We start from the raw sequence: 64,840 nt of genomic DNA, 5'->3' as shown, positions 1-64,840 counted from the left end.
AGAGAGAGAGAGAGAGACAGGCAGAGAGAGAGAGAGAGAGAGAGAGAGGAGAGGAGAGAGAGAGAGAGAGAGAGAGAGAGAGAGAGAGAGAGAGAGACAGGCAGAGAGAGAGAGACAGGCAGAGAGAAAGAGAGAGAGAGAGAGAGAGAGAGACAGGCAGAGAGAGAGAGAGAGACAGGCAGAGAGAGAGAGAGAGAGAGAGAGAGAGAGAGAGAGAGAGAGAGAGAGAGAGAGAGACAATAAAAATTATTGACAAATCAAAATCAATCAATCCAAACTGTGCAGGAGCCATTTGATGAATTACAAAAAACAAAAAAGTTGAATGACATTCAGAGATTGTCAAGCCAAGCCTTCGATACTGGGTAAGTCTACAAGGTTGGGTGGGATGGATGTTCTGTCTATTTATTGTGGTGTTGAAAACGCAAAACATGATATTGACGTGCCCTAAGTCAGTATGCTTTGTTTATTGGTTGTGTGGTGCATTGGCACACACAACCGTTGGTGGAAAATTCATTGCATATATTTTATATCATTATAATTATGGCATCAAAAATGTTGAAAATGTGATTGTTGTTAGTCACTCAAACTCAGATATCATATTCAAAACTGCAAACATCTCTCTCCACCCTATGGTAAAATGAGTAGAATTGCAAGAAATTAGCTGTAGGAGCAAACCATTTGTAGGAGCGAACCATTTTCGTGAACGGGGTGTTGTACCTAATAAACTGGCCACTTTATGAAATGAATACAGCATTGTAATATTGATGCCTTTCTCTCTCTTGCAGGGTAATTAGACGAATGAACTGCAGTCACTAGATGCCCAAGCCTCAAAACCAGAAACACTTCTCATTTTAGAATAAATGTTACCATTTTTATTGATTTTCCTGTATCTGCATGAGTCCATCAAAACACAGTCGATTGCACAAAACAATGTCAAGTCATTCCCAAGTGAGGGGTATCTCAAGGAGATTAACCTCCAACATTCATAAACGTGTTCAGTACATGAGGATATGGTGATTATCCTGGTGGCTGGGAGGTTCCCAAGTTCTTTACACCTGTCTGGGTGTCAGGTCATTCAACCTGGGGGAGAAATGGACCTGACATCTCAGTGCTGGTTCAACGTCCTCTATAACGTCCATGAAGAAAACGAATAATAAAACAGATGTTATTTAGTGAAACACGTCAATTCTAGTCTTCATTTTGACAGTTCGTTGCAAAAGTGATCATATTTGGGTCTTTTAGTAGTAAATCTATACTGAACAAAAATATAAAACGCAACATGCGACAATTTCAAAAGATTTTACTAATTTAAGTTCATCAAAGGAAATCAGTCAATTGAAATAAATTCATTAAGCCCTAATCTATGGATTTCACATGACTGGGAATACAGATATGCATCTGTTGGTCACAGATACCTTTAAAAAAAAAAGGTAGGGGCGTGGATCAGAAAACCAGTCAGTATCTGGTCTGACCACCATTTGCCTCATGCAACGCAGTTGATCAGGCTGTTGATTGTGGCCTGTGGAATGTTGTCCCACTCCTCTTCAATGGCTGTGCAAAGTTGATGGATATTGGCAGGAACTGGAACACGCTGTTGTACACGTCGATCCAGAGCATCCCAAACATGATCAATTGGTGACATTACAGACGCAGTGTTCCAGTCCCCTGTAGTCTTCCATTGACTATGTACAGACCCAATGTTCCAGTCCCCTGTAGTCTTCCATTGACTATGTACAGACCCAGTGTTCCAGTTTCTGTTGTTGTTCTCATCAAAGTTCTTCCTGGGGGGATATGAGGGGATGCTGGTGTTTGTCTCCCTGTGTATAATGGTGTCTGGTTCTTCTCCAGTCCTAGTATTAAGATCCCTGTGTGGTGTTGTTTTTATCTCTCTCTCGCTCTGAGAAAATTCTACTCCCTGGGGACTTAACCACCATTATCATAGCGCCAGAGAAGGAAACACTAGAAGAGAAATTCGCTCAGAGCTCCACGCCAGAACGCTCAGCGAATACTACAACAACAGTACAATCCCAGGAGGCTTCCGTATCCAAAAGGAGCCGTCCATAGGGAGAGGAGACGCTGGTGCTGAATCACTGCTCATCAAACCTAATGCTACTCATCATTCACCATTTCTCTAGAGAGCTTGCTACTATAAAACAAGCTACCAATGATTGCAAAATGGACATTGAGCAGACATAAAATCGAGAAGAAGTGGACAGACTCCAGCAAAATATCAAATCCAAGATCGATAACCTCCAAGCCGATCTACTGAAGTTCAAGCTGGGAAAGTTCAAGCGCAACACAGTCGACTAAAAGGAGCAGAACATCTACACCTGGTTGTCTGAGAAACCTAAGCACAGCACTCCGAGACGACATCCCACCCAACAGACCAACGCATCAGAATCCGGTGAAGTGAATAAAGTCCTCAATAAAAAGAACTACAAAAGAAATGGTTGTCAGAACAGGAATTGTAATATATTTCAGCCTCAATCCTTTATGGTCTGTTTAAGGTTCACACATCACCACAGACCCTTCATTAAGACCTGTCGTTTCAGGTATTGGCTCCCTAACTGAAATAATGTCTTGTTATGTTGACTTTCACATTTATCAAACATCTTATTTAAAAGACACCACTGACGTTCTGATGAAACTACAAAATATACCAGTTATTAGTGAAGGAGACTGGTTAGTCCCTCTTAATGTCTCATCGCTTTATACATTTACATTTTAGTCATTTAGCAGACGCTCTTATCCAGAGCCACTTTACAGTTTAGTGAGTGCATACATATTATATCTTTTTCATACTGGCCCCCCCGTGGGAAACGAACCCACAACCCTGGCGTTGCAAGCGCCATGCTCTACCAACTGAGCGACACGGGGCCTTTATACCAACAGTCTGAATGATGGGAGGTATGGAGGCCTTCAAATTCTTCCTCTCCAACCGCTTAAGCAATGTGCCTACAAATTATATCATTTAGTTTGCACAACTAGTGTTTACAAAAAAAAAAAAATCTTATTTGAGAAATATTACTATCTACAGACTTTTGGAACAACAATGGGAACTCCATTAGATCCCAAATACGCAAATCTATTTATGGGGAAATTCAAATTAGATCTTATTTATAATAATCCTTACAAAGATCATGCTATATAGACGATTGTTTTATGATCTGGACGTGTTCCGAAATTAAATGAAATGAATTGCTTAATTACATTAACTCTAGAGTACAATCAATTTCCTTCACTACGGAAAATAACATTAATTCTATACATTTCTTAGATGTACTTGTTACAAAGAAGGGACAATCTCTAAGTACTAGCGTTTACAGAACAGCTACAGATAAACATACTGTATTGACAGCTGACAGTTATCACCCTCTCCCCCTAAAGAGGTTTACCAGTCAGCCAACCTTCTTAGACTTTCATCTGTGGCACAAAGGAAGAATATGACAGACAATCCAATTCTCTCCTTGAGCGTTTCCGCTGTAGAGGACACCCAGATACCTGGCTTGATGAAGCTCCAAAACAAGTTAAACGCTTGAACAGAAGCCAGTTACTTAATAAATCCCAACAACAACAGAATATACTGTTTTCTGTAAACTATATACTTACTTTCAATGATAGCCGTAATGGCATCACGTCTATTGTCAAGAAACACTGGCACATACTATCATCAGAGTCCTCTTTAAATTCTGGCTTCCAGAATCCACCTTTATTCACGATGAAGAAATGTATCCAACATATTGGTTAAATCAGATGTGTTCAGACAGAGAGAAGAGCCTACCCCTATAGATAATGTACCTCTTGTAGAACCATAAGGAAATGTTCTAACTCAGCATGCCCTCAGACTACTAGGACCTATGAGCAGTGGCGGCTCCTGAAAAAATTCTCAGGAGGGGCAATTTTTCTGATGATTTAGGTGACCTACACACATTTAAAAAAAGATATGTCCAGCAACAACATGAAGACAGGGGCAGCATATAAGTCAATACCAGAAGCATTTATTGACTGATCTCAAAAGTGTTGGCTTACCAGGGTTGGTGGAGCCCTCAGTTTCATCTTTGCCTCGCAAAGCTAACTCAAACACTCCGCAAAACTTCACACACTGGATTAGCCGGCTGAGGATGTGGCGGTTCTTGCTAATGTCGTAGTAAATATATTTGTTATAGTGAATATGGAATATGATATGTTGAGTAAAATGTTGTGCTAAGATCTATTTAGGTCAGGAGCTGGTTATAAGTTATGTTCCTATCCAATAACAATGGACAAAAGGGTCCTATCTTGTCAGCCTTGTCAGCAGGTGGCCAAGGACAACACCCACGCCATAGGCCTCTCAGTTCTTCCAACTCACGAGTTCTTGCTCTGAGGACACACACACACACAAACACACACACACACACACATCATCACTGTTAAACACACACACACACACACATCATCACTGTTAAACACACACACACACACACACACACAAAAATCCCCTCTCTTAGGCTGAACATTTGAAGACAGAGAACCCGACTCAGAGCCAATGCAACAGTGACAGTAGCCTGGAGGGGACCTCGCCCAACTCATCAGGACCAATCAGAAGATCAGAACTACTAGATTGAACCTACTTCATTTATTGCATAAAATGTCTGCACACAATGTTTCGGGGCTCTCTTCAGATAATAATAATAATAATAATAATAATATGCCATTTAGCAGACGCTTTTATCCAAAGCGACTTACAGTCATGCGTGCATACATTTTTGTGTATGGGTGGTCCCGGGGATCGAACCCACTACCTTGGCGTTACAAGCACCATGCTCTACCAGCTGAGCTACAGAAAGTCGATACTCATGGATGCGCATTGCAATTGTAAAATGTCAACACAATTGGAGACACCACGTCATTTTTGGAGACATGTTATTGACAGTAAACTATTGTAGATGCGACTGCTAACTAAATAAAACATTTTAGCTGGCTAGCTAATCATCTTAGCTAAATGTGGGGCAAACAATTCAGTTATTTACCGTTAATTTGAGGGATTGGGGTGAAAGAAATCGAGTTACATAGTGATACTTTACGATATACTGTATTGACAATATCGCAATATTTTAGCGCTAGTTGGCTGTACCTGCACCAAAACGCCATTATTGTTCCTTCATAGCTTGTTCTCAATCTTTTCACATTGGGAGCCAATTTGTTTTCAGCACTTTTATTTCCATGACTGATCAAAACTCGTTCTCATGGCTTTCTGATCCCTCTGCAACAGACATATGGTGCGCAATAAAATCACAGTATCGAATCGCAATACGTATAGAATCATGAGACTCGCAATGCTGATGCATATATCTTATCGTGAGGTTCCTGGCAATTCCCAGCCCAAGTTCATTTGCCACAACAAATCTCTTCGCTAGCAAACGCAATGTGTCTCCAGCAATGTTTACTTTTTTGACGTTCTATGGCATCTCCACTTTCCAAGCATATATGACCACATGTAATATTTTGGTAAGTGATGCAAATAGTGAACTATGTAGGGCCAGGATGTAAAATATATGTAGCTGCAGCAATTTCTCTTATCTGATATGGTAAGTAATGGGGCTTGATTTATAGCTCCCTAAGAGTTTGACGAACGGGTCCGTGAACGCGATTGCAGATATCTTTACCTCTGAATAAACTGCCTTATATTATACAATTATCCACCTTGTCCAAAAGTCTCTACTTTTTCTCCGTTCTCCAGTAAACTTGTTTTATCAACAATAGTAAGGTTCAATGACACAGAAAGCAGTTCAATGTCGGGGTACAGAGTCGCTCTCTTACCAGGATCGCGGTCCGCTCTGACCAGGGTGAAGGTGGCCGGCTCCACCTCTCTGCCAGCAGCGTTTTCATTATTTAGTCCGTTCGTAGCGGGTATGTACACGATCAACAAGATCAGTCCAAAACCGAAGATCAGTCCAAAGCAGAATGTTTGCAGAATGTTTGTAAACTAAGTCTACAAATTAAAAACATAAAATAACGCCACACTGCAGGTCGCAACATAGACGCTGATAGCCGCCATTGTCTTAGTTACGTTCAACGTTACGTCACGTATGACGAAAGCGCGTAAGTGCATGCACACAGACACCCATAGAGAATGTATTGAAAGCTTTGAAATGTGAAAAAAATAGATTTTACATGACAGGCTATGAGAGACTTCTGGGCGATTTTCAACCTGACTGAAATCGCCCAAAAAACGGGCGGGGCCATTTGAAGCACGACTTTAGCCTGATTTGACATTTAGTGGCTGGCAGATCAGACGTGAACACTGATAACTGCTGTTGCCGTGATATAATTTTTTATAAATTTATAAAATTGTAATTTTTATTTTTTTTATTTTTTATAATTGATTAGAAAAAAAATCCCTTCCTTTTCCCGTTTGGCAGTGCGTCGCCCATATCGCCCTATTGAACAGGCCGTCCCTGCCTATGAGATAAAGTCATGTGTAAAAAGATTTATATTGGAAAAACATCCCGCGCCTTGAAAGTACGTCTTGGGGAACGTAAATCCACTATCAGACGTCGAGACGTCACTTTGCCAGTTGCGAGACACTTTACAGAACAAAATCATTCCATTAATGAATTGCGTTGCGTCGGGATCAAAAGAGGAGGTGACTCCAAAGAGAAGTCATGTGGATATATACATTAAGTTCTGTATCTCCACAGTTTAAATGAATAATTCGATTTCACCTCCTTCCTATAAGCCACATTTAGACTGTTAAACAAGAACACTGTCCACATCAGTTTTGCATATCGTTTATGAGTTGGCCCAACATATATATGAATGGCTCTGCCTGATGTCCTTCGTGGTGGGCGATCTCATGAATTGATGTGATGTATTTCAGGTGAGCGGACACCTGGGGCGATTGATTTGTGAGTTGCCCTTCGTGCCCGATCCCATACCCTATAATTCTGTATCTCTTTGTGACTCATTTGTATACAGCTAGACCAGAGGGACCGCGTCCCTGATTAGAAACGTATGTGTACGCTATCCCTGATGCAGTAAACCATTAAAAACGTTGAATAATGAAGTGAGCTTTATGAGTGTGAACCCATTCCACCTCTTAGAGTGTCTCTCCATCTCTCCTTTATGAGTGTGAACCCATTCCACCTCTTAGTGTGTCTCTCCATCTCTCCATTTAATGGGCTGGCGGGCCAGAGGTTAGTAAGGTGGTTGACATGAACCAGGTCTCAGCAGTTAGAGAGGGCCTGCAGGGCCGGGTCAGGGTGAAGGGTTAGGGTGGAGGTTTAGGGTTAGGGTGGAGGGTTAGGGTCAGGGTGAAGGGTTAGGGTGGAGGGTTAGGGTGGAGGGTTAGGGTCAGGGTGGAGGGTTAGGGTCAGGGTGGAGGGTTAGGGTGGAGGTTTAGGGTCAGGTTGAAGGGTCAGGGTGAAGGGTCAGGGTGGAGGGTTAGGGTGAAGGGTCAGGGTGGAGGGTTAGGGTGGAGGGTTAGGGTCAGGGTGGAGGGTTAGGGTGGAGGGTTAGGGTCAGGGTGAAGGGTTAGGGTGGAGGGTTAGGGTCAGGGTGGAGGGTTAGGGTCAGGGTGGAGGGTTAGGGTGGAGGGTTAGGGTCAGGGTGAAGGGTTAGGGTGGAGGGTTAGGGTCAGGGTGGAGGGTTAGGGTGGAGGGTTAGGGTCAGGGTGAAGGGTTAGGGTGGAGGGTTAGGGTCAGGGTGGAGGGTTAGGGTCAGGGTGGAGGGTTAGGGTGGAGGTTTAGGGTCAGGTTGAAGGGTCAGGTTGAAGGGTTAGGGTGGAGGGTTAGGGTCAGGGTGGAGGGTTAGGGTCAGGGTGGAGGTTTAGGGTCAGGGTGGAGGGTTAGGGTGGAGGTTTAGGGTCAGGTTGAAGGGTCAGGTTGAAGGGTTAGGGTGGAGGTTTAGGGTCAGGGTGAAGGGTCAGGGTGAAGGGTCAGGGTTCTTACCAGTTAGATAGGGCCTGCAGGGCTGCGTTCATATAGCAGGTGTTTCCTATGTTCTTCAGTCCAGTCAGCCCTAGTAGAGACAGATACACATCAACATCTATCCTGAGATACCCACTAGCACATATAGATACACATCAACATCTATCCTGAGATACCCACTAGCACATATAGATACACATCAACATCTATCCTGAGATACCCACTAGCACATATAGATACACATCAACATCTATCCTGAGACCCACTAGCACATATAGAACAGATCTACCGCTTCTTAGACATGCTTTCAATGACAGATCTATTACATTTACATTTTCGTCATTTAGCAGACGCTCTTATTCAGAGCGATTTACAAATATGGTGCATTCACCTTATGATAGCCAGTGGGACAACCACTTTACAATAGTTTTTTTTGGGGGGGGGTGGGGTGTAAGAGGGGGGGGTTAACTTTTTTGATCCCGACGCAACGCAATTCATTAATGGAATGATATAACACACATTTGTGTGTGAATTTGGTAGCCAAAAAAGTTACATATTGCAGCTTTAAATAACAAGGTACAAATCCAGGCATGTCACATTTCGCAAACACAGGGCCATATCACGATGCCCTATCACGACGCCCTATCACGACGCCCTATCACGACGCCCTATCACGACGCCCTATCACGACGCCCTATGGAAAATGATCGTACCTCTGGCGCGGAGCTCGTCCTCCTCCTCGGTCTCCATGCCCAGGTCTTCACAGCCACCAGCAGGGGGCAGTCTCAGAGAGGTGGAGCGGCCCTGCACCCTGCTACACTCCTGGGGACAGAAGAAGACCCTATCAGAACCATATCGTCTAAACCAGCGTTTCCCAAACTCGGTCCTGGGGACCCCCAATGTCGTGAACATTTAGTTTTTTGCCCTAGCGCTACACAGCTGATTCAAATCATCAACTCATCATCAAGCTGGGAGTATTAGAATCAGCTGTGTAGTGCTAGGGCAAACATCTAAATGTTCACGACATTGGCGGTCCTCAGGACCGAGTTTGGGAAACGTTGATCTAAACACAGTGATTATCAGCAGCGTGAGGAGACAACAGTGGAACCACTGCTTTGACAGCATTTCATAGAGAAAGAAAACAACTTTACATAACTGAATTGTTATTGACTTTGAACATGGTCTCAAAGGATGTGACATAATCACTAACAATGATTGAATCTGTACAGTGGATTGTAAAATGTTCATGTTATAGCTTGATTTGGTCGGGGTTGTGGCCTTACATATAGACAACTGTATTTATAATAAGGGAACTTCATTAGTGGTTTGAGATTCAGCCATTAATTAGTCAACCAATCAATTCAGGTATCAATCCATCTATCAATCAATATATCAATCAATCTATCAATCAATCTAGGTATCAATATGTCAATGAATTCAGGTATCCATCTATCAATCACTCGATGCATGTATCAATCATCAATCAATAAATCAATCAACTGACCAATCCATCAACATATCAATCAACCAACCAACCAACCAATCTCGGTTCCAGAGCGTAACATTACCTGTGTGTTGTTGTTGTTGTGAGGTGATGTTAGGGTCTTCGTGCTGGGGACAGGGGAGTGAGGGCCCAGTTTACGCTCCAGAAACACCTCTTTCCCACAGGCATAACACCACACCCTCAGGGTGGTCAGGTTCACTGTCAGGTTGTGCCCCGTCTCCTGTTAAAGAGGGGGTTTATAAGCATGTTATAATGGTTCTAGATGTTTATAAAGCTGTAATTAAATATGTATAAAGGTGGTATAAGCAAATAAACAAATACAGTGTATTGTTGACAGACAGACAGACAGACAGACAGTCAGTCATTATTCATGTGTCTGCATCAGTGTTGGCAGAGAGGGCTAGGCCACAGCCATGACAACACCCACCCTTATGGAGCAGAGCTTTAACGAGTGGGCAGAGAATCTGTCAGGACTGAATGATAAGGAACAGCAGTAGATCTGGTTTTGGGGTTTTCCTCACTGGTTATTTGGACTTATCAGGATTGGGAAAAGGTGGTGCGTAAAAAGTATTCGCCAGGAGTGCCTCGCGTGTCACGGATCGGGGAGGGGCTTTTGGCTCTAAATTTCCTTTTGCGAGGGTAGAGACTAGACCGGAAATCCACATTTCTAACACGTCTGCTGAGCGTGAAAAACCCAGCAGCGTTGCAGTTCTTGATACAAACTGGTGCACCTGGCACCTACTACCATACCCCGTTCAAAGGCACTTAAATATTTTGTCTTACCCATTCACCCTCTGAATGGTACACATACACAATCCAGGTCTCAAGGCTTAAAAATCCTTCTTTAACCTGTCTCCTCCACTTCATCTACACTGATTAAAGTGGATTTAACTACTGACAACACGGGATCATAGCTTTCACCTGGTCAGTCTGTGTCATTGAAACAGCATAATGTTCATAATGTTTTGTACACACGTGATGCAATAGGAACTGGGACTCTCGTCTCCTCCAACATCTCTTTCACCTCTCTAGGAACTGGGACTCTCGTCTCCTCCAACATCTCTTTCACCTCTCTCTAGGAACTGGGACTCTCGTCTCCTCCAACATCCCTTTCACCTCTCTCTAGGAACTGGGACTCTCGTCTCCTCCAACATCCCTTTCACCTCTCTCTAGGAACTGGGACTCTTCTCGTCCAACATCTCTTTCACCTCTCTCTAGGAACTGGGACTCTCGTCTCCTCCAACATCCCTTTCACCTCTCTCTAGGAACTGGGACTCTCGTCTCCTCCAACATCCCTTTCACCTCTCTCTAGGAACTGGGACTCTCGTCTCCTCCAACATCTCTTTCACCTCTCTAGGAACTGGGACTCTCGTCTCCTCCAACATCCCTTTCACCTCTCTCTAGGAACTGGGACTCTTCTCCTCCAACATCCCTTTCATCTCTCTAGGAACTGGGACTCTCGTCTCCTCCAACATCCCTTTCATCTCTCTAGGAACTGGGACTCGTCTCCTCCAACATCTCTTTCACCTCTCTCTAGGAACTGGGACTCTCGTCTCCTCCAACCTCCCTTTCACCTCTCTAGGAACTGGGACTCTCGTCTCCTCCAACATCCCTTTCACCTCTCTCTAGGAACTGGGACTCTCGTCTCCTCCAACATCCCTTTCATCTCTCTCTAGGAACTGGGACTCTCGTCTCCTCCAACATCCCTTTCACCTCTCTAGGAACTGGGACTCTCGTCTCCTCCAACATCCCTTTCATCTCTCTCTAGGAACTGGGACTCTCGTCTCCTCCAACATCCCTTTCACCTCTCTAGGAACTGGGACTCTTCTCCTCCAACATCCCTTTCACCTCTCTAGGAACTGGGACTCTCGTCTCCTCCAACATCCCTTTCACCTCTCTAGGAACTGGGACTCTCGTCTCCTCCAACATCCCTTTCATCTCTCTCTAGGAACTGGGACTCTCGTCTCCTCCAACATCCCTTTCATCTCTCTCTAGGAACTGGGACTCTCGTCTCCTCCAACCTCCCTTTCACCTCTCTAGGAACTGGGACTCTCGTCTCCTCCAACATCCCTTTCATCTCTCTCTAGGAACTGGGACTCTCGTCTCCTCCAACATCCCTTTCATCTCTCTCTAGGAACTGGGACTCTCGTCTCCTCCAACATCCCTTTCACCTCTCTAGGAACTGGGACTCTCGTCTCCTCCAACATCCCTTTCACACCTCTCTCTAGGAACTGGGACTCGTCTCCTCCAACATCCCTTTCACCTCTCTAGGAACTGGGACTCTTCTCCTCCAACATCCCTTTCACCTCTCTCTAGGAACTGGGACTCTCGTCTCCTCCAACATCCCTTTCACCTCTCTAGGAACTGGGACTCTCGTCTCCTCCAACATCCCTTTCATCTCTCTCTAGGAACTGGGACTCTCGTCTCCTCCAACATCCCTTTCATCTCTCTCTAGGAACTGGGACTCTCGTCTCCTCCAACATCCCTTTCACCTCTCTAGGAACTGGGACTCTTCTCCTCCAACATCCCTTTCACCTCTCTAGGAACTGGGACTCTCGTCTCCTCCAACATCCCTTTCATCTCTCTCTAGGAACTGGGACTCTCGTCTCCTCCAACATCCCTTTCATCTCTCTCTAGGAACTGGGACTCTCGTCTCCTCCAACATCCCTTTCACCTCTCTCTAGGAACTGGGACTCTCGTCTCCTCCAACATCCCTTTCACCTCTCTAGGAACTGGGACTCTTCTCCTCCAACATCCCTTTCACCTCTCTAGGAACTGGGACTCTTCTCCTCCAACATCCCTTTCACCTCTCTAGGAACTGGGACTCTCGTCTCCTCCAACATCCCTTTCATCTCTCTCTAGGAACTGGGACTCTCGTCTCCTCCAACATCCCTTTCATCTCTCTCTAGGAACTGGGACTCTCGTCTCCTCCAACATCCCTTTCATCTCTCTCTAGGAACTGGGACTCTCGTCTCCTCCAACATCCCTTTCACACCTCTCTCTAGGAACTGGGACTCGTCTCCTCCAACATCCCTTTCACCTCTCTCTAGGAACTGGGACTCTTCTCCTCCAACATCCCTTTCACCTCTCTAGGAACTGGGACTCTCGTCTCCTCCAACATCCCTTTCACCTCTCTAGGAACTGGGACTCTTCTCCTCCAACATCCCTTTCACCTCTCTCTAGGAACTGGGACTCTCGTCTCCTCCAACATCCCTTTCACCTCTCTCTAGGAACTGGGACTCTCGTCTCCTCCAACATCCCTTTCACCTCTCTAGGAACTGGGACTCTCGTCTCCTCCAACATCCCTTTCATCTCTCTAGGAACTGGGACTCTCGTCTCCTCCAACATCCCTTTCACATCTCTCTAGGAACTGGGACTCTCGTCTCCTCCAACATCCCTTTCACATCTCTCTAGGAACTGGGACTCTCGTCTCCTCCAACATCCCTTTCATCTCTCTAGGAACTGGGACTCTTCTCCTCCAACATCCCTTTCACCTCTCTCTAGGAACTGGGACTCTTCTCCTCCAACATCCCTTTCATCTCTCTAGGAACTGGGACTCTTCTCCTCCAACATCCCTTTCATCTCTCTAGGAACTGGGACTCTTCTCCTCCAACATCCTTTTCATCTCTCTCTAGGAACTGGGACTCTTCTCCTCCAACATCCCTTTCATCTCTCTAGGAACTGGGACTCTCGTCTCCTCCAACATCCCTTTCACCTCTCTCTAGGAACTGGGACTCTTCTCCTCCAACATCCCTTTCATCTCTCTAGGAACTGGGACTCTCGTCTCCTCCAACATCCCTTTCACCTCTCTCTAGGAACTGGGACTATTCTCCTCCAACATCCCTTTCACCTCTCTAGGAACTGGGACTCTTCTCCTCCAACATCCCTTTCACCTCTCTCTAGGAACTGGGACTCTTCTCCTCCAACATCCCTTTCACCTCTCTCTAGGAACTGGGACTCTCGTCTCCTCCAACATCCCTTTCACCTCTCTAGGAACTGGGACTCTTCTCCTCCAACATCCCTTTCACCTCTCTAGGAACTGGGACTCTCGTCTCCTCCAACATCCCTTTCACCTCTCTCTAGGAACTGGGACTATTCTCCTCCAACATCCCTTTCACCTCTCTAGGAACTGGGACTCTTCTCCTCCAACATCCCTTTCACCTCTCTAGGAACTGGGACTCTCGTCTCCTCCAACATCCCTTTCATCTCTCTCTAGGAACTGGGACTCTTCTCCTCCAACATCCCTTTCACCTCTCTAGGAACTGGGACTCTTCTCCTCCAACATCCCTTTCACCTCTCTCTAGGAACTGGGACTCTCGTCTCCTCCAACATCCCTTTCACCTCTAGGAACTGGGACTCTTCTCCAACATCCCTTTCATCTCTCTCTAGGAACTGGGACTCTCGTCTCCTCCAACACCCCTTTCACCTCTCTAGGAACTGGGACTCGTCTCCTCCAACATCCCTTTCACCTCTCTCTAGGAACTGGGACTCGTCTCCTCCAACATCCCTTTCATCTCTCTAGGAACTGGGACTCTCTTCTCCTCCAACATCCCTTTCACCTCTCTCTAGGAACTGGGACTCGTCTCCTCCAACATCCCTTTCACCTCTCTCTAGGAACTGGGACTCTTCTCCTCCAACATCCCTTTCATCTCTCTAGGAACTGGGACTCTTCTCCTCCAACATCCCTTTCACCTCTCTCTAGGAACTGGGACTCTCTTCTCCTCCAACATCTCTTTCACCTCTCTCTAGGAACTGGGACTCTCGTCTCCAACATCCCTTTCACCTCTCTAGGAACTGGGACTCTTCTCCTCCAACATCCCTTTCACCTCTCTCTAGGAACTGGGACTCTCGTCTCCTCCAACATCCCTTTCACCTCTCTCTAGGAACTGGGACTCTTCTCCTCCAACATCCCTTTCACCTTTCTCTAGGAACTGGGACTCTCGTCTCCTCCAACATCCCTTTCACCTCTCTCTAGGAACTGGGACTCTCGTCTCCTCCAACATCCCTTTCACCTCTCTCTAGGAACTGGGACTCTTCTCCTCCAACATCCCTTTCATCTCTCTAGGAACTGGGACTCTCGTCTCCTCCAACATCCCTTTCACCTCTCTCTAGGAACTGGGACTCTTCTCCTCCAACATCCCTTTCACCTCTCTAGGAACTGGAACTCATCTCCTCCAACATCCCTTTCACCTCTCTCTAGGAACTGGGACTCTTCTCCTCCAACATCCCTTTCACCTCTCTCTAGGAACTGGGACTCGTCTCCTCCAACATCCCTTTCACCTCTCTCTAGGAACTGGGACTCTTCTCCTCCAACATCCCTTTCACCTCTCTCTAGGAACTGGGACTCGTCTCCTCCAACATCCCTTTCACCTCTCTCTAGGAACTGGGACTCTTCTCCTCCAACATCCCTTTCACCTCTCTCTAGGAACTGGGACTCTCGTCTCCTCCAACATCCCTTTCACCTCTCTCTAGGAACTGGGACTCTCGTCTCCTCCAACATCCCTTTCATCTCTCTAGGAACTGGGACTCGTCTCCTCCAACATCCCTTTCACCTCTCTCTAGGAACTGGGACTCTCTTCTCCTCCAACATCCCTTTCACCTCTCTCTAGGAACTGGGACTCTCTTCTCCTCCAACATCCCTTTCACCTCTCTAGGAACTGGGACTCTTCTCCTCCAACATCCCTTTCATCTCTCTCTAGGAACTGGGACTCTTCTCCTCCAACATCCCTTTCACCTCTCTCTAGGAACTGGGACTCTCGTCTCCTCCAACATCCCTTTTACCTCTCTAGGAACTGGGACTCTCGTCTCCTCCAACATCCCTTTCACCTCTCTAGGAACTGGGACTCTCTTCTCCTCCAACATCCCTTTCACCTCTCTCTAGGAACTGGGACTCTCTTCTCCTCCAACATCCCTTTCACCTCTCTAGGAACTGGGACTCTTCTCCTCCAACATCCCTTTCACCTCTCTCTAGGAACTGGGACTCTTCTCCTCCAACATCCCTTTCACCTCTCTAGGAACTGGGACTCGTCTCCTCCAACATCCCTTTCACCTCTCTAGGAACTGGGACTCTCGTCTCCTCCAACATCCCTTTCACCTCTCTAGGAACTGGGACTCTCGTCTCCTCCAACATCCCTTTCACCTCTCTAGGAACTGGGACTCTTCTCCTCCAACATCCCTTTCACCTCTCTCTAGGAACTGGGACTCTCGTCTTCTGAACCATCCTGAATATTGATCTAGTCCTGTAGGTATGTGTGTGGGAGGTGTAGAGGTCAGGGGTCAAGGGTCAAGGGTTACTCATCCCGTGTACTGCTCTACTCCTGTAGGTATATGTGGGAGGTGTAGAGGTCAAGGGTTACTCACCTGTGAGTGGACGGTGCTGTGGTCAGCGTGAGATTCTCCACAGCCCACATACGCACAGCGGTTCTACAAACACAGAAAACCATGGATTTATACAACAGTCAACATTAACAGTCAACATTAACATCCAACAGTCAATTTTCATGAGGCCAAATAGTAATCGCACAACTTCCTAAATAAAAGTCCCAATTACTTACAAAACTTTACAAATAAAAGTCTTAATTTGTAACAACTTTTCCCAAACACAGCCTGGGACTTTTCACTCACCTCCAGACACGCCCACAGATTTGGTCCTCCAATCTTGCAGTCTTGACACTGGCCCTAGAAACACACACACACACACCACGTGACATCATAACCAACTAGCTCCAGTGACCAGGCCAGACCAGTGAGACAACAGCTATAAAACAGTAACATGATAGAGCAAGGCCTTCTCCAATGACAACATTCTCATTTCTACTAAAACATCCAGGTCTTGGCCATTTAATCATCGTTTCTATTCTAGCTAATGCTATTGGATAACGATAAAGATAGTTTAGATAGCCTATTTAACTTCTATTAGATATTGATAGAAGTTAACTAGACTAGCTAAACTATAAGATAACTGACGGAGGGGACTCAGCAGGGCAGGACTACGGAGGGGACTCAGCAGGGCAGGACTACGGAGGGGACTCAGCAGGGCAGGACTACGGAGGGGACTCAGCAGGGCAGGACTACGGAGGGGACTCAGCAGGGCAGGACTACGGAGGGGACTCAGCAGGGCAGGACTACGGAGGGGACTCAGCAGGGCAGGACTACGGAGGGGACTCAGCAGGGCAGGACTACGGAGGGGACTCAGCAGGGCAGGACTACGGAGGGGACTCAGCAGGGCAGGACTACGGAGGGGACTCAGCAGTGTAGGACTACAGAGGGGACTCAGCAGTGCAGGACAGGTGGACTCACATGTGACTTGTGGATGAGTTCTTCCTTGGTGATCTCTCCTACACACTGCAGATGGGGACAGTCACTGCTAGAACACACAGGCATCACTCACCTGAACCTGTACCTCACCTGTTTGAGAGAGAGAGAGAGAGAGAGAGAGATATTGGAGAGAGAGAGAGGGGGAGAAAGAGAGAGAGGGGGAGAGAGAAAGAGAGAGGGAATACGTTAAATAAAAAAATCAAGACTTCTTCCACAGCACTGATAAAACATTTCAGCTGCTCACACCGCCCTGCTAAAAACACAGTCATGGGCATTCAAGCAACAGTGATGTAGTGAGATCAACAAGAAGAAGAGTGCAGATGTGGACAACAACAATGGAAAATCCACTATTATTCATCTCCTCTTAGACCAGCTGGTACCACAACAGGAAACTGTCTGTCTGTCGTGTCTGTCACTGTTGTAACCGGAGGCTCCAGACAGCACAACTGCTCTTTCAGATCTGTCGTACCGCACACTTATCAACCCAAAACAACTTCCTCTCCTCATCTCTCAGAGAGAGATATTATCTCTGTTCCTATGATCTCCAGCTACTACTGATGGGGCTAGAGGCCTGACAACCTTGATCTCTGACCAGTTGTGAGGACTAAAAGAGGCAGTCCAAAGTACACACACACTAAGCAAGAGAAAATGAGTTCTGATCAATCATGGAAATAAAAGTGCTGAAAACATGTTGGCTCAACATTTAAAAAAGAAGATTGAGACCAAAGTATAGAAGGAGCAATAATCCACTGTATCGATTTCCCCAAAACAAATCAAACAAACCGACTCATTCCTGGTCCAGCCAGGCAAGAAGAACTAGTGAAATCCAAGCTAATTCCATAATGCACAAGTAAAAAAAAAAATGCATGACGACATTATTTGTTCCACTCCTGTCATAATGCCAAACAGCAGAGAGAGACAGAGACAGAGAGAGACACGCATGCCAAATTGGATTTTTACCGTACGACAGACCACATATTCACCCTGCACACACTAATTGACAAACAAACTAAACAAAAGCAATGTATTTTCATGCTTCATTAATTTAAAAACATTTAAAAAACATTTGACTCAATTTGGCATCAGGGTCTGCAATACAAATTGATGGAAAGTGGTGTTGGGGGGAAAAACATACAGTGAGGGAAAAAAGTATTTGATCCCCTGCTGATTTTGTACATTTGTCCACTGACAAAGAAATGATCAGTCTATAATTTTAATGGTAGGTTTATTTGAACAGTGAGAGACAGAATAACAACAAAAACATCCAGAAAAACACATGTCAAAAATGTTATAAATTTATTTGCATTTTAATGAGGGAAATAAGTATTTGACCCCATCTCAATCAGAAAGATTTCTGGCTCCCAGGTGTCTTTTATACAGGTAACGAGCTGAGATTAGGAGCACACTCTTAAAGGGAGTGCTCCTAATCTCAGTTTGTTACCTGTATAAAAGACACCTGTCCACAGAAGCAATCAATCAATCAGATTCCAAACTCTCCACCATGGCCAAGACCAAAGAGCTCTCAAAGGATGTCAGGGAAAAGATTGTAGACCTACACAAGGCTGGAATGGGCTACAAGACCATCGCCAAGCAGCTTGGTGAGAAGGTGACAACAGTTGGTGCGATTATTCGCAAATGGAAGAAACACAAAATAACTGTCAATCTCCCTCGGCCTGGGGCTCCATGCAAGATCTCACTTCGTGGAGTTGCAATGATCATGAGAACGGTGAGGAATCAGCCCAGAACTACACGAGAGGATCTTGTCAATGATCTCAAGGCGGCTGGGACCATAGTCACCAAGAAAACAATTGGTAACACACTACGCCGTGAAGGACTGAAATCCTGCAGCGCCTGCAAGGTCCCCCTGCTCAAGAAAGCACATATACAGGCCCGTCTGAAGTTTGCCAATGAACATCTGAATGATTCAGAGGAGAACTGGGTGAAAGTGTTGTGGTCAGATGAGACCAAAATCAATCTCTTTGGCATCAACTCAACTCGCCGTGTTTGGAGGAGGAGGACTGCTGCCTATGACCTCAAGAACACCATCCCCACCGTCAACCATGGAGGTGGAAACATTATGCTTTGGGGGTGTTTTTCTGCTAAGGGGACAGGACAACTTCACCGCATCAAAGGGACGATGGATGGGGCCATGTACCGTCAAATCTTGGGTGAGAACCTCCTTCCCTCAGCCAGGGCATTGAAAATGGGTCGTGGATGGGTATTCCAGCATGACAATGATCCAAAACACACGGCCAAGGCAACAAAGGAGTGGCTCAAGAAGAAGCACATTAAGGTCCTGGAGTGGCCTAGCCAGTCTCCAGACCTTAATCCCATAGAAAATCTGTGGAGGGAGCTGAAGGTTCGAGTTGCCAAACGTCAGCCTCGAAACCTTAATGACTTGGAGAAGATCTGCAAAGAGGAGTGGGACAAAATCCCTCCTGAGATGTGTGCAAACCTGGTGGCCAACTACAAGAAATGTCTGACCTCTGTGATTGCCAACAAGGGTTTTGCCACCAAGTACTAAGTCATGTTTTGCAGAGGGGTCAAATACTTATTTCCCTCTTTAAAATACAAATCAATTTATAACATTTTTGACATGCGTTTTTCTGGATTTTTTGGTTGTTATTCTGTCTCTCACTGTTCAAATAAACCTACCATTAAAATTACAGACTGATCATGTCTTTGTCAGTGGGAAAACGTACAAAATCAGCAGGGGATCAAATACTTTTTTCCCTCACTGTAGGATATTATAAAATCCATGTTCACAGACAACAAGTGTGCTGTTAAAATTGGCAAAAAACACACATTTCTTTCCACAGGGCAGTAGCTTGAGCCCCTCCCTCTTCAACACACACACACACACACACACACTCACACACACCTACACCCACACACACACCTACACACCTACACACACACAGACACACAGACACACAAACACACACACACACACACACACACACACACACACAGACACACAGACACACACACACACACACTACCAGTCAAAGGTTTGGACACACCTACTCATTCCAGGGTTTTTCTTTATTTTTACTATTTTCTACATTGTAGAATAATAGTGAAGACATCAAAACTTTGCAAATGTATTAAAAATAAACTCAAATATCACATTTCCATAAGTATTTAGACCCTTTACTCAGTACTTTGTTGAAGCACCTTTGGCAGCGACTACAGCCTTGAGTCTTCTTGGGTATGAAGCTACAAGCTTGGCACACCTGTATTTGGGGAGTTTCTCCCATTCTTCTCTGCAGATCCTCTCAAGCTCTGTCAGGTTGGATGGGGAGCGTCACTGCACAGCTATTTTCAGGTCTCTCTAGAAATGTTTGATCGGGTTCAAGTCCGGGCTCTGGCTGGGCCACTCAAGGATATTCAGAGACTTGTCCCGAAGCCACTCCTGCGTTGTCTTGGCTGTGTGCTTAGGGTCGTTATCCTGTTGGAAGGTGAACCTTTGCCCCAGTCTGAGGTCCTGAGTGCTCTGGAGCAGGCTTTCATCAAGGATCTCTCTGTACTTTGCTCTGTTCATCTTTCCCTCGATCCTGACTAGTCTCCCAGTCCCTGCCGCTGAAAAACATCCCCAAAGCATGATGCTGCCACCACCATGCTTCATCGTAGGGATGGTGCCAGATTTTCCTCCAGATGTGACGCTTGGCATTCAGGCCAAAGAGTTCAATCTTGGTTTAATCAGACCAGATAATCTTGTTTCTCATGGTCTGAGAGTCCTTTAGGTGTCTTTTGGCAAACTCCAAGCAGGCTGTCATGTGCCTTTTACTGAGGAGTGGCTTCCGTCTGGCCACTCAACCATAAAGGTCTGATTGGTGGAGTGCTGCAGAGATGGTTGTCCTTCTGGAAGGTTCTCCCATCTCCATAGAGGAACTCTGGAGCTCTGTCAGAGTGACCATCGGGTTCTTGGTCACCTCCCTGACCAAGGCCCTTCTCCCCCGATTGCTCAGTTTGGCCGGGTGGCCAGCTCTAGGAAGAGTCTTGGTGGTTGCAAACTTCTTCCATTTAAAAATGATGGAGGCCACTGTGTTCTTGGGGACCTTCAATGCAGCAGAATTGTTTTGGTACCCTACCCCAGATCTGTGCCTCGACACAATCCTGTCTTGGAGCTCTACGGACAATGCATTCGACCTCATGGCTTGGTTTTTTCTCTGACATGCACTGTCATCTGTGTGACCTTATACAGAAAGGTGTGTGCCTTACCAAATAATGTCCAATCAATTGAATTTCCCACAGGTGGACTCCAATCAAGTTGTAGAAACATCTCAAGGATGCACCTGAGCTCAATTTCGAGTCTCATAGCAAAGGGTCTGAATACTTATGTTAATATGGTATTTCTGTTTAATTTTCATAATCAATTTGCAAACATTTCTAAAAACCTGTTATTGCTTTGTCATTATGGGGTATTGTGTGTAGATTGAGGGAAAAAAATAATTTAATATATATATTTTATTTTGTATTTTTTTAGGGAGTTGATCAGCTTAATATAGCAGATAGATTGTAACTTCCATCAATGTAATTGTCTGCATCACTTCCAATCCCCCATGTTTTTTTTAAATATATATATACACATATACATATATATTTATATTTCCCTTTAATCCTTTCCAACCCCACCACCCCTTCCCTAATTGGAGTAAACTAGTGAACAACAACGCTTAGGCCTCTACTTCCAGCTTATACATACTATATACATTTTATGGACACAGTCAATTTTACAATAATTCTATTTTGTTTGTTTTTACTCCAGAACTTCCTCTACCCTCAACCTCTCCAATCATTTTCATGATGTCCATCCGGTTTGCTTCTATATGCCACATCTTTCTAACTGTGCTCTTTCACAAAAGCTCCCAACCTACAACCTACAGTGGGGGGAAAAAGTATTTAGTCAGCCACCAATTGTGCAAGTTCTCCCACTTAAAAAGATGAGAGGCCTGTAATTTTCATAATAGGTACACGTCAACTATGACAGACAAATTGAGAAAAAAAATCCAGAAAATCACATTGTGGGATTTTTTATGAATTTATTTGCCAATTATGGTGGAAAATAAGTATTTGTTCACCTACAAACAAGCTAGATTTCTGGCTCTCACAGACCTGTAACTTCTTCTTTAAGAGGCTCCTCTGTCCTCCACTCGTTACCTTTATTAATGGCACCTGTTTGAACTTGTTATCAGTATAAAAGACACCTGTCCACAACCTCAAACAGTCACACTCCAAACTCCACTATGGCCAAGACCAAAGAGCTGTCAAAGGACACCAGAAACAAAATTGTAGACCTGCACCAGGCTGGGAAGACTGAATCTGCAATAGGTAAGCAGCTTGGTTTGAAGAAATCAACTGTGGGAGCAATTATTAGGAAATGGAAGACATACAAGACCACTGATAATCTCCCTCGATCTGGGGCTCCACGCAAGATCTCACCCCATGGGGTCAAAATGATCACAAGAACGGTGAGCAAAAATCCCAGAACCACACGTGGGGACCTAGTGAATGACCTGCAGAGAGCTGGGACCAAAGTAACAAAGCCTACCATCAGTAACACACTACGCCGCCAGGGACTCAAATCCTGCAGTGCAAGACGTGTCCCCCTGCTTAAGCCAGTACATGTCCAGGCCCGTCTGAAGTTTGCTAGAGTGCATTTGGATGATCCAGAAGAGGATTGGGAGAATGTCATATGGTCAGATGAAACCAAAATATATCTTTTTGGTAAAAACTCAACTTGTCGTGTTTGGAGGACAAAGAATGCTGAGTTGCATCCAAAGAACACCATACCTACTGTGAAGCATGGGGGTGGAAACATCATGCTTTGGGGCTGTTTTTCTGCAAAGGGACCAGGACGACTGATCCGTGTAAAGGAAAGAATGAATGGGGCCATGTATCGTGAGATTTTGAGTGAAAACCTCCTTCCATCAGCAAGGGCATTGAAGATGAAACGTGGCTGGGTCTTTCAGCATGACAATGATCCCAAACACACCGCCCGGGCAACGAAGGAGTGGCTTCGTAAGAAGCATTTCAAGGTCCTGGAGTGGCCTAGCCAGTCTCCAGATCTCAACCCCATAGAAAATCTTTGGAGGGAGTTGAAAGTCCGTGTTGCCCAGCGACAGCCCCAAAACATCACTGCTCTAGAGGAGATCTGCATGGAGGAATGGGCCAAAATACCAGCAACAGTGTGTGAAAACCTTGTGAAGACTTACAGAAAACGTTTGACCTGTGTCATTGCCAACAAAGGGTATATAACAAAGTATTGAGAAACTTTTGTTATTGACCAAATACTTATTTTCCACCATAATTTGCAAATAAATTCATTAAAAATCCTACAATGTGATTTTCTGGGGAAAAAATCTCATTTTGTCTGTCATAGTTGACGTGTACCTATGATGAAAATTACAGGCCTCTCCCATCTCTTTAAGTGGGAGAACTTGCACAATTGGTGGCTGACTAAATACTTTTTTCCCCCACTGTATATACTTATTATGGACACAGTATGCTTACATTATTTGTTATCTTGTTATTAGTTGTTGTTAGTTGTTATTAGTCCCATCCTTCAACTCCATTCAACACATCCCATCTATCTCTTAACACCATCCATATTGGATTTCTATTTGCCATATATTTTTCAACTGTACTGTGATGTTTTACAAAAGTTCTGAACCTTTCTATTCTCATTGTTTCTACAGATTGTAAATTGAAAATAAACATTTTTGCTAAAAGTATTATTATATTATTGATCGATTGACTATGACTTTTCAGATCACCCAGTAATGCCATCTGCAAGGTTAGCTCCAGGTAAATATTGCAATCCTTTAGCCATTCCTGGACCTGTGTCCAAAAACAAGCTACAAATGGACAGTACCAAAACAAATGATCTAATGATTCTGTCTCTTCGCAGCAAAATCTGCAGAGCTGGGAAGATTGTATCCCCCATATAAATAACATTCTATTGGTAGCAAGAATTTTACATAATAATTTAAATTGAAAAATTCTACGTTTTTAATCCGGTGTCGTTTTGCGTATCAGTTCATAAACACTATGCCATGGGATCGGTACGTCAAAAATCTCTTCCCAACTATTTTGCAATCTATATGGGACGGCTGTCAATCCTTTGGTCCTTAAATGAAACTGGTATACTTTTTTATTTATCACAGTTTTCCTTAACCAGTTATGTTCTTTAATGCAGGGCCGACAGACAAGTTCCTTACTTTCTCCCCCTTCCACTTTCCTCTTCCATTTTCCGGTAAGGCTGCAATTATTTGGTTGTAATTTTGGGTAGAGCAGACATTTCCATATGTTTTTGTTAGCTGCATAACTCCACCATTCCTACCGATAAAATCATTTACGAAGATTATACCTTTTTTTGTCAATTAGTATATTTGAGTTTAACCACAATATTTGTTGCAATATTTGTTCTGTCGTTTCTGGAGGATTAAATTGAAATTGCAACCAACTTTCTATGTCTTGTTTTAAAAATAGTGATATTTGGGAGATGATTTTCTTTTCAAATAACTGAAAGTGAGAGGTTGTAATCTGAATAAAGGGAAAAGGGCCATTCTTGAACATTGGGTGAGACAATCTTACTAATTTGCTAGAGAACCAGTTCGGATTTAAGTATACCTTTTGTATGACTGAAGCTTTTAGTGATAGGTTTAATGCTTTAATATTTAATAATTTCTGTCCTCCAAATTCATATTCATTATATAAATAGGCCCGTTTAATTTTGTCTGGCTTGCCGTTCCAAATAAAATGTAATATTTTTTTGTCATGTAATTTTAAAAAAACTGTTCGCTAGGCGTAGGCAAGACCATAATCAAATAGTTAAACTGGGATAATACTAAAGAGTTAATCAGGGTGATTTTTCCACAAATTGACAGGTATTTACCTTTCCATGGTAGCAAGATCTTATCTATTTTTGCTAACTTTCTATTAAAATGTATTGGAGTGAGATAATTTATTTCCTTTGGGATATGTATTCCGAGTATATCCACATCACCATCAGACCATTTTATTAAACTACATGGTAATGTAAAAATTGTATTTTTTAGTGCTCCAATACGTAATATAGTACATTTGTCATAATTTGGTTGTAATCCAGAGAGGTTAGAAAATGTATCTAGATCCTCTATGAGGCTGTGGAGGGATTCTAGTTGTGGATTTAAAAGAAAACATGAATCATCAACGTACAATGACACCTTTGTTTTCATGCCCTGGATTTCTAATCCCTTGATATTATTGTTGGATCTGATTTTAATAGCTAACATCTCGATGGCCACAATAAATAGATATGCCGATAGTGGACAACCTTGTTTCACTCCTCTTGACAGTTTAAAACTTTGAGAAATAGCCATTATTTACTATTTTACACCTAGGGTTACTATACATGATTTTGACCCATTTTATAAGATATTCTCCAAAATGGAAATGCTCCAGGCATTTATATATAAACCCCAGTCGTACTTTATCAAATGTCTTTTCGAAGTCTGCTATGAATAGCAGGCCTGGTTTCCCAGATTTTTCATAGTGTTCTATTGTTTCCAGTACTTGCCTTATATTATCTCCAATGTATCGTCCATGTAAAAAACCTGTCTGATTAGAATGAATAATGTCCGACAATACCTTTTTAATTCTATGCGCTATACATTTTGCTAGGATTTTTGCATCACAACACTGAAGTGTAAGGGACCTCCAATTTTTTTAATGGACTGGATCTTTGTATTTTCCACTTGTATCCTGTTTCAGTAATAATGAAATCAGACCTTCTTCTTGAGTGTCTGATAATCTACCATTTACATAGGAGTGGTTAAAACATGCTAATAACGGTCCTCTGAGTATATCAAAAAAGGTTTGGTATACCTCGACTGGTATGCCATCCAACCCTGGAGTTTTCCCAGACTTAAAGTCTTTAATTGCATCCAGAAGTTCCTCCTCTGTAATTTCACCTTCACATGAGTCTTTCTGTATGGCTATTAATTGTACATTATCAATAGAAAAAAAATCTCTACAATTAACTTCAGTTAGAGGAGATGGAGGCGACTGAAATGAAAACATATGCTTAAAGTACTTTGCTTCCTCCTTCAAAATATAATTTGGTGAATCATGGGTGACTCCGTCAATTGTAACCAGTTTCATAAAATTATTTTTGGTAGCATTCCTATGTTGAAGATTTAAAAATAATTTTGTGCATTTTTCCCCATATTCCATCCAGCTTGCTTTATTTCTATAATATATTCCACTTGATCTTTCTTGAATAAGTTTCTCCATTTCTTTTTGTTTTTCCTCTAATTTATTCTGAGCCTCTGTTAGTTTTTATTGCCATCTATCTGTTCTGTTAGACATTCTATTTCCTTTGTTAGTAAAAACTCTTGACCTAAATTGCATTTGTTTTTGAAATGAGTACTGAATTGCATGGCCTCTAAAGGCACATTTAAAGGTGTCCCATACAATAAGGGGATTTGCTGTACCTATGTTATGTTGGAAAAAATCAGTTATACATTCCTCTGTCCTAGTTAAAAACAAGTTATCATCCAATAGGCTTTGATTAAATTTCCAATATCCTCGCCCACGTGAAAATTCAGTAAGAGTAATGTATATGCCTATTATATGATGGTCCGACCGCATTCTGTCCCCTATCAACACTTTTTTTTACTTTTGGTGCCAACGAGAATGAGATAAGAAAGAAGTCAAGACGACTAGCTTGATTCAGTCTCCGCCATGTACATCTCACTAGATCAGGATATTTAAGCCTCCATATATCTACTAGTTCTAATGTATCCATGACATTCACAATTTCCTTAAGAGCATGTGGGTGATTGTTTGTGGTGTGATTTCCTTTACGGTCCATTGAGCTATTTAAAACAGTATTATAATCCCCCACCATAATAATATTGTCTTGAATTGCTTGCAGGGTTGATAATTTATTATATATATATTGTCAAAGAAGTGTGGATCATCATTATTTGGTCCGTAAAGGTTAATGAGCCATATCTGTTTATGGTCCAATAACATACAGTGGGGAAAAAAAGTATTTAGTCAGCCACCAATTGTGCAAGTTCTCCCACTTAAAAAGATGAGAGGCCTGTAATTTTCATCATAGGTACACGTCAACTATGACAGACAAAATGAGGAAAGAAAATCCAGAAAATCACATTGTAGGATTTTTTATGAATTTATTTGCAAATTATGGTGGAAAATAAGTATTTGGTCAATAACAAAAGTTTCTCAATACTTTGTTATATAACCTTTGTTGGCAATGGCACAGGTCAAACGTTTTCTGTAAGTCTTCACAAGGTTTTCACACACTGTTGCTGGTATTTTGGCCCATTCCTCCATGCAGATCTCCTCTAGAGCAGTGATGTTTTGGGGCTGTCGCTGGGCAACACGGACTTTCAACTCCCTCCAAAGATTTTCTATTGGGTTGAGATCTGGAGACTGGCTAGGCCACTCCAGGACCTTGAAATGCTTCTTACGAAGCCACTCCTCCGTTGCCCGGGCGGTGTGTTTGGGATCATTGTCATGCTGAAAGACCCAGCCACGTTTCATCTTCAATGCCCTTGCTGATGGAAGGAGGTTTTTACTCAAAATCTCACGATACATGGCCCCATTCATTCTTTCCTTTACACGGATCAGTCGTCCTGGTCCCTTTGCAGAAAAACAGCCCCAAAGCATGATGTTTCCACCCCCATGCTTCACAGTAGGTATGGTGTTCTTTGGATGCAACTCAGCATTCTTTGTCCTCCAAACACGACGAGTTGAGTTTTTACCAAAAAGTTCTATTTTGGTTTCATCTGACCATATGACATTCTCCCAATCCTCTTCTGGATCATCCAAATGCACTCTAGCAAACTTCAGATGGGCCTGGACATGTACTGGCTTAAGCAGGGGGACACGCCTGGCACTGCACGATTTGAGTCCCTGGCGGCGTAGTGCGTTACTGATGGTAGGCTTTGTTACTTTGGTCCCAGCTCTCTACAGGTCATTCACTAGGTCCCCCCGTGTGGTTCTGGGATTTTTGCTCACCGTTCTTGTGATCATTTTGACCCCACGGGGTGAGATCTTGCGTGGAGCCCCAGATCGAGGGAGATTATCAGTGGTCTTGTATGTCTTCCATTTCCTAATAATTGCTCCCACAGTTGATTTCTTCAAACCAAGCTGCTTACCTATTGCAGATTCAGTCTTCCCAGCCTGGTGCAGGTCTACAATTTTGTTTCTGGTGTCCTTTGACGGCTCTTTGGTCTTGGCCATAGTGGAGTTTGGAGTGTGACTGTTTGAGGTTGTGGACAGATGTCTTTTATACTGATAACAAGTTCAAACAGGTGCCATTAATACAGGTAACGAGTGGAGGACAGAGGAGCCTCTTAAAGAAGAAGTTACAGGTCTGTGAGAGCCAGAAATCTTGCTTGTTTGTAGGTGACCAAATACTTATTTTTCACCATAATTTGCAAATAAATTCATTAAAAATCCTACAATGTGATTTTCTGGATTATTTTTTCTCAATTTGTCTGTCATAGTTGACGTGTACCTATGATGAAAATTACAGGCCTCTCTCATCTTTTTAAGTGGGAGAACTTGCACAATTGGTGGCTGACTAAATACTTTTTTCCCCCACTGTATGCGTAATAATGTCGGCAGTTCATGCATTTACATATAACCCGGATTGCCATTGTATTACATTTAATTTTTGACATCAATTATTATTTTAGCAAACAATTATTGTGGTTCATCCTATATTCTCCCTAACATCCTTACCCCCTTGCAACAGATGTGGGATAAACACACACATACTCTAACACACTCAACCCCTTTCGTCCACAATCAACCATAAAATCAGATGCTCAACGGTTGTTACATCCCAGAGCCCAACTCAAGAAAGGACCTGATTTACGAATGCATATACAGTTACAGCTGATTGAGAAAGCATGCAAGATTGAGCAGAAATTGAAAACAATGCGAGATTTGATTAATCTATTTAATCTGTGAAGTCCTAGGTGATGGAGATCAGATCCACCCTTTTCACCTGAGACGCAAACACTCTGGTCCCCTGTTGTAACCATTTTTCCCAAGCATCTCCGTGCAGTCAGACCTTTGATTATTTTGTGCCAACAGGGCCACAATAATATGCCCCCTCTCTGATTGTCCGAGTGTGACCCCCTCCCCATGGGTTACTGCAGCCAGTGTTGCCAGCACTGCCACTACCTGGGTGGGCGTACCCCACCGGAATCCCCTCCGGCTAGGTACAAGGTCGTCAAGGTTCTCATTAGCAGCTTTGAGAATGTCCTTGTATATTATGCTCTCCCATCAGGGGGCTCTGGCTTTGTAGGACCAACCCTGCCAGGCAGGCTCAGAATCTTTAATATATTTTAGAATAAGGCTTTAAAGTAACAAAATGTGGAAAAAGTCAAGGGGTCTGAATACTTTCCGAATGCACTGTAACCTCACCCAGAGAACTGTGCATGTCAGTGTGTGGTTAGACAGCCAAATCCTTAGGTTTGGCCAAATAGACAAATATATGATAATCTAGTGATGGTTAGACCGCTGAAGTTACACACAAAACTTATTTTTATTTGCTAGGTAAGTGTAATACTGTCTTTGTAAGCACATCAGTACGATATTTACAGCAGAAATGGTTTTGTCTTTGTAACACACACACATCGATTTTGAGTTGATAAATTATCTACACTCAAGCAGGGCCCGGTTTCCCGATAGCGATGGAATTTAGGCTTATACATGTGTTTTAAAGATGCATCTATCCAACAACGGCCGAAGATGTAACATGCGTTTCCCAAAACACCACACAGAGTACGTTCGCTAAGTGCATCGTTGAGGCATAACGTCGATACTGACAGGATCGAAAGAAAGGCAGCACTGCTCTCGGATCAGCTTTCTCCCTTTCAAATCGTACATTTGCATTAGAATATTTCTACAATACTGACGATGGATCTGCTCCTAAAGAGATAGTGAGCTCCAAAAGGTATTGCGACAACGACACATTGTGTTGTTTTGGCTCTGTACTCCAGCACTTAGGATTTGAAATGATACAATGACTATGGGGTTAAAGTGAAAACTTAATTTTAATTTGAGGGTATTCATATCAATATCGGGTGAACCGTTTAGAAATTACAGCGCTTTATGTACATAGTCCCCCCATTTTAGGAGACCAAAAGTATTGGGACAAATTCTACACTTATATGTGTATTAAAGTAGTCAAAAGTTTAGTATTTGGTCCCATATTCCTAGTAAGCAATGAAAGCATCAAGCTTGTGACTCTACAAACTTGTTGGTGCTGAGGAGTATGTCTGTCTGTAATAAAGCCCTTTTGTGGGGAAAACCTCATTCTGATTGGCTGGGCCTGGCTTCCCAGTGGGTGGGCCTATGCCCTCCCAGGCCCACCTATGGCTGTGCCCCTACACAGTCATGTGAAATCCATAGATTAGGGCCTAATGTATTTATTTAAATTGACTGATTTCCTTATATGAACTGTAACTCAGCAAAATCTTTGAAATTGTTGCATGTTGCGTATATATTTTCGTTCAGTATAATTCATATCAAAGGCCTAATTTGTACTGTAGAGCTCTTTTTACTTTCACAGCTGGGTCGCCCCGTCCTGCCCCTAGGGGTCCACCGCCCTGCAGCGCCCCAAACCTACACACACCACACTCAGCTTTAGGATCTTAGTGAAACATTCATTATTGGTTTCAGGTGTGTTAGGCCAAGGCCAGAGCGACAACCCACAGGACAGCAGACCCCCAGGGCCAGGACTGAGCAGCCCAGCAGACCCCCAGGGCCAGGACTGGGCAGCCCGGCAGACCCCCAGGGCCAGGACTGAACAGCCCAGCAGACCCCCAGGGCCAGGACTGAGCAGCCCAGCAGACCCCCAGGGCAGGACTGTGCAGCCCAGCAGACCCCCAGGGCCAGGACTGAGCAGCCCAGCAGACCCCCAGGGCCAGGACTGAGCAGCCCAGCAGAACCCCAGGGCCAGGACTGAGCAGCCCAGCAGAACCCCAGGGCCAGGACTGAGCAGCCCAGCAGAACCCCAGGGCCAGGACTGTGCAGCCCAGCATGACGTGGGCATGTTTTCAATACAGACTCCTTTTGTCGTACGTTACTCCATATACGGAATCCAGACCTTATGAAAGTTGCCCAGTATACCCTTAATCTTGTAATAAATTAAATCTAGTGATACATAACTTGACATGTGTGCCATCCATTGTGACAGGATAACCTTCCAATTAATGGCAATGCATTTCTTAGCCGCTATAAAATGCTTGGTTACACAGTTTCTTCTGACAAGTCTTCAGTATCAACATTTCCAAGCAAACAAAAACAGGAAGAAGGGAGAATCTGTAGACATGCTGAGATAAAACAACATACTCTTTGCCAGAATTCAGCCAGCCTTCACAAGACCATAACATACGCAAATATGTCCCCCTTTGTGTTTTACACCTCCAGCAGAGGAATTACATTTCTGAGTGCATGATATATAGTTTCACTGGCATATAGCACGTTCTATGGATGGTCTTAAACTGCAGTAATGTATTTCTGAGATGATATGAACATGACTGGGCATTCAAACATATCTGTATCCATTCATCATCATCAATAGCGTCTCCCAGGTCTTCCTCACATTTTATTTTACATGTTTTGTGTCACCGGGAAAAGGCTCTATCCACCCCTGATACAGTTTGGAAATCAACTTTGGAGGTTTGTCAGACTGCCTTAAAATAGCTTCTGGCTTGTCCAGTGTTTCCGGCACAGAGAGAATACAGTGTTGTATCTGCAGATATTCACCTCAGCTCCGTCACAGCCCACCCAACTACCTCATCCCCATATTGTTATTTATTTTGCTCATTTGCACCCCAGTATCTCTATTTGCACATCATCTCTTGCACATCTATCATTCCAGTGTTAATACGAAATTGTAACTATTTTGCACTATGGCCTATTTATTGCCTTACCTCCAAAATTTACTACATTCGCACACACTGTATATATATTTTCTGTTGTATTTTTGACTGTATGTTTTGTTTACCCCATATGTAACTCTGTGTTGTTGTTTTTAGATCGCACTACTTTGCTTTGTCTTGGCCAGGTCGCAGTTGTAAATGAGAACTTGTTCTCAACTGGCTTACCTGGTTAAATAAAGGTGAAATAAATAAATAAATAAAATAAACAGACTGATCTTCCCTGGCTGCCCGACCCTGCTGAGACCCCTGTCGCCATCTGATCCTCCTAAGATGAGGTATGACAAAGAATGACCTTGGTGTACATTTATACATTATATTATATTATCCAAGAATAGAATCAACGGTTCAATAATTGAAATTACCATTATTCCCAGATCCCAGACAGTAGGTCTACCCATCAATTCAAGATGGAACTTTGTATCATTCACTGATATTGTTAATATACTGCAATATTCCCCTGAGCTCCGTAGACTGGTCTTCCCTGGCTGTCTGACCCTGCTGGGACACCTGTCACCATCTGATCGTGCTAAGACATGATGATCATAGTGTTGTGTACTGACTGTGCACCGTGACAGTGAAGCCTGTAGAGCTGTTTATTACTGTGTTTGTGTGAAAAGTAGAGAAATAGCCAGGGAAACTGACAGATCAATAGTGTTACATTGCTATACTGACTAATAAAAACTCACATTGCTCTGAAAAAAATGCCAGAATATCGGTCTTCAGTCGTTTGGCCGCTGGTTTCATCGTTTGATTCAAGTCTAGTGTGATTGAGGCAAAAATAATAGCTAACGCTAGCCACCTTTAGGCCAGCTCTCTCCCGAACTGTACATCAACTGGCGAAAGCTAGCCAAGTTCATTTACCTCTGTTGAAACGGGGCAAAACAAAGGCTACAAAACATTGACATACAAACAGCTGTTAGACAGTAATCTGACAGATAGCTAGAGGCTAGAGCTGAACTGGCTGTGGTAAGTTAGCTACTAGCTAGCTAATTCATTCACCTCAGTTGAGAGGGGATGAAACATTAGCAAACGTTACATGTCGTTACACTAGCTAATAGCTCAGCACTGGGAATAAACACTAGTTTAGTTTTTTTCTGTTAAATTAAAAAAGCAGTTACCTTACCAGTCAAATAAAGAGCAGCCAGTTTCTGCTCTGCTTGCTTTTACAACTCGTAAAAGGTGCGCAACACACTGACAGCAGCTGCCTCTGTTCAACTCTCCGTGCTGGTCCAGCCAGCCTTTCAGGAGAGTTGCCTTTCACACAGCCTGTCCGCCCGCTCTGTGGTGTCCGCACGATCCTAAATCCAGCTGGTTGAAAACTCCAAAACAGCCTACCGTACCCCTCTGAGGCATCCGCATAGTGCTAAAGCACACCGTTGGCGCTTTTTGTATCACATTGCAATTATAAAACTGGGAGGGACAAAAGTGCAATTTCAGAATGTGTGGGGGGACTAGGGCTGTTGTGATGACCGTATTAATGAAGGCAGTCAAATTCCACGTGACAGTTTAGTCACGATAATTAGGCTTCTCCAAGCTCTGATGCTGCTGATGGTCATTAGTAGCCTACCAAACTTGCTAACTGCCTGGTACTCAGCACTCTATTGTCCCTCTAATCACTCTGACATCAATGCAAATGTAATCGAAAATCTACTCAAACACTTCATGAGAGCCCATGAGCTCATGTTGCGCAACATTTCTACAGGCTATGGAGTAGCGGGAGGAAACAGAGTGATGGCCTCTATTAAAAAGAGGAGGATCCCATCAGCTTTCTATAGGCTATGGAGTAGAGGGAGAAAACAGAGTGATGGCCTCTTAAAAAGAGGAGGATCCCATCAGCTTTCTATTGGCTATGGAGTAGCGGGAGGAAACAGAGTGATGGCCTCTATTAAAAAGAGGAGGATCCCATCAGCTTTCTATTGGCTATGGAGTAGCGGGAGGAAACAGAGTGATGGCCTCTATTAAAAAGAAGAGGATCCCATCAGCTTTCTATTGGCTATGGAGTAGCGGGAGGAAACAGAGTGATGGCCTCTTAAAAAGAGGAGGATCCCATCAGCTTTCTATTGGCTATGGAGTAGCGGGAGGAAACAGAGTGATGGCCTCTATTAAAAAGAGGAGGATCCCATCAGCTTTCTACAGGCTATGGAGTAGCGGGAGGAAACAGAGTGATGGCCTCTATTAAAAAGAGGAGGATCCCATCAGCTTTCTACAGGCTATGGAGTAGCGGGAGGAAACAGAGTGATGGCCTCTTAAAAAGAGGAGGATCCCATCAGCTTTCTATTGGCTATGGAGTAGCGGGAGGAAACAGAGTGATGGCCTCTATTAAAAAGAGGAGGATCCCATCAGCTTTCTATTGGCTATGGAGTAGCGGGAGGAAACAGAGTGATGGCCTCTATTAAAAAGAGGAGGATCCCATCAGCTTTCTATAGGCTATGGAGTAGCGGGAGAAAACAGAGTGATGGCCTCTTAAAAAGAGGAGGATCCCATCAGCTTTCTATAGGCTAGGCCTACTATATTTATTTCTCAATCTTCCTAATATTAAGCACATTGCTTATATTTACAACAGAAGTATAGCCAACCTGGCTGGCATGAAAATAAACCACAGGGAAAAGCGTCCTCCATTCGCTATTTAAGTGCATAGATTACATATTTTTTCCCACTGCCCCTGTTTTGATACAGGTGCATGATAACGGTCCATTCTAAATCAAAACAAATTTCACACATACATTATTTAGTAAATGTAAAGATTAAATCAAGAATAGTCTGATGGGTGACAATATTAGCCTATCACTTGTGAATGATATATTATCATTTACATTTTAGTCATTTAGCAGACGCTCTTATCCAGAGCGACTTACAGGAGCAATTAGGGTTAAGTGCCTTGCTCAAGGGCACAGACAGATTTTTCACCTAGTCGGCTCGGAGATTAGAACCAGCGACCTTTCGGTTACTGGCACGACGCTCTTAACCACTAAGCTACCTGCCGCCTTATCACTTGTGAATGATGCACAGCATAAGAAACAATGCCTTTTTTTTGCGACTTGTTCGAATCATAGTGGCACACCTCATATAGCCTAGCCCATAGGCCTATATGTTTTAATAAGGTTTGTATCACAACTAAAGTGCAAAATAACTTCTTAAAATTAAGCACATTAATCCGCTTTACAGGGGGTGTAGAGCCTAACTGGCATACATCAAATCCATTTTTATTTGTCACATGCGGGCTTACTGACAAGCCCTTAACCAACAATGCAGTTTTTAAGAAAATTTTAAAAAGCAAATAATTAAAGAGCAGCAGTCAAATAAAATAACAGTAGGGAGGTGGTATACAGGGGGGTACCGGTGTAGAGTCAATGTGCGGGGGCACCGGTTAGTCGAGGAAATATGTACATGTGGGTAGAGTTAAAGTGAATATGCATAGATAATAAACAGAGTAGCAGCAGCGCAAAAGAGGGAGTGGGGGGGGGGCAATGCAAATAGTCCGGGTAGCAATGATTAGCTGTTCAGGAGTCTTATGGCTTGGGGGTAGAAGCTGTTAAGAAGCCTTTTGGACCTAGACTTGGCGCTCCGGTACCGCTCGTGTAGTAGCAGAGAGAACAGTCTATGACTAGGGTGGCTGGAGTCTGACAATTTTGAGGGCCTTCTTCTGACACCGCCTGGTATAGAGGTCCTGGATGGCAGGAAGCTTGGCCCCAGTGATTTACTGGGCCGTACGCACTACCATCTGTAGTGCCTTGCGGTCGGAGGCCGAGCAGTTGCCATACCAGGCGGTGATGCAACCAGTCAGGATGCTCTCGATGGTGCAGCTGTATAACTTTTTGAGGATCTGAGGACCCATGCCAAATATTTTCTGCCTCCTGAGGGGGAATAGGCTTTGTCGTGCCCTCTTCACGACTGTCTTGGTGTGTTTGGACCATGATAGTTTGTTGGTGATGTGGACACCAAGGAACTTGAAGCTCTCAACCTGTTCCACTACAGCCCCGTCGATGAGAATGGGGACATGCTCAGTCCTCTTTTTTTTCCTGTAGTCCACAATCATCTCCTTTGTCTTGATCACATTGAGGGAGAGGTTGTTATCCTGGCACCACACGGCCAGGTCTCTGACCTCCTCCCTATAGGCTGTCTCATCGTTGTCGGTGATCAGGCCTACCACTGTTGTGACGTCGGCAAACTTAATGATGGTGTTGGAGTCGTGCCTGGCCATGCAGTCATGGGTGAACAGGGAGTACAGGAGGGGACTGAGCACGCAACCCTGATGGGCCCCAGTGTTGAGTATCAGCGTGGCAGATGTGTTGTTACCTACCCTTACCACCTGGGGGCAGCCCATCAGGAAGTCCAGGATCCAGTTGCAGAGGGAGGTGTTTAGTCCCAGGGTCCTTAGCTTAGTGATGAGCTTTGTGGGCACTATGGTGTTGAACGCTGAGCTGTAGTCAATGAACCGCATTCTCATATATAAGCAGCATGTGAGTTTCAAGTTTGGGGAAGATCATTTTTCCCATAAAAATGCACCTTTATAATAAAAGCATTACATGCATAATTGCATTTGCGGTCACTTTTGATAATGGTGTTATCCGCTAATGGAACATTCCCACTTATAGCCTTCTGTTTTATTTGGCCCAAGTTTTCTGAGGAAAAAAATACAGAGATTTTTTTTGGGGGGTGTGTGGAATTTTCATTGTTGTACATAAGACAAAAAAAATGTAACACCAGGAAATCAGCTCCAAGTGATTTTAATTTAAGAAAACGGTTCCCAAGTATTCCCACGCAGAACAGAGAGACAACGTGATCGTATACAAATGTAAGCAAGGTTTGAAATGATTATGGTCTTAGTCAAATATATCTGTTCGGGCTTCTTGAGGTCATTTTGCAGTCTCCAAATGATTTGTAATGATGCTCTGCGTGATTCAACGGCAGACACACCCACATCTAACCACACCCCCAAGACAACACACGTTTGCATTCAGTCATGGCCGTTAGCATTTCTTAATAAGCATTGATGAAAAACGAGACCAAATCAGGTAGTTCTCCTTTAACAAAACCCCCGCAAAATGATACCTTCATCAACAGGCGCTAATGATAGAACAGAGTTTCTAATCCTACTGTACTGTCTTGGATGATAGTTTAGTGTCTATGAATTTGGGTAGCTACCAACAACCAGCATTGTCAAAACAGTTAACGTTCCTAACTATGTGGATGCAATGTATTTAGTTAGCTAGCTACTATTCAACCATCAAAAGGCACACGGGGCGGACATCACATGCAGTTCAGTCGGTGCGACAGTGCACTCACTGACAGAGGCTAACTAGGTAGCTAAGCTAACGCTAATGGGCGAAGGCAGTTGGCCTCCGTGATCTAAACTAGGTAGCTAGCCAAGAGGCTAACCAGTCGATATGACATTTGTGAATCAAGAAAAATTCTCAGATCATTAACACGAATCGCGCTAGCCAACAATAGCTGTCTTGATAGGAACATATAATAGATTGACAGGTGGATTGAGCTGTCATGCTAACATTAGCTAGCTAGACACTAACAAACGTCAACTGCTGCTTCTTGTCTCTGCAGCATGCAACAACCGAAAATAACCTCTTGGCTCTTACCTGTACTCTTTTTGAAGTTACAGTTCGGAAGAACGGCTCCTGTTATCTTGATAACTTAACACGGCAATTAAAGACGTATCCTTGACATTATTTCAAACCGTAAGCCTTCGAAATGTCACAGTGGAACGAGAAACCGTTGGATTGTAACGCAAAACTTCCAGGTTGTGGATCCGCCTTCTGACACAACGGCCTTCTTCCGGTTGTGTGGGAACGGGGGTCGCTGCGCCACCTGGCGGCCAATAGTGGGGGTCGCTGCGCCACCTGGCGGCCAATAGTGGGATAACCTCAATCTGATTCTGCACAGTTCCAGCCCAAGCGCCCCCTACTGACCAGTAAACAAATTGAATTGGATTTCATATTAAAAACATCTGCAAATGTTTATTTAATTTCTATCGGTCACAATCATGTTTCGATTTTTATTTATTTTTTACATTAATGCCAAACAACAAATAAGCAAAGGTGGATTGTATTATCACCTTGTATTTCAGAACCAGATTCCCAAGCTCTCCACCTGGCTTTTATTTTGAAAGCAACCCCTTTGCAACACTGGAACAGCACCTTTGGAATCATGACCTTGCTGATTGAAGATTTACTGGTATAGACTCCAGCAGCAGACAACTCTCAGGCCCCTAACCAACAGTAACTCGAACCATTCAAGCTAGAGACAACAAACCAACTTTCACATGTTCATGCCAGTGTTGTAGTCGAGTCACTAAACCTTGTGTCCGAGTCGAGTCACGAAACCCTATGGCTAAGTCCAAGTCGAGTCCAAGTCACCAATGGTCGAGTCACTATGTCTGAAGTAACTTCTAATACCAGTGCTTGACTTGGGCCGTAGCTGTCTGGAACGACATGCCGGTGTAACAGTTGTTGAAGTACTTTGTGAATTTCCCCAGGTTAATATATTAATATAGTATGTTGATGTGTTATTATGCGTGCCAGCATCCTGGGAATAGGGGAGTGTGTACTTACCGTTTTGCCCTGCCTGCTCCTGCTCAAATCATTTTGATGCACTATGAGAAGTAGGCACGCTTTTTCTGTCATCTTCAGAAAAGTTAGATTCCTTTTAAGCACAAATTCGTACACACAGTGTTTTGTTCATGAATAATGTTGTATATTTAGAGTTTACTCATAAGTGGATGGTATTGTTAAGATGTAATTGTACTTTATAGGATATTAACATTCTGAATTCAACATGCGGTTACTAGCTAGCTAAGGTATTGTATGCATGAACGATGGCTAGCTCCTCGGCTGATCCCAGTCCTGTGTATTGTGCGTCTATGTTGTAGAAAGAGGCGACAATGGGCAGAACATATTTGTGCTCTACAAATGTTTTGTCTTTTCTTTTGGATGCAGAGAATTCTTATTAATTAAAACAGCCTGATCTCCGAAGTCTGTGGTCTGTGGTCCTCTGTAGCTCAGCTGGTAGAGCACGGCGCTTGTAACGCCAAGGTAGTGGGTTCGATTCCCGGGACCACCCATACACAAACATGTATGCACGCATGACTGTAAGTCGCTTTGGATAAAAGCGTCTGCTAAATGGCATATTATTATTAAGTCCACGTCTATAGTCCCAATCAATCACACACACACAACGCAGAGATACAGCCGTGCAGTACAGCGCCGGTTACATTGGTGCCTTCTACAACCGGATTCATCGTTGATCGACGTCAGCTCGATCACGGCGGCGCTGCTGCTCTAGAGACTCTGTTGACATCATTGAGGTACTCCTGCCGCCATGTGGCGAAAAGCGGATCTGCAGTCTCTCCTGTTTATTTCTTTTCTGAAAACGATGTATTGAGAGTGCTGTTTATGGTTAACTAATATAGAAGTGTGTTCCTCAACAGAAATGTTAACATAACATTAGTGGTTTAGTGACATGGCATCTTATAATGGTGATGAGGAACCCAAATGCACTGCTGGGAGGGGGAGGTTTTTCTCATACCCTGATCAAACACCTGTAAAGCGTATAGGTGCAGTAGGTTCCCCCATGTTTTGCTCCACTAAAAATACTGATGAAAGCCCTTCATCTAGTGTTAATCAACATGCCCCTGTAGATGGTTTAGCTGAGCTGGTCACTCAGCTAGCCCGGGAAACAGGGAGCTCCATTAGGGAGGAAATGCAGAGTGGCAGGTCCAGCACTCATGAGCCACCAGTAAGTACAGAGAAGATAAGTGATCATCAATCAGAGTCAGCAGGATATGTAGACCTCAGGAAAATGAAGTTCATCAGGCAATCAGACGTGAAGGAAACGTCCTACATATAGAGGAGATGGTACAGACAAATACTCCATTCATGAATAGGGAGGAGTTGATGAGAATATACTTGAGGAAGGGATGTCCTGTTGGGGGAACAATCGGATGAGATGATTAGTCGATTATCTGGCAAAGCAACAGACATGGTAAAGATAAATGTACGCAATGAGACAACTGTTGATCTTAAAGAGAAGCCAGAGATTGTATTTGACATTCTGAAACAGAATTTCAGCGAATTGGCCTACTCATGCATGCCTTTAGCTGATTTTTACAATACTAAACCTGTACCCGGAGAGGCTGTTATGGAGTATTGGGTTCGATTGAACAAGGCCGTAGATGTCACTGACGAGGGTCTTAAGAGACAAGGTAAGAAGATTGTCGTCATGATGTTTGTAACATCCTGCCCCGACCCCAAACTGGCAGCAGTATTCCAATACAAGTCTGCTGAGAAATGGACTGCGAGTGAAGTACAGGAGGGAATCTATGAACATGAACGCCGCAGAAAGGACACCATGTGTCAATCTACCGCCGTATCCGAAGTCCACGTCTATAGTCCCAATCAAATCACACACAACGCAGAGCAGCACAGCACCGGTTACATTGGTGCCTTCTACATAACATTTACATTACATTACAGTCATTTAGCAGACGCTCTTATTCAGAGTGACTTACAGGAGCAAGTAGGGTTAAGTGCCTTGCTCAAGGGCACATCGACAGATTTTTCACCTAGTCGGCTCGGGGATTAGAACCAGCGACCTTTTGGTTACTGGCACTACGCTCTTAACCACTAAGCTACCTGCCGCCCCTAGTTTTTGGGGAATTGCTTACCGGCTCCTCTATAAAAACAAAGTAATCTACTGCTGGTCCAGATTCACACACACCGAGGCAAAAAAGGTTGATCAAAGCAGAATGAAGACGGGATCTACATAGAACAGCAATGGAGAGCGGGCATTCATTTCCTGATTCCACTTTGTTCCAGTTTATTCGCCGCTAGTCTGTGAGTGACAGCAGGCTGTTACAGTTTGCTCAGATTGAACATGTTCCAGCCTGAATGGCCTGATGTGCTGTTTGGGGTTTTAGGCTGGGTTTCTGTATAGCACTTTGTGACATCTGCTGATGTAAAAAGGGCTTTATAAATACATTTGATTTGTTCCAAGTTGTCAAATTAGGGTTTGTAAGGTCATGAGTCAATGGAAATTAGTTTCATAATTGCTGTTAATGTATTTCATGAAAGCACTTAAATTGGATCAAATAAATAAATAAAAACGACATATCAGCCATTGCCAGAATGACCCTTCAGTGCTGTCTGCGGTGCTGGGTGCGGTGCTGTCTGCGGTGCTGTCTGCGGTGCTGTCTGCGGTGCTGTCTGCGGTGCTGTCTGCGGTGCTGTCTGCGGTGCTGTCTGCGGTGCTGTCTGCGGTGCTGGGTGCGGTGCTGTCTGCGGTGCTGTCTGCGGTGCTGTCTGCGGTGCTGTCTGCGGTGCTGGGTGCGGTGCTGTCTGCGGTGCTGTCTGCGGTGCTGTCTGCGGTGCTGGGTGCGGTGCTGTCTGCGGTGCTGTCTGCGGTGCTGGGTGCGGTGCTGTCTGCGGTGCTGTCTGCGGTGCTGTCTGCGGTGCTGGGTGCGGTGCTGTCTGCGGTGCTGTCTGCGGTGCTGTCTGCGGTGCTGGGTGCGGTGCTGTCTGCGGTGCTGTCTGCGGTGCTGTCTGCGGTGCTGTCTGCGGTGCTGGGTGCGGTGCTGTCTGCGGTGCTGTCTGCGGTGCTGTCTGCGGTGCTGTCTGCGGTGCTGTCTGCGGTGCTGTCTGCGGTGCTGTCTGCGGTGCTGTCTGCGGTGCTGGGTGCGGTGCTGTCTGCGGTGCTGTCTGCGGTGCTGTCTGCGGTGCTGTCTGCGGTGCTGTCTGCGGTGCTGTCTGCGGTGCTGTCTGCGGTGCTGTCTGCGGTGCTGTCTGCGGTGCTGTCTGCGGTGCTGGGTGCGGTGCTGTCTGCGGTGCTGTCTGCGGTGCTGTCTGCGGTGCTGTCTGCGGTGCTGTCTGCGGTGCTGGGTGCGGTGCTGTCTGCGGTGCTGTCTGCGGTGCTGTCTGCGGTGCTGGGTGCGGTGCTGTCTGCGGTGCTGTCTGCGGTGCTGTCTGCGGTGCTGGGTGCGGTGCTGTCTGCGGTGCTGTCTGCGGTGCTGTCTGCGGTGCTGTCTGCGGTGCTGGGTGCGGTGCTGTCTGCGGTGCTGTCTGCGGTGCTGTCTGCGGTGCTGTCTGCGGTGCTGTCTGCGGTGCTGTCTGCGGTGCTGTCTGCGGTGCTGTCTGCGGTGCTGTCTGCGGTGCTGGGTGCGGTGCTGTCTGCGGTGCTGTCTGCGGTGCTGTCTGCGGTGCTGTCTGCGGTGCTGGGTGCGGTGCTGTCTGCGGTGCTGTCTGCGGTGCTGTCTGCGGTGCTGTCTGCGGTGCTGTCTGCGGTGCTGGGTGCGGTGCTGTCTGCGGTGCTGTCTGCGGTGCTGTCTGCGGTGCTGGGTGCGGTGCTGTCTGCGGTGCTGTCTGCGGTGCTGTCTGCGGTGCTGTCTGCGGTGCTGTCTGCGGTGCTGTCTGCGGTGCTGTCTGCGGTGCTGGGTGCGGTGCTGTCTGCGGTGCTGGGTGCGGTGCTGTCTGCGGTGCTGTCTGCGGTGCTGTCTGCGGTGCTGTCTGCGGTGCTGTCTGCGGTGCTGTCTGCGGTGCTGTCTGCGGTGCTGTCTGCGGTGCTGGGTGCGGTGCTGTCTGCGGTGCTGTCTGCGGTGCTGGGTGCGGTGCTGTCTGCGGTGCTGTCTGCGGTGCTGTCTGCGGTGCTGTCTGCGGTGCTGTCTGCGGTGCTGGGTGCGGTGCTGTCTGCGGTGCTGTCTGCGGTGCTGTCTGCGGTGCTGTCTGCGGTGCTGTCTGCGGTGCTGTCTGCGGTGCTGTCTGCGGTGCTGTCTGCGGTGCTGTCTGCGGTGCTGGGTGCGGTGCTGGGTGCGGTGCTGGGTGCGGTGCTGTCTGCGGTGCTGTCTGCGGTGCTGGGTGCGGTGCTGTCTGCGGTGCTGGGTGCGGTGCTGTCTGCGGTGCTGTCTGCGGTGCTGTCTGCGGTGCTGTCTGCGGTGCTGTCTGCGGTGCTGTCTGCGGTAATGTCTGCGGTGCTGTCTGCGGTGCATGTCTGCGGTGCTGTCTGCGGTGCTGTCTGCGGTGCATGTCTGCGGTGCTGTCTGCGGTGCTGTCTGCGGTGCTGTCTGCGGTGCTGTCTGCGGTGCTGTCTGCGGTGCTGTCTGCGGTGCTGGGTGCGGTGCTGTCTGCGGTGCTGGGTGCGGTGCTGTCTGCGGTGCTGTCTGCGGTGCTGTCTGCGGTGCTGTCTGCGGTGCTGTCTGCGGTGCTGTCTGCGGTGCTGGGTGCGGTGCTGTCTGCGGTGCTGTCTGCGGTGCTGGGTGCGGTGCTGTCTGCGGTGCTGGGTGCGGTGCTGTCTGCGGTGCTGTCTGCGGTGCGGTTTGCGGTGCTGTCTGCGGTGCATGTCTGCGGTGCTGTCTGCGGTGCTGTCTGCGGTGCTGGGTGTGTGCCCAGTGGGGGTGGGCCGTCGGAGGAGGAGAGAGCGCCACATTTCACCAGCAGGTAAATAACAATGACAGACTGATAGAATAATTTGGTAATGACTTTAATTATTACACTCCACTTTATGAAAATGTGTTAGAATCCTGAGACTATAATCTAATAATGTGTGTAGGACCAGTAAAGATTATGACATTGTGTTACTATTTAGCAATTTGAATAGGAGTTAGACCAGACAACAAAGGACAAGGAGAACTGTCTACAGACAACTGAGAAACCAAGATAGAGGCCTCCCTCTGAATTATTAATAATTAATAATTATTATTAATACAGACTAACTTGATCACCAACTCATATATTGTACTCTCACTATTCAACTAGAGCTAACTAAACATTCATTTAGTTGTTGCCTTTCCACCAGCACCACCCCCCCAAAAAAATAAAAATAAAATAATAATAATAATAATATTGTAAGGTGGTTATCCCACTGGCTATGAGGTGAATGCACCAATTTGTAAGTCGCTCTGGATAAGAGCGTCTGCTAAATGACGTAAATGTAAATGTAAATAAATCTGCATCGTTGGAAAACTGGGATTCCCCTCAATTAAACAGTAGCCATGTAATTGTGACATTAAAATAGCCTAATTGACAAATAACTTGCTGTGCATGGATCTCCCCCGAAACATGAATAGTTTAGCCTTATATATAAACATCTGTAGTTAGATACCTTGCTTTGAAGTAGCCTACCTTATCAATTTGATCCCTGATTTATTGAATGAGGGAATCATTTTATAAAGACAAAAGTACACACCCAGAATTATGGATCCCCATTAGTTCCTGCCAAGGCAGCAGCTACTCTTCCTGGGGTTTATTATGGATCCCCATTAGTTCCTGCCAAGGCAGCAGCTACTCTTCCTGGGGTTTATTATGGATCCCCATTAGTTCCTGCCAAGGCAGCAGCTACTCTTCCTGGGGTTTATTATGGATCCCCATTAGTTCCTGCCAAGGCAGCAGCTACTCTTCCTGGGGTTTATTATGGATCCTCATTAGTTCCTGCCAAGGCAGCAGCTACTCTTCCTGGGGTTTATTATGGGTCCCCATTAGTTCCTGCCAAGGCAGCAGCTACTCTTCCTGGGGTTAATTATGGATCCCCATTAGTTCCTGCCAAGGCAGCAGCTACTCTTCCTGGGGTTTATTATGGATCCCCATTAGTTCCTGCCAAGGCAGCAGCTACTCTTCCTGGGGTTTATTATGGATCCCCATTAGTTCCTGCCAAGGCAGCAGCTATTCTTCCTTGGGTTTATTATGGATCCCCATTAGTTCCTGCCAAGGCAGCAGCTACTCTTCCTGGGGTTTATTAAGGATCCCCATTAGTTCCTGCCAAGGCAGCAGCTACTCTTCCTTGGGTTTATTATGGATCCCCATTAGTTCCTGCCAAGGCAGCAGCTACTCTTCCTGGGGTTTATTATGGATCCCCATTAGTTCCTGCCAAGGCAGCAGCTACTCTTCCTGGGGTTTATTATGGATCCCCATTAGTTCCTGCCAAGGCAGCAGCTACTCTTCCTTGGGTTTATTATGGATCCCCATTAGTTCCTGCCAAGGCAGCGGCTACTCTTCCTGGGGTTAATTATGGATCCCCATTAGTTCCTGCCAAGGCAGCGGCTACTCTTCCTGGGGTTAATTATGGATCCCCATTAGTTCCTGCCAAGGCAGCGGCTACTCTTCCTGGGGTTTATTATGGATCCCCATTAGTTCCTGCCAAGGCAGCAGATACTCTCCCTGGGGGTTTATTATGGATCCCCATTAGTTCCTGCCAAGGCAGCAGCTACTCTTCCTGGGGGTTTATTATGGATCCCCATTAGTTCCTGCCAAGGCAGCGGATACTCTTCCTGGGGTTTATTATGGATCCCCATTAGTTCCTGCCAAGGCAGCGGCTACTCTTCCTGGGGTTTATTATGGATCCCCATTAGTTCCTGCCAAGGCAGCAGCTACTCTTCCTGGGGGTTTATTATGGATCCCCATTAGTTCCTGCCAAGGCAGCAGCTACTCTTCCTGGGGTTTATTATGGATCCCCATTAGTTCCTGCCAAGGCAGCAGCTACTCTTCCTGGGGTTTATTATGGATCCCCATTGGTTCCTGCCAAGGCAGCAGCTACTCTTCCTGGGGTTTATTATGGATCCCCATTGGTTCCTGCCAAGGCAGCAGCTACTCTTCCTGGGGTTTATTATGGATCCCCATTAGTTCCTGCCAAGGCAGCAGCTACTCTTCCTGGGGGTTTATTATGGATCCCCATTAGTTCCTGCCAAGGCAGCAGCTACTCTTCCTGGGGTTTATTATGGATCCCCATTAGTTCCTGCCAAGGCAGCAGCTACTCTTCCTGGGGTTTATTATGGATCCCCATTGGTTCCTGCCAAGGCAGCAGCTACTCTTCCTGGGGGTTTATTATGGATCCCCATTAGTTCCTGCCAAGGCAGCAGCTACTCTTCCTGGGGTTTATTATGGATCCCCATTAGTTCCTGCCAAGGCAGCAGCTACTCTTCCTGGGGTTTATTATGGATCCCCATTGGTTCCTGCCAAGGCAGCAGCTACTCTTCCTGGGGGTTTATTATGGATCCCCATTAGTTCCTGCCAAGGCAGCAGCTACTCTTCCTGGGGTTTATTATGGATCCCCATTAGTTCCTGCCAAGGCAGCAGCTACTCTTCCTGGGGGTTATTATGGATCCCCATTAGTTCCTACCAAGGCAGCAGCTACTCTTCCTGGGGTTTATTATGGATCCCCATTGGTTCCTGCCAAGGCAGCAGCTACTCTTCCTGGGGTTTATTATGGATCCCCATTAGTTCCTTTCAAGGCAGCAGCTACTCTTCCTGGGGTTTATTATGGATCCCCATTAGTTCCTGTCAAGGCAGCAGCTACTCTTCCTGGGGTTTATTATGGATCCCCATTAGTTCCTGTCAAGGCAGCAGCTACTCTTCCTGGGGGTTTATTATGGATCCCCATTAGTTCCTGCCAAGGCAGCAGCTACTCTTCCTGGGGTTTATTATGGATCCCCATTAGTTCCTGTCAAGGCAGCAGCTACTCTTCCTGGGGTTTATTATGGATCCCCATTAGTTCCTGTCAAGGCAGCAGCTACTCTTCCTGGGGTCCAGCAAAAATTAAGGCAGTAAAATACATTTTATAGCAGATTTCACAATACAGTAAGTCCTCTGACGACTAACACAATCCAAGTGTACCTGTGTGTGTGTCTCTTCACAGTCCCTGCTGTTCCATAAGGTTTATTTTTGTTTTTTAATTCTGATTCTACTGCTTGCATCAGTTACCTAATGTGAAATAGCATTCCATGTAGTACTGTGCGCCTCCCATAGTCTGTTCTGGACTGGGGATTGTGTGTAGATGGGTGACAGAAAAATTAAATGTAATCCATTTTGAATTCAGGCTGTAACACAACAAAATGTGGAATAAGTCAAGGGGTGTGAATACTTTCTGAAGGCACCAAATATGTATTTTAAATATGTCAAATAAAATCCATGAATTCATTTAATGACATAAAATGTCTACGTTTTTAATTAGCGATGAAATCCTCATTAGGGAACAGTGCCACTGTATGTCCCGCCACCTTTAATGTTTTTGTTGTGTTGATGAACGGAGGTGAGGAGCGTCAAGCAGCGTGGTAAAAACATTACTCTTTGGAGGGTCATAGGTCATCCACACTCTACCTCCTTGGAATCACATCTTCTTACGATACTGGAATGTGTGAATCCTCTTTCACTTATGTCACAATACTGGAGTTTGTCAGTTTGAAATGGCTGAACTTAATAGTAGCACATGAAATAGACTGCTTGTGTTAGTTTGTAGAAGGTATAATAGTAGCACATGAAATAGACTGCTTGTGTTAGTTTGTAGAAGGTATAATAGACTGCTTGTGTTAGTTTGTAGAAGGTATAATGTTGTTGCTTATCACTCAGATAATGTGACTCACTCAGACTCTGTCTTTTAACCCGGCTTACATTTTTTTGTCTTTTAGACTTACATGAGCAACTAGGGTTAAGTGCCTTGCTCAAAGGCACATTGACAGATTTTTCACCTAGTCTGCTTGGGATTCGAACCAACAGCCTTTTTGGTTACTGTATTTGTATTTATTATGGATCCCCTACTCTTCCTGGGGTCCAGCACAGTTAAGGCAGTTATACATTTAAAAAACATTACAATACATTCATAACAGATTTCACAATATATTAAGTGTGTACCCTCAGGCCCCTACTCTACTACCGCATACAGTGAATTCGGAAAGTATTCAGACCCCTTGACTTTTTCCACATTTAGTTACTAAAATTGGTTTTCTTCCTAATCAACCTACACACAATACCCCATAATGACAAAGCAAAAACAGGTTTGTAGACATTTTTGCAAATGTATTAAAAATAAAACATTGAAATATCACATTTTCATAAATATTCAGACCCTTTACTCAGCACTTTGTTGAAGGACCTTTGGCAGCGATTACAGCCTCAAATCTTCTTGGGTATGATGTTGTTTTGTCATTATGGGGTATTGTGTGTAGATTGATGAGGGACATTTTTTATTTAATCCATTTTAGAATAAGGCCGTAACATAACAAAATGTGGAAAAAGGGAAGGGGTCTGAATACTTTCTGAATGCACTGTATCTATAACACACAATCCATGTGTACAAGTGTGTATGTTATCGTGTGTTTTTATGCAAGTGTCTGTGTTGTTCCGTAAGGTTTATTTAAATCTGTTTTTTAAATCTAATTTTACTGCTTGCATCAGTTACTTGATGTGGAATAGAGTTCCATGTAGTCATGGCTCTATGTAGTACTGTGCGCCTCTCATAGTCTGTTCTGGACATGGGGACAGTGAAGAGACCTCTGGTGGCATGTCTTGTGGGGTATGCATGGGTGTCCGAGCTGTGTGCCAGTAGTTTAAACAGACAGCTCGGTGCATTCAACAAGTCAATACCTCTCACAAATACAAGTAGTGATGAAGTCAATCTCTCCTCCACTTTGAGCCATGAAAGACGAACATGCATTATATTAATGTTAGCTGTACGTGTACATTTAAGGGCCAGCCGTGCTGCCCTGTTCTGGGCCAGCTGTAATTTTCCCAAGTCCCTCTTTGTGGCACCTGGCCACACGACTGAACAGAAGTCCAGGTGCGACAAAACTAGGGCCTGTAGGACCTGCCGTGTTGATAGTGCTGTTAAGAAGGTAGAGCAGCGCTTTATTATGGACAGACTTCTCCCCATCTTAGCTACTGTTGTATCAATATGTTTTGACCATAACAGTTTACAATCCAGGGTTACTCCAAGCAGTTTAGTCTCCTCAACTTGCTCAATGTCCACATTATTCATTACAAGATTTAGTTGAGGTTTAGGGTTTAGTGAATGATTTTTCCCAAACACAAGGCTTTTAGTTTATGTGTGTAGTGTTGAGTAATCCGCATACATAGACACAGCCTTTACTCATTAGTAAAGATTGAGAAAAGTAAGGGGCCTAGATAGCTGCTCTGGGGAATTCCTGATTCTACCATGGATTATGTTGGAGAGGCTTCCATTAAAGAACACCCTCTGTGTTCTGTTAGACAGGTAACTCTTTATCCACAATATAGCTGGGGGTGTAAAGCCATAACAAATACATTTTTACAGCAGCAGACTATGATCGATAATGTCAAAAGCCACACTGAAGTCTTTTTATTATCAGTTTTTCTCAGCCAATCATCAGTCATTTGTGTAAGCGCCGTGCAATGACCTTCCCTATAAGTGAAAGTATGTATTTACTGTAAAATAGCATCGCATCTGGTCAAACATTGTTACCAACCCTTAGTAAACTTGGAAAACAGACTTTTTTGTAAGTTTAAATTAAAGAGATGGCAAATAGGAGTGGCAATATTGTCCGCTATCATCCTCAGTAATTTTCCATCCAAGTTGTCAGACCCCGGTGGCTAATCATTAAATTGTCAATAATTGTGTTCACCTCTTCCACACTCACTTTACGGCATTCAAAATGACAAACGCTTGTCTTTAATAATTTGGTCAGATATACTTGGATATGGTATACGCTTGATGCTGGGATGTCATGCCTAAATTTGCCAATGAAAAAAAATCATTCAAGTCGTTGGCAATATCAGTGGGTTTTGTGATGAATGAGCCACCTGATTCAATGAATGATGGAGCCGAGTTTGCCTTTTTGCACAAAATGTCATTTAAGGTGCTTCAAATATTTTTTACTACCATGATTTATATAATTTGTTTCATAGTATAGTTTCCCATTTTTGTTCTGTTTAGTCACATGATCTCAATTAGCAGGAGGTTTGCCATCGGTTATGCAGCCAGACAGTGCATTCGGAAAGTATTCAGACCCCTTGACTTTTTCCACATTTAGTTACTAAAATTGATTAAATTGGTTATTTTCCTCATCAACCTACACACAGTACCCCATAATGACAAAGCAAAAACAGGTTTAGACATTTTTGCAAATGTCTTTAAAAAAAACTGAAACATTTACATAATAAATAGAATAATAGTGAAGACATCAAAACTTTGCAAATGTATTAAAAATAAACTCAAATATCACATTTGTTGAAGCACCTTTGGCAGCAATTAAAGCATAGAGTCTTCTTGGGTATGACGCTACAAGCTTGGCACACCTGTATTTGGGGAGTTTCTCCCATTCTTCTCTGCAGATCCTCTCAAGCTCTGTCAGGTTGGATGGGGAGCGTCACTGCACAGCTATTTTCAGGTCTCTCCAGAGATGTTCGATCGGGTTCAAGTCCGGGCTCTGGTTGGGCCACTCAAGGACATTCAGACACTTGTCCCGAAGCCATTCCTGCGTTGTCTTGGCTGTGTGCTTAGGGTTGTTGTCCTGTTGGAAGGTGAACCTTCACCCCAGTCTCAGGTCGAGCACTCTGGAGCAGGTTATCATCAAGGATCTCTCTGTACTTTGCTCCGTTCATCTTTCCCCTCGATCCTGACTAGTCTCTCAGTCCCTGCCACTAAAAAACATCCCCACAGCATGATGCTGCCACCACCATGCTTCACCGTAGGGATGGTGCCAGGTTTCCTCCAGACGTGACGCTTGGCATTCAGGCCAAAGAGTTCCATCTTGGTTTCATCAGACCAGAGATGCTTGTCCAGAGATAGTCTGGGTCCTTTAGGTGCCTTTTGGCAAACTCCAAGCAGGCTGTCATGTGCCTTTTACTGAGGAGTGGCTTCCGTCTGGCCACTCTACCATAAAGGCCTGATTGGTGGAATGCTGCAGAGATGGTTGTCCTTCTGGAAGGTTCTCCCATCGCCACAGAGGAACTCTGTCACAGTGACCATGGGTTCTTGGTCACCTCCCTGACCAAGGCCCTTCTCCCCCGATTGCTCAGTTTGGCCGGGCGGCCAGCTCTAGGAAGAGTCTTGGTGGTTCCAAACTTCTTCCATTTAAGAATGACGGAGGCCACTGTGTTCTTGGGGACCTTCAATGCTGCAGATATTTTTTGGTACCCTTCCCCAGATCTGTGCATCGACACAATCCTGTCTTGGAGCTCTACGGACAATTCCTTCGACCTCATGGCTTGGTTTTTGCTCTGACATGCACTGTCAACTGTGGGACCTTATACAGACAGGTGTGTGCCTTTCCAAATCATGTCCAATCAATTGAATCAAGTTGATCAAGGATGATCAATGGAAATAGGATGCACCCGAGCTCAATTTCGAGTCTCATAGCAAAGGGTCTGAATACTTATGTAAATAAGGTATGTTTTTAATTTTTAATAAATTTGCAAACATTTCTAAAATTATGGGGTATTGTGTGTAGATTGATGAGGAAAACTTTTAATCAATTTTAGAATAAGGCTGTAAAGTAACAAAATGTGGAAAAGGGGAAGGGGTCTGAATACTGCCAGCCGTCGATTTCCTTAATGAACACAGCTTTTGGATAGTTAATAGTTGATAGTTAATTGTTTAGTTCCAGCATTTTAATCAATTTCTTAAATTTCCTGCACTGTGTTATCATTTTCACTTTTCTTTTGTCTACTGGACAAAAATATTAACACAACATCTAGTGTTGGTCCCATGTTTCATGAGCTGAAATAAAAGACGGCAGAAATTTTGTGCAAAGTTGTTTACATCACTGTTAGTGAGCATTTCTCCTTTGCCAAGATAATCCATCCACCTGACAGCTGTGGCAAATCAAAAAGCTGATTAAACAGCATTATCATTAAACAGGTGCACCTTGTACTGGGGACAATAAAAGGCCACTAAAATGTGAAGTTGTGTCACAACATAATGCCACAGATGTTTCACGTAGAGGGATTGTGCAATTGGCACGCTGACTGCAGGAATGTCCACCAGAGCTGTTGCCAGAGAATTTAATTTTCATTTCTCTACCAAAAGCCACCTCCAACATCGTTTTAGAGAATTTGGCAGTACGTCCAACCGGCCTAACATCCGCAGACCACGTGTAACCACACCAGCCCAGGACCTCCACATCCAGCTTCTTCACCTGCGGGATCGTCTTGAGACCAGCCCCCCTGATGAAACTGTGGGTTTGCACAACCAAATAATTTCTGCACAAACTGACATAAACCGTCTCAGGGAAGCTCATCTGCGTGGTCGTGGTCCTCACCAGGGTCTTGTCCTGACTGCAGTTCGGCGTCGTAACCAACGTCAGTGGACAAATGCTCACCTTCGATGGCCACTGGCACGCTGGAGAAGTGTGCTCTTCACGGATGAATCCCGGTTTCAACTGTACCGGGCAGATGACAGACAGCATGTATGTTCTCATGTAGGCGAACAGTTTGCCGATGTCAACGTTGTGAACAGAGTGCCCGATGGTGGTGTTGGGGTTATGGTATGGGCAGGCATAAGTTACGGATAGCGAACACAATTGCATTTTATTGATGGCAATTTGAATGTACAGAGATACCGTGACGAGATCCTGAGGCCCATTGTCATGCCATTCACCCCTGTCATCACCTTATGGTTCAGCATGATAATGCACGGCCCCATGTCGCAAGGATCTGTACACAATTCCTGGAAGCTGAAAATGTCCCAGGTCTTTCACGGCCTGCATACTCACCAGACATGTAACCCATTGAGCATGTTTGGGATGCTCTGGAACGACAGCATGTTCCAGTTCCTGCCCATATTCAGCAACTTCGCACAGCAATTGAAGAGGAGTGGGACAACATTACCCAATTAACAGCCTGATCAACTCTATGCGAAGGAGATGTTGTGGTCCTCTGTAGCTCAATTGGTAGAGCATGGCACTTATAACGCCAGGGTAGTGGGTTCGATCCCCGGGACCACCCATACGTAAAAATGTATGCACATGACTAAGTCGCTTTGGATAAAAGCGTCTGCTAAATGGCATATTATTATATTATATGTGTGTCACGCTGCATGGGGCGGCGCACAATTGGCCCAGCGTCATCCAGGGTAGGGGAGGGAATGGCCGGCAGGGATGTAGCTCAGTTGGTAGAGCATGGCGTTTGCAACGGCAGGGTTGTGGGTTCGATTCCCACAGGGGGCCAGTATGAAAAAAATAAAATAATAATAATGTATGCACACACTAACTGTAAGTCGCTCTGGATAAGAGCGTCTGCTAAATGACTAAAATGTAAATGCAAATGGTGGTCACACCAGATACTGACATTTTTTAATCCAGGCCCCGAGCTTAAGGTATCTGTGACCAACACATGCATATCTGTATTCCCAGTCATGTGAAATCTATAGATTAGGGCCTAATTAATTTTTCAATTGACTGATTCCTTATATGAACTGTAACTCATTAAAAACGTTTTAATTGTTGCATTTATATTTTTGTTCAGTATAGTTTAAACACCATCTGCACTAAATATGCTCACAAAACAGTAAATCAAGAGGATCTAAAATGTGTATGCAAATGCTGCCAAATGTTTTGATTCATGTAGACTGTCCCACAAAATCATCCTGTTGTCCCACAACATTTTAATTTAATTTTAATTTTAAAATGTGGCCACCCTGCATCAGACCACTCAATTTAATTATTTACTAATTAGTACAATTTGTTTAGATTTAGAATGGCCCATTATCAAATGTCCAGGTGAAAAAATGATCCCGTATGCACTCGAACAGCGAATGGAAGCCACTTTCCCGCTGGTTTGTTTTTTCACTCATGCAGGGTAGAGCTACATTCCAGTTATTTCACTCAACACATTTCCCACCGTTTGAGGAGCATGCAGCCTTTCGCTGCCTGACAGGTGATACTCCGCACAAACTCTGTATGCCATGGGCTCTCCTACAGTTCCTGCAGTTCTTTAATTTGGGTAACCAAGCGAAGTCTGTTCGGGAACATCGATAGTAACATGTTTTCACCATGAAAAATATTTCATTTAACTGTTGACAGCCCCTCTCTCTGCGCACTCGAGAAAGGAATTAAGGAGAGATGGGAGGAGATGCAAACACACAGTGGTGAGAGATTATGTAGCTAAAAAGGTAAATGTGTAAAAAAAAAAAAAAATTATCCCTATTACTAGGCTATTCAAAATCAAATACAAATTAACTATAATTGCAGGTCAACTGAATTTGTTTAATTTGAGTATAGGCTTGACATTATGTACCAAAGACCTCAAATAAGTTTTTTTGTTTCATGGTTTTTCCGCCGTGGGTAATAAGCGATAGTTGTACAACAGCACAATCTTTATTTGTAAAATCAGGTTATGTTTTCGGGCATGGGCTCATATATAGGCCTATGGTTATGCATAAGATCTAATATGTATATGGGTGTTTTGAATTAAATCATCATCTTTAGAACGCAGCATAAGCTTTGAAACAACATCCACAACAACTATGTTTTCCACTCAGTTTCAAACTGTTAAAACGTCTTTTCTTCAAATTGATCAATCGCATTGAAGTGAGTTTTTTAAAAAAGCACACTGTTTTGACAAGTGTTTGTGATTTTTTTTCAATTTCATTCGCATTGACTTCAGAGTGGTTAGAGGGACAACAGCGCGGGGCCATTAGCAGCCCCATGATCATTTCTACTCGTCCTCCGGGATTGTCACGGCAGTCAGGACCGATGATACGGCAGTGGTGGCCAACCACCAGGGACATCCATCATTCCTCAACTCCACAGCCAACGCTATCATTCTGTGGAGCGGAAAACCCACCTACGCGCAACCCATGTCCCCCCGGGGCATGCCAAATGTAGGCGCAGACTTATTGTCCAGATGGAATCCCCTTTATGGAGATTGGAAACTCCACCCCCGAGTAGTGGAGGGAGTCTGGGAGAAATACGGACAGGCATCCATAGTAGATCTCCTAAAAAAAAAATACAAAAACGCCCACTGTTCTTCATCAGGTTACGCTCTCCTAGGGCGGGTTTTTACCAAGTTAACCCTATCGCCTAACCCCACCTTTATGCCTAAAAGTCCCACCCCCCCATCCTAATGACACACTGTAGTTAACCCACACTGTCTCTCCTGGGCAGGTGAAGCGCCTGAACTTATATGACATTGTGTTGGAACTTTATCCTGATGGGAATCGTTCAAGGATCTGGGAGAACCCACTCATCTCCATTCGGGAACATCGTCAACAACCGCTGGCTCATTCAACTCCTCATTCAAAAGAGACCGTGAGTTGGAGACTGCTCAACTGTTACTGCCTTCCCAGACCTGTATTAACAACCTGCTCCCAGACCTGTATTAACAACCTGCTCCCAGACCTGTATTAACAACCTGCTCCCAGGCCTGTATTAACAACCTGCTCCCAGGCCTGTATTAACAACCTGCTCCCAGACCTGTATTAACAACCTGCTCCCAGGCCTGTATTAACAACCTGCTCCCAGGCCTGTATTAACAACCTGCTCCCAGGCCTGTATTAACAACCTGCTCCCAGGCCTGTATTAACAACCTGCTCCCAGGCCTGTATTAACAACCTACTCCCAGGCCTGTATTAACAACCTGCTCCCAGGCCTGTATTAACAACCTGCTCCCAGGCCTGTATTAACAACCTGCTCCCAGGCCTGTATTAACAACCTGCTCCCAGGCCTGTATTAACAACCTGCTCCCAGGCCTGTATTAACAACCTGCTCCCAGGCCTGTATTAACAACCTGCTCCCAGGCCTGTATTAACAACCTGCTCCCAGACCTGTATTAACAACCTGCTCCCAGACCTGTATTAACAACCTGCTCCCAGACCTGTATTAACAACCTGCTCCCAGACCTGTATTAACAACCTGCTCCCAGACCTGTATTAACAACCTGCTCCCAGACCTGTATTAACAACCTGCTCCCAGGCCTGTATTAACAACCTGCTCCCAGACCTGTATTAAATCACTTAGATAATGTATTTTCAGGTCGAAGCAATTACTCTTTATCCCGCATTTTTCTCTTATGTAGCAGGTTTAAAATAAACAGACCGGACTAATAGGCATGCAATGGATTATGGTAATTGTAGTTTATTATTACCACGTTTTCTGCGCTGTGTAGAATATTGGCCTGCTGGAAACTACAACTCCCAACTACGTCGCACAGTTCGGACTTCATCCGATTTATCTCTAGAGAAACTGCACAATGTGCACATTGAGCTCACAAAAAAATACTAAATGTTATTCAAATAATTAAACTGAGGTCAGTCAATTAGTAGTTTAATAAAAACCGTAAAAAATATAAAACTTCTGTAAAACTTTTTTTTTTTTTTTATACTGAAAATGAAAGCGACCTCTACTTATTAGACATTTGTTCTGTTTGGGACTTTATGAACATGACCCTGGTTTCATTATCTAACCCTCTCGGATCAGGTGCTGTTCTTCCTGAAGGATATCTTTGACCTGGAGAAGGTGCATTACTGCAGTGTGAAGACTAGCGGAGGCCATGTTCGATCTCCACCACAGGTCGGACCTGCTGCTGGTCTACCTGAGGGCCACGCCCATTCCCTCGTCCACCTCCACACCTTAGCCTGACTCCTTCAGTCACCTCCCCCCCAGCCCGACTCCCTCAGTCACCTCACCCCTCCCCAGCCCGACTCCTTCAGTCACCTCACCCCCCTCCAGCCCGACTCCCTCAGTCACCTCCCCCCCAGCCCGACTCCTTCAGTCACCCCCCCCCCCCCCCCAGCCCAACTGGTTTTATCCTTCTCAGATCTAGACAGTGAGGCATTTGAAGAAACTCAAAGGAGCAGATAACACCATGGCTAAATTGTGTTCCAACTTTATTACTATTACTTGACAGGGCAACAAAGATTCAGAACAGTCAAAAAAAAAAGATGCATTCGATCACATTAAAACCTTTTCATTTGTTTACCTATAAAGGCATGCTCCATATTTCTCCCTTCTACACCACCCAACCTGCCCTCATGACCTCAAACTTTGCTCAGAGGAGAGTAGTGCATCTCACACACAGAGGGTTAATACACAGCAACGTTATGGAGAGAATATGCTAGAGCAAAAATCACTAGCAAGAGGACATATGGGTTTCTAATGAATGAAGAAGAAAAACAAGAACTAAAAAGGAAGCTCTCCAATTTACTGCCAAAAGGGTTGAAGGAGACTGACATTTGAAAGTCAAAAACACAACAGCACTTCCTGGTTATTTCTCATCCAACCATCTCTCTCTCAAGCACAACTAAGCAACAATCCCTAGCTATCATGACTAGGGGCTCAAGTAATACATGATATAGGGAACATGGTGCCATTTGGGATGCAGTGATGAAGGGACAGAGAATCATCATGAAGAGAAATGTGAAAAACACCCCACAAGGTCCGGTCATCAGAAAACTAGCATGTCATTTAAAAAAAGAACTTATACGTTTTAAAAAAGAGATTGCTATACAACAACAAAAATACACCCCTAACAAACAGCAGCATGGTAAATTTAGCAAACCACAGAATTCCCCCCCATTTCATTGCATTGCTTTGTTTTAGTTAAGTTTACCTTAATCTGGAGTTCTCTCTCCCTCTCTCAAATGGTCACCTACACCCTCGATCACCAGACAGACTCAAAAAGGGTGTGACGCCTCTCTCGGTAGTTTCCTCTACAGGTCAACTAAGCCCAGCCTGGCTGGGGGGGGCCTGTTCCTTTTCCTCAATCTAGGACATACTAGATGTAGAATCAGATCTAGAATGTGGAACCTCTGTCTTCCAACAGCACCTGGGTGAGAGGCAGGCAGGCAGCAGGGGGTTTATAAAAAGAGAACACCGTAACAGCACTGCATCATGGGGCATTATATTATACAATAGATCATGAAATCTTTGCATCACACCAATGATCAAGTCAGTTCAACAGCATGAGCATCATATATATACGATTATGGCATCCTTTCATAACTTGTAGACGTGTATTCAAAACAGGGCTAGCTTTCTGACAAGTTGCACTTACAATGCAGTTTGTTATATTATAGTTGTGTTAAAGTAGCCTGTTTGTGCTAACATGCTACTCATTGCCACCCCTAGTCATACCAAGGAGTGGCAAGGAGTTGAATGATAGCTAAACAGATTGGTACCCAGGCTAGAGCTCAATGCTTCAGACAGTCACACTGCGGAGACTTACCGGGAGAGTAATGCATTATAAATAGGGCTTACCATGGGGGGAGACTATGCTACACATATACCTTCAATAAACAACAAATTATCAGAGAAAAAACTATAACTAAAGCAACATGTAGGAAAAAAATAGCAAATTGTACTAGGATAAGTCAGGTGGGAAAAGCCATCATAAAGCACATTGCATTGGCTAAGAGGAAAATATGTTTTGCTGCTCCTAAACTGTTGTACCATGCAAGGCATTCATCACCATCACATTATCATCTTTATAGTGTATGAACAAATGACTGTTGACATCACCACAAATCCTACCTGGCTTATTAAGATCCTTGAGCATGTTACTAGACAGGTATGCTAGGCAGGTACGTTCAGGTGAGCAATTGATAATATCTGGGTGTATATAAAATGTATGTATGACAGGTCAGGCGTTTTTCCCCTTACCTGTGTGACTCACTGCCAGCAGCAGAACCTAAGGGTCAAGGTCTGGGGTGACAGTGACACTGCAAAGATCACACAGATGATATTGCACCGTACGCCATCATACAACACTCATTCAGTTCAAAAACAGCCTTCGTTCAGTCACGCTACAAGAATGGCATGTCATATCGGAGATGTATCAAATCAAATGGAATATCTGCATCACTTTCAGAATACGAAGCACTTGTAGAACAACCAACAGCATTGAAACAACTTCAACATGCTACTATGAGAAAACGAGAACATTGACTGAATCACACAGTCACCGCAGTGAAAATATGCATTTCTAATAGCAACTTACATTTTGACTATCGAATAGCATTTATTTTTCAAATAATGCATCAATAATTACCATCTCTATATTCTGGCTAAACAGAAGTATTTATATAACCAAGAACTAAGGAATTCTATCAATCCTACATGATAAAGAGCTGCACAAAGCAGTTTGCCAATAGTACGTCCTAACGCTGACAGGGTATTACGCTTCAGTTCAGAGTTCAAACAGAACAGTCCGAACCGGTATTATAGTACAACACATTCCTACGTACAGTCCAGATAGAACACAAAACTACAATTCAATATACTCTAAATGCACAGTCAACGAAACAGTCCAAATTGTCAAGAATTGCAAGTTTAGTTCAGGAATGACAGAAATCCAATGTACTGTACTTTCTCTCCCAGAACTTGATACTTACCCAGTATTTAAGGGAAAAAAATTGCAATTTTTACAGAAACACTCAAGTTTAGTATGTTTGGCAATCAGCCAAAGAAAACACATTGACAGCGAGACAACTGGGTTTGTTATAGGTCACAGCAGTCGTGCTCAGTCACTGGGTTTGTTATATAGTCACAGCAGTCGTGCTCAGTCACTGGGTTTGTTGTATAGTCACAGCAGTCGTGCTCAGTCACTGGGTTTGTTATATAGTCACAGCAGTAGTGCTCAGTCACTGGGTTTGTTATATAGTCACAGCAGTAATGCTCAGTCACTGGGTTTGTTATAGAGTCACAGCAGTAGTGCTCAGTCACTGGGTTTGTAATAGTCACAGCAGTAGTGCTCAGTCACTGGGTTTGTTATATAGTCACAGCAGTAGTGCTCAGTCACTGGGTTTGTTATATAGTCACAGCAGTAGTGCTCAGTCACTGGGTTTGTAATAGTCACAGCAGTAGTGCTCAGTCACTGGGTTTGTTATATAGTCACAGCAGTAGTGCTCAGTCACTGGGTTTGTTATATAGTCACAGCAGTAGTGCTCAGTCACTGGGTTTGTTATATAGTCACAGCAGTAGTGCTCAGTCACTGGGTTTGTTATATAGTCACAGCAGTAGTGCTCAGTCACTGGGTTTGTTATATAGTCACAGCAGTAGTGCTCAGTCACTGGGTTTGTAATAGTCACAGCAGTAGTGCTCAGTCACTGGGTTTGTTATATAGTCACAGCAGTAGTGCTCAGTCACTGGGTTTGTTATATAGTCACAGCAGTAGTGCTCAGTCACTGGGATTGTTATATAGTCACAGCAGTAGTGCTCAGTCACTGGGTTTGTTATATAGTCACAGCAGTAATGCTCAGTCACTGGGTTTGTAATATAGTCACAGCAGTAGTGCTCAGTCACTGGGTTTGTAATAGTCACAGCAGTAGTGCTCAGTCACTGGGTTTGTAATATAGTCACAGCAGTAGTGCTCAGTCACTGGGTTTGTAATATAGTCACAGCAGTAGTGCTCAGTCACTGGGTTTGTTATATAGTCACAGCAGTAGTGCTCAGTCACTGGGTTTGTAATAGTCACAGCAGTAGTGCTCAGTCACTGGGTTTGTTATATAGTCACAGCAGTAGTGCTCAGTCACTGGGTTTGTTATATAGTCACAGCAGTCGTGCTCAGTCACTGGGTTTGTTATATAGTCACAGCAGTAGTGCTCAGTCACTGGGATTGTTATAGAGTCACAGCAGTAGTGCTCAGTCACTGGGTTTGTAATAGTCACAGCAGTCGTGCTCAGTCACTGGGTTTGTTATATAGTCACAGCAGTAGTGCTCAGTCACTGGGTTTGTTATATAGTCACAGCAGTAGTGCTCAGTCACTGGGTTTGTTATATAGTCACAGCAGTAGTGCTCAGTCACTGGGTTTGTTATATAGTCACAGCAGTCGTGCTCAGTCACTGGGTTTGTTATATAGTCACAGCAGTAGTGCTCAGTCACTGGGTTTGTTATATAGTCACAGCAGTAGTGCTCAGTCACTGGGTTTGTTATATAGTCACAGCAGTCGTGCTCAGTCACTGGGTTTGTTGTATAGTCACAGCAGTCGTGCTCAGTCACTGGGTTTGTTATACAGTCACAGCAGTCGTGCTCAGTCACTGGGTTTGTTATATAGTCACAGCAGTAGTGCTCAGTCACTGGGTTTGTAATAGTCACAGCAGTCGTGCTCAGTCACTGGGTTTGTAATAGTCACAGCAGTAGTGCTCAGTCACTGGGTTTGTAATAGTCACAGCAGTAGTGCTCAGTCACTGGGTTTGTTATATAGTCACAGCAGTCGTGCTCAGTCACTGGGTTTGTTATATAGTCACAGCAGTAATGCTCAGTCACTGGGTTTGTTGTATAGTCACAGCAGTCGTGCTCAGTCACTGGGTTTGTTATATAGTCACAGCAGTAGTGCTCAGTCACTGGGTTTGTTATATAGTCACAGCAGTAGTGCTCAGTCACTGGGTTTGTTGTATAGTCACAGCAGTAGTGCTCAGTCACTGGGTTTGTTATATAGTCACAGCAGTAGTGCTCAGTCACTGGGTTTGTTATAGAGTCACAGCAGTCGTGCTCAGTCACTGGGTTTGTTATAGAGTCACAGCAGTCGTGCTCAGTCACTGGGTTTGTTATAGAGTCACAGCAGTCGTGCTCAGTCACTGGGTTTGTTATAGAGTCACAGCAGTCGTACTCAGTCACTGGGTTTGTTATAGAGTCACAGCAGTCGTGCTCAGTCACTGGGTTTGTTATAGTCACAGCAGTCGTGCTCAGTCACTGGGTTTGTAATAGTCACAGTATTGTACTTACAGAGTACGAGGTCAACTGTTGGCACCGCTCAGACCAGACAACCCCTCGGTCCTACAAACAACCTACGTTCTTACTTTGGCTAAACAACTAACACAACAATGCATGGGCAGAGCAAATTTAAATATGACTTTTGCATTTCACGTTTTTTATAGTATAAAAAATAGTTCAGTAAAGGCCAGCAAATGTACACATTTGGGGGGGAGAAACGTTTGAATGCAGTGCATGTTTCAATACAGCAGAACAGAACACACCAGTTACCTGTCCTGGAAGAGACAGAGGGATCAGAAAAAATACACTAATAATAAAAACTAATGCAACATTTCTGCAGTGAGAGACATTTTCTGAGGAACAGTTTTAGATTTAAAAATATATATACACTTGCTTTGCTTACCGCTTGTCTAAGCTTGGCTGTGAGGGAGGAAGTAGCTCTCATTATAAAAAACAATGCAGCACACCAAGGCTGTTTACACAGGAAGCCCAAATCTAATATTTCTTCCACTAATTGGTCTTTTGCCTAAATCACATCAGATCTTTTTTCAGTGCTGATCCAAAATTGGTCAAAAGACCAGTTAGTGAGAAGGAAAAACAAATCTGAAATTGGGCTGCCTGTTTAAACACCGCCTTAGTTACCTAAGTCAGTTCTGGTTGCGCGTCAAAATGGCTCCCCATCCCCAATATAGTGCACTACTTTCTGACCAGAGCCATAGGGAACCCAGTGCACTATAACGGGAATAGGGTGCCATTAGGAACGTAGCCAGTCAGCACTCCAGGCAAGATTAAAAATCAGTTGAGTTTAACAGAGATGCCGGGACACTGCAGGTAACGAGACATCTAGATCAGAACGTTAAGCCATCACCTCTACTATTACTACCTTCCGGTATAAGGGACACCTGCCTGGTCATATGGTACAGGCAGAGCAGTGGAGACAGAAAATCAACGACTAATAATAATATAAATGACAGTCAAGACGGGGGTAATAATTTAAAATTGGTCCTAGAACAGAACCTTGGGGAACACCGAAACTGGACATCCCCCCCCCCCCCCCTCCCGTCAAAGACAGGCAGAGCAATGAACACACATCTAAATAAAACATTGTACTGTTACCAGGAGCTGTGTAGACCGTTGGAGAGAGACAGGATAACATCTTTCAGGCAGTCAGCAAAATCATTTTGACAGTCAAAGGAGAGCGAGAACGGGGGGTGCCTGCATGGCGTATTTTTTTAAAAATATATATATATATAGATTTTCCATTGTGCCATTATGGTCAAAACATTTTTTTAAGTTGAGTTCATATTTAGTCATATCTATTACCAACCCAACTTACCAACACAGGAGGTTTCACTTTAGTTTATTGCAAAACACAGGCATATTATTTAAAAAATTGAGCTGATTTCACAAGGTAGATGACTAGCTAGAGATAACAGGAGAACGAGCCACACAGCATGACAGAGATGAATAGATAGCTACAGGGGGGGCTGGAATGACCATATTACCTCAATAAAAACAAAGAAACAAACCGTTCATTTACAAGAAAATCAACAAGAAAGAAAATAGATAAATAGCATAAGGATGTGGTGGTGTTTGTGTCGCGTCTCCGGATAGACTTTGCTGTCGTCACATCTACTGTGAAACACTTATTTTTTATTTTTTAAACCAACCAACCAAAAAGGGGGAAATTAAGATCTTCAAGGCGTCATCTCCAAAAACATTTAACAAGGGGTTTGTTTGTTTTTCCACAATGTAGCATTTACTTTATGTCCACTTCACATTACTGGCCCTGTGCAGAAGAAATACATAGAACATACAGGCCATGTTAACAGCGGAACAAATAGACGCTGCTTCTCTCTCCAGGTGTGTGTGTGTGTGTGTGTGTGTGTGTGTGTGTGTATATATATATATATAAACTACAGTTCAAACGTTTGGGGTCACATAGAAATGTCCTTGTTTTCGGGAAAAAACTATTTTTTTTTGTCCATTAAGATAACATCAAATTGATCAGAAATACAGTATAAACACCAGTCTCAACGTCAACAGTGCAGAGGCGACTCCGGGATGCCGACCTTCTAGGCAGAGTTGCAAAGAAAAAGCCATATCTCAGACTGGCCAATAAAAAGAAAAGATTAAGATGGGCAGTCTGAGATATGGCTTTTTCTTTGCAACTCTGCCTAGAAGGTCAGCATCCCGGAGTCGCCTCTTCACTGTTGACGTTGAGACTGGTGTTTTGTGGGTACTATTTAATGAAGCTGCCAGTTGAGGACCTGTGAGGAGTCTGTTTCTCAAACTAGACACTAATGTATGTGTCCTCTTGCTCAGTTGTGCACCGGGGCCTCCCACTCCTCTTTCTATTCTGGTTAGAGCCAGTTTGCGCTGTTCTGTGAAGGGAGTAGTACACAGCGTTGTACAAGATCTTCAGTTTCTTGGCAATTTCATTTCTCAGAACAAGAATAGACTGACGAGTTTCAGAAGAAAGTTATTTGTTTTTGACCATTTTGAGCCTGTAATCAAACCCACAATTGCTGATGCTCCAGATACTCAACTAGTCTCAAGAAGGCCAGTTTTATAGCTTCTTTAATCAGCACAACAGTTTTCAGCTGTGCTAACAATGGCAAAAAGGGTTTTCTAATGATCAATTAGCCTTTTAAAATGATAAACTTGGATTAGCAAACACATCGTGCCATTGGAACACAGGACTGATGTTTGCTGATAATGGGCCTCTGTACGCCCATGTAGATATTCCATTTTTTTTTTTATCTGCAGTTTCCAGCTACAATAGCCATTTACAACATTAACAATGTCTACACTGTATTTCTGATCAACTTGATGTTATTTTAAAATGGACAACAAAAAAAAGCTTTTCTTTCGAAAAAACAAGGACATTTCTAAGTGACTCCAAACTTTTGAACAGTAGTGTGTATATAATATTAACCCTGTTTAAAAAGGAAGGAAGAGTAGCGTTAGTTTCTTCTCAGCTACACCGACTCCACCGCTCCCCTAGAGGGAAGACGCTTAGCACAGCCGATGAGATGACAGATACAAGGCTTTATAAAAAGACACAGCAGGGGATATTAGGGTTAATTGTCACAGCGACAGCATCAAAAATACCTCTGTCAAATTAACGGTCGGTACAGGAAACAGAAATGGATAGTTGAGAAGTCGAACGAGGGGGGGGGGGGGGGAGACCCGGGGGTACAGGTGGACGGGGGACGTGAGAGGGAACCCGGGGGTACAGGTGGACGGGGGGGGACGGGGGGGGGGGGTGAGAGGGAACCCGGGGGTACAGGTGGACGGGGGACGGGGGACGGGGGGTGAGAGGGAACCCGGGGGGCACAGGTGGACGGACGGACGGACGGACGGACGGACGGGGGGTGAGAGGGAACCCGGGGGTACAGGTGGACGGGGGGGGAGTGAGAGGGAACCCGGGGGTACAGGTGGACGGGGGGGGGGGGAGGGAACCCGGGGGTACAGGTGGACGGGGGGGGGGGGGTGAGAGGGAACCCGGGGGTACAGGTGGACGGGGTGAGAGGAGGAGAGGGAACCCGGGGGTACAGGTGGACGGGGGGGTGGGAGAGGGGAACCCGGGGGTACAGGTGGACAGGGGGGGTGGGAGAGGGGAACCCGGGGGGTACAGGTGGACGGGGTGAGAGGAGGAGAGGGAACCCGGGGGTACAGGTGGACGGGGGGGGGGTGAGAGGGAACCCGGGGGTACAGGTGGACGGGGGGGGGGTGAGAGGGA

General features: G+C 44.5%; 2 protein-coding genes across 2 annotated transcripts in view; both read right to left on the bottom strand.

Annotated features, from left to right (window-relative positions):
• Positions 1-4,298: 4,298 nt before the first annotated feature.
• Positions 4,299-37,350, bottom strand: LOC311122196 (ubiquitin carboxyl-terminal hydrolase 33-like). The gene is made up of 8 exons (XM_084196587.1): positions 37,301-37,350; positions 16,711-16,818; positions 16,036-16,089; positions 15,772-15,834; positions 9,476-9,631; positions 8,621-8,729; positions 7,929-7,998; positions 4,299-4,359 (listed from the first exon to the last, which is right to left on the bottom strand). Coding segments are annotated over exons 2-8 (537 nt in total). The 5' UTR covers positions 16,795-16,818; positions 37,301-37,350; the 3' UTR covers positions 4,299-4,358.
• Positions 37,351-62,438: 25,088 nt separating this feature from the next.
• The window catches only part of LOC311122197 (far upstream element-binding protein 1-like), a 24,333-nt gene continuing 21,931 nt past the window's right edge, over positions 62,439-64,840 (bottom strand). Inside the window, exon 13 of the mRNA XM_084196588.1 lies at positions 62,439-62,884. Within this exon, the coding sequence (XP_084052714.1) occupies positions 62,876-62,884 (9 nt within the window). The 3' untranslated portion in view covers positions 62,439-62,875. The remainder of the gene's footprint in view (positions 62,885-64,840) is intronic.

The sequence above is a fragment of the Coregonus lavaretus genome (assembly GCF_964263955.1).
Source record: "Coregonus lavaretus genome assembly, contig: HAP1_SCAFFOLD_2182, whole genome shotgun sequence".
Lineage (NCBI taxonomy): Eukaryota > Metazoa > Chordata > Actinopteri > Salmoniformes > Salmonidae > Coregonus > Coregonus lavaretus.
This window is presented reverse-complemented; position numbering and strand designations above follow the sequence as displayed.

Coding starts and splice junctions, on each gene's coding strand:
- LOC311122196 (XM_084196587.1), bottom strand. CDS start 16,794: ATGCCTGTGTGTTCTAGCAGTGACTGTCCCCATCTGCAGTGTGTAGGA. Junction 15,835..16,035: donor ATCTGTGGGCGTGTCTGGAG/GTGAGTGAAAAG, acceptor CTGTGTTTGTAG/AACCGCTGTGCGTATGTGGG. Junction 8,730..9,475: donor ACAACAACAACAACACACAG/GTAATGTTACGC, acceptor TTCTGTCCCCAG/GAGTGTAGCAGGGTGCAGGG.